Source organism: Nelumbo lutea, chromosome 1 (genome assembly GCF_056320005.1).
Source record: "Nelumbo lutea isolate HS-2025 chromosome 1, American lotus-T2T, whole genome shotgun sequence".
Lineage (NCBI taxonomy): Eukaryota > Viridiplantae > Streptophyta > Magnoliopsida > Proteales > Nelumbonaceae > Nelumbo > Nelumbo lutea.
In genome coordinates, this window is record NC_142684.1 from 91,224,098 (window position 1) to 91,296,186 (window position 72,089).

The following is a 72,089-nucleotide window of genomic DNA, read 5'->3' on the forward strand; positions in this document are numbered from 1 at the left end:
TATAATTACTAATATTTTTAATTGCTCCAATAATTTTTATTAACTTACCATTGATAATTAGCTTTAAAATTAAGAATATCAATGTTTTACAAGTATTTTTAATTTTCATGAATTTCTCTTATGATTTTTATTATTTATTACAGAATATTATTTTGTATTAGTCATGGTTCAATTGTATTTTTTAAATTATTTATATTGCTTAAGCAATACAAATTATTTATATTGCTTAAAACATTGTATTTTTAAATTATATGTGAAATGGGAGGAATCAAAAACACGGTGTGGACTGAACTACACCAGATCTTGTAGAACACCTATGCGGGTGTTGTGTGGTTCAATCCATCCATTTTGTGTGATGTGCAAAACAACTAGGGCTGCAAGTCAGGCGGGGTTAGGTTGGGTTGAGGCCAACCCTAACCCAACCCTAAGTTTTAAACCCTCAACCCTAACCCTAACCCTAACTCTAACTAAATTCCTTCAACCTTAACCTATCCCACCCCAATCCGAAGTCAACTTCGGGTTGGGCTGGACTTGGGTTTGCCCAACCCAACTTTCTTCCCATCCCTTAAAATTTCATAAAACTTCTTAATCTCAAATCTTAATTCAACTTTCACTGCATACATTAATCCTGCATTTTATTAGTATTTGTTTGTTGATGTTTTTATTGGTTTTTAAGTACAAAAAAATTCAGAAAAAAGTGTTTAGAATGACTAATTTTATTATGAGTTATGACTTGTAATAGAAACAAGCTATGGGTGGCAAACAATAGAGAGGAGCTAATGAATGAAATATTCAAAAAACATAAAATATATTATTAATGTTTTAGACTTTTAGTATTTCCAAATAGGATTAAGTGAAGTGCTTATCTTAAAAGAAATAAATGATAATATGTGGTGGAGGCTATACAACTACCATGCATCTAAACAAATCAATGTATGATATTTCATATAAAACATATATTTATATATGATATGTGCTACAGAGTTGGATTCAGGTTGGGTCTGGAGCAATCCGACTTAACCCGAAGTAAAGTCAGGTTTGTAAATTTCAACCCTAACCCGGGCATCAACCTGATCCAACCCAACCTAACTTTTTTGGGTTGGGTTTGAGCCAACCCGGCCTAAGTTGCAGCCTTAAAAACAACTCTTATGCTTAGGCATGGTATGAATGAGAAAACTCCACCCAATTTATCCTCCACTCTATAAAACACCCCTATAATCTCCAGTTAGAACTCCATGTAAGCACAACGATTAAACATTAAAGTATGGAAAACACCAAAAGAACCTCTGCACCTGGCCTCAAAAAGAACCTTTGTCACATGATATCATTTGCTTAATTTTGAATACCATAACAAGATTTTTTATTATTTTTTTGGTAGAGAATAATATAACAAGACCAAACATAATAAAGGGGTAATTCCGGCCTACTTGACGTCAAATACATTTACACCCACTCAACATTGCCTGCTTTGACGGGATGCAGATATCAAACCTTTCCGATTCCCATTTCAACAAAAGCAGGAATGGATAATCTGAAAAATACATTAATGCTGCATTACTAATAATCAGTGGAAGGAAGCAGAACTAGCAACTTGAAATATCAATTGCTGAGCATTCATTTTCATTGGCAACCATGTTGTAGGGTCAAATGAATGGCAAATATGTGTTAACTGGAAGTCCCAATCTTCTTGCTCAGACCCTTACGGAAATCCTTAAAACCTGAGAATTGGCAAAAATGGGTACTTCCAATGAAAAGAAAAATTCCATATTATGTTGATTAAAATTCATCTTATGTGAAACCAGGAAAAATTAGGGGAGGGGAATCTGTAATCTATACTTACAAATCATGAAATCGAACTACAACACAAGTGATATTGTCAGAGCTCCCTCGGGCATAGGCTTCTTCTATGAGTTTTCTTGATGCTACTTCAGCATCTGATATGCCTTGTACTATGGCCACAGCATCCTGTATGCAGAAAATATGGTAATGTAAGAAGCTTAGATTCAAAAAGTCTTTTATGCAGCATATAGTTTTAGAATCCATGAACAAAGAAACCAAAGATTTAACAAAATCCAAATTAAATAAAATTGAAAAACAAGATTCTTCTTCAATTACATTCAACATTCAGAAAGGAAAGCAGATGCAATATCTGAAATGCCAACTCAATCTCAAATAAATGCCTATAAAATGATACATACGCTAAGAGACAAATATTATTGACTCCAATAAGAAAAGTCATAACTGAACTCCTAGACTGTAATATGGCCTCTGGAACATGTTGAGTCCCGAGAAAAGAGTCAACAGTGTCCATTAAATAATTCAAATGTCAAATGTCAACTCAATGTCCATTAAATATATATTTATTTTATTTGTACTCCAATAGGAGGTTACAGTTACAGATCTTAGCCTCTCTAGCCTACATCATTAACAAATTCGCAATCAAACTTCACAATCCAGAAACCCAACATGTGTAACTCAATGAACAAGACACAACATATGGACCTTTCTAAATGTGCAACTTCCTTCAAGTGACTTCTCTATAGACAAAGAACTTCCATACCCCCAGCCAAATTAATTCATCAGCACATCGACTGTTATCCCATCCCCCAAAAAAATAATTGACTGTTATCCCATCCCCCAGCCAAATTAAAGCAAACGCAAGTTAAAAGAATCTGAAAAGAATCCAAAGAAATACTTGCTCCAACACCCTTAAGAAATATGTCATATTGGTCCTTGATGAAATCCCTGTTAGGGAAACTCTTTTCCCTTTCTTGCTGAGCCCTCCAATCTGCCAACTCAATAGAAAAAAGAAGCATGTTCCAGCAAAACAGCTCTTCCATATGAATGTCTCTAGAATTATGTACCATACTTCTGAAGTGATTGGGCAGTGTAGAAAAAGATGGCTTGTAGTCTCCACAACTAAGGCATAGGCCATAATTGACATTCTCCATGGCACCCCTGCTTAACAAAATAGGGGTGTCAATTGGACTGGATTTGGTCCAACCCGATATTCCCATCCTGTCCAATATGAATCCATTACAGATGGACCAGATCCAATCCAATCCGATGAGTACTTTGGACCATTTTGGACCAGTCCAATCCAATGTCTAGACCATCCAATCTGTCCAAATTGGTTATAATTGGATTGGTTCCAACCCAAACCTGGTCCATTGACACATGTATTCTTATCTTCTATCAATGGACCAGATATTGGTTCAAACAACCCAAATCCAAAATAAATCCATTACAGATGGACCAGATCCAATCCAATCTGATGAATACTTGGTACCATTTTGGACCGGTCCAATTCAATATCTAGAACTTCCAATCTGTACAAATTGGTTAATAATAGGATCGGTTCCAACCCAAACCTGGTCCATTGACACACGTATTCTTATATTCCCTCAATGGACCAGATATTGATTCAAACCGATCCAATCCAAAGTAAACCCATTATGGATGGACTAGGTCCAATCCAATCCAATAAATACTTTGGACCATTAAGTCTGGACTGGTCCAATTCAAATATGTCTTATTAGTCTGTCCAATCCATCCAAATTGGTTTTGATTTGGACGGGTCCAATCCAAAACCAGTCCATTGACACCCCTACTAAACTTACTGTCAATAGTTAAGAAGCATCTTTTCGTGGGTTGCAGTCCACAAGGTGGAAATCTTTTAGCACATTACTCATGTTTATTAATTCCCTTTTTTAATTCACTTCAATAAGCATTACCAAAAAAACGAGAGAAAGAAACTACTACCCCCGTTCTCACACCATCTAATACTCCCCTTCAAGCTGGAGTACATAGGTCATGAGCCAACAGTGTCCATTAAATAATTCAAATGTCAAATGTCAACTCAATGTCCATTAAATATATATTTATTTTATTTGTACTCCAATAGGAGGTTACAGTTACAGATCTTAGCCTCTCTAGCCTACATCATTAACAAATTCGCAATCAAACTTCACAATCCAGAAACCCAACATGTGTAACTCAATGAACAAGACACAACATATGGACCTTTCTAAATGTGCAACTTCCTTCAAGTGACTTCTCTATAGACAAAGAACTTCCATACCCCCAGCCAAATTAATTCATCAGCACATCGACTGTTATCCCATCCCCCAAAAAAATAATTGACTGTTATCCCATCCCCCAGCCAAATTAAAGCAAACGCAAGTTAAAAGAATCTGAAAAGAATCCAAAGAAATACTTGCTCCAACACCCTTAAGAAATATGTCATATTGGTCCTTGATGAAATCCCTGTTAGGGAAACTCTTTTCCCTTTCTTGCTGAGCCCTCCAATCTGCCAACTCAATAGAAAAAAGAAGCATGTTCCAGCAAAACAGCTCTTCCATATGAATGTCTCTAGAATTATGTACCATACTTCTGAAGTAATTGGGCAGTGTAGAAAAAGATGGCTTGTAGTCTCCACAACTAAGGCATAGGCCATAATTGACATTCTCCATGGCACCCCTGCTTAACAAAATAGGGGTGTCAATTGGACTGGATTTGGTCCAACCCGATATTCCCATCCTGTCCAATATGAATCCATTACAGATGGACCAGATCCAATCCAATCCGATGAGTACTTTGGACCATTTTGGACCAGTCCAATCCAATGTCTAGACCATCCAATCTGTCCAAATTGGTTATAATTGGATTGGTTCCAACCCAAACCTGGTCCATTGACACATGTATTCTTATCTTCTATCAATGGACCAGATATTGGTTCAAACAACCCAAATCCAAAATAAATCCATTACAGATGGACCAGATCCAATCCAATCTGATGAATACTTGGTACCATTTTGGACCGGTCCAATTCAATATCTAGAACTTCCAATCTGTACAAATTGGTTAATAATAGGATCGGTTCCAACCCAAACCTGGTCCATTGACACACGTATTCTTATATTCCCTCAATGGACCAGATATTGATTCAAACCGATCCAATCCAAAGTAAACCCATTATGGATGGACTAGGTCCAATCCAATCCAATAAATACTTTGGACCATTAAGTCTGGACTGGTCCAATTCAAATATGTCTTATTAGTCTGTCCAATCCATCCAAATTGGTTTTGATTTGGACGGGTCCAATCCAAAACCAGTCCATTGACACCCCTACTAAACTTACTGTCAATAGTTAAGAAGCATCTTTTCGTGGGTTGCAGTCCACAAGGTGGAAATCTTTTAGCACATTACTCATGTTTATTAATTCCCTTTTTTAATTCACTTCAATAAGCATTACCAAAAAAACGAGAGAAAGAAACTACTACCCCCGTTCTCACACCATCTAATACTCCCCTTCAAGCTGGAGTACATAGGTCATGAGCCAACAGTGTCCATTAAATAATTCAAATGTCAAATGTCAACTCAATGTCCATTAAATATATATTTATTTTATTTGTACTCCAATAGGAGGTTACAGTTACAGATCTTAGCCTCTCTAGCCTACATCATTAACAAATTCGCAATCAAACTTCACAATCCAGAAACCCAACATGTGTAACTCAATGAACAAGACACAACATATGGACCTTTCTAAATGTGCAACTTCCTTCAAGTGACTTCTCTATAGACAAAGAACTTCCATACCCCCAGCCAAATTAATTCATCAGCACATCGACTGTTATCCCATCCCCCAAAAAAATAATTGACTGTTATCCCATCCCCCAGCCAAATTAAAGCAAACGCAAGTTAAAAGAATCTGAAAAGAATCCAAAGAAATACTTGCTCCAACACCCTTAAGAAATATGTCATATTGGTCCTTGATGAAATCCCTGTTAGGGAAACTCTTTTCCCTTTCTTGCTGAGCCCTCCAATCTGCCAACTCAATAGAAAAAAGAAGCATGTTCCAGCAAAACAGCTCTTCCATATGAATGTCTCTAGAATTATGTACCATACTTCTGAAGTGATTGGGCAGTGTAGAAAAAGATGGCTTGTAGTCTCCACAACTAAGGCATAGGCCATAATTGACATTCTCCATGGCACCCCTGCTTAACAAAATAGGGGTGTCAATTGGACTGGATTTGGTCCAACCCGATATTCCCATCCTGTCCAATATGAATCCATTACAGATGGACCAGATCCAATCCAATCCGATGAGTACTTTGGACCATTTTGGACCAGTACAATCCAATGTCTAGACCATCCAATCTGTCCAAATTGGTTATAATTGGATTGGTTCCAACCCAAACCTGGTCCATTGACACATGTATTCTTATCTTCTATCAATGGACCAGATATTGGTTCAAACAACCCAAATCCAAAATAAATCCATTACAGATGGACCAGATCCAATCCAATCTGATGAATACTTGGTACCATTTTGGACCGGTCCAATTCAATATCTAGAACTTCCAATCTGTACAAATTGGTTAATAATAGGATCGGTTCCAACCCAAACCTGGTCCATTGACACACGTATTCTTATATTCCCTCAATGGACCAGATATTGATTCAAACCGATCCAATCCAAAGTAAACCCATTATGGATGGACTAGGTCCAATCCAATCCAATAAATACTTTGGACCATTAAGTCTGGACTGGTCCAATTCAAATATGTCTTATTAGTCTGTCCAATCCATCCAAATTGGTTTTGATTTGGACGGGTCCAATCCAAAACCAGTCCATTGACACCCCTACTAAACTTACTGTCAATAGTTAAGAAGCATCTTTTCGTGGGTTGCAGTCCACAAGGTGGAAATCTTTTAGCACATTACTCATGTTTATTAATTCCCTTTTTTAATTCACTTCAATAAGCATTACCAAAAAAACGAGAGAAAGAAACTACTACCCCCGTTCTCACACCATCTAATACTCCCCTTCAAGCTGGAGTACATAGGTCATGAGCCAACAGTGTCCATTAAATAATTCAAATGTCAAATGTCAACTCAATGTCCATTAAATATATATTTATTTTATTTGTACTCCAATAGGAGGTTACAGTTACAGATCTTAGCCTCTCTAGCCTACATCATTAACAAATTCGCAATCAAACTTCACAATCCAGAAACCCAACATGTGTAACTCAATGAACAAGACACAACATATGGACCTTTCTAAATGTGCAACTTCCTTCAAGTGACTTCTCTATAGACAAAGAACTTCCATACCCCCAGCCAAATTAATTCATCAGCACATCGACTGTTATCCCATCCCCCAAAAAAATAATTGACTGTTATCCCATCCCCCAGCCAAATTAAAGCAAACGCAAGTTAAAAGAATCTGAAAAGAATCCAAAGAAATACTTGCTCCAACACCCTTAAGAAATATGTCATATTGGTCCTTGATGAAATCCCTGTTAGGGAAACTCTTTTCCCTTTCTTGCTGAGCCCTCCAATCTGCCAACTCAATAGAAAAAAGAAGCATGTTCCAGCAAAACAGCTCTTCCATATGAATGTCTCTAGAATTATGTACCATACTTCTGAAGTGATTGGGCAGTGTAGAAAAAGATGGCTTGTAGTCTCCACAACTAAGGCATAGGCCATAATTGACATTCTCCATGGCACCCCTGCTTAACAAAATAGGGGTGTCAATTGGACTGGATTTGGTCCAACCCGATATTCCCATCCTGTCCAATATGAATCCATTACAGATGGACCAGATCCAATCCAATCCGATGAGTACTTTGGACCATTTTGGACCAGTCCAATCCAATGTCTAGACCATCCAATCTGTCCAAATTGGTTATAATTGGATTGGTTCCAACCCAAACCTGGTCCATTGACACATGTATTCTTATCTTCTATCAATGGACCAGATATTGGTTCAAACAACCCAAATCCAAAATAAATCCATTACAGATGGACCAGATCCAATCCAATCTGATGAATACTTGGTACCATTTTGGACCGGTCCAATTCAATATCTAGAACTTCCAATCTGTACAAATTGGTTAATAATAGGATCGGTTCCAACCCAAACCTGGTCCATTGACACACGTATTCTTATATTCCCTCAATGGACCAGATATTGATTCAAACCGATCCAATCCAAAGTAAACCCATTATGGATGGACTAGGTCCAATCCAATCCAATAAATACTTTGGACCATTAAGTCTGGACTGGTCCAATTCAAATATGTCTTATTAGTCTGTCCAATCCATCCAAATTGGTTTTGATTTGGACGGGTCCAATCCAAAACCAGTCCATTGACACCCCTACTAAACTTACTGTCAATAGTTAAGAAGCATCTTTTCGTGGGTTGCAGTCCACAAGGTGGAAATCTTTTAGCACATTACTCATGTTTATTAATTCCCTTTTTTAATTCACTTCAATAAGCATTACCAAAAAAACGAGAGAAAGAAACTACTACCCCCGTTCTCACACCATCTAATACTCCCCTTCAAGCTGGAGTACATAGGTCATGAGCCAACAACAGAGCTCTATATACCTTCAACTAGAGGGTCTCATACTACCATGATCACCACTTTGTATTCACTCATGGTGACCAGGCCACAGTCAAGAAAGGATAGGAAGGAACTTTCTCAAATCTGAACTCTTCAATGGGGAAAAAATCACATCTAAAATGAGAAGGTAGTAATCTCAAATCTGAACTCTATGTCCCTAATATCTCTTCTCAAATCCAAGTTCCAAGCAAACCCAGAGGTTGAGTTAAAAGGTACAAGGAAAGTGGATACCGGTTCATTCTTAAGGGTAGAGATAGCAAAGAGAACCGGAAATTGGTCTTTTAAAGGAGAATCCCCAACCCAAACATGTTCCCATAATTTATTAAGATAGCCTAAGTGCAAATCATACTTGATCCAGGGAGAGAACAAAGGCAGAATCATAGTTTTCAAGGCACCAAGGCAAGGCTAGGCGACTGGGGGGCGCCTTGTCACCTAGTCGCCTGGGCGAGCGCCTAGGCATCACCTAGGTGATGGATTTTTTATGTTAAAAACATAGATCCTAGGGTAGTTCCCTAGGTACCATAACCATATTTCCTTAATAATTATTCATGATTTTCATAAGAAAAGTATAAATTTCATATTAAAGTATAGAAAATCAACATATTCGTGAGAAGAAAAGGAAGAAGGAAAATAAAATTCAAAAAAAATATAGGGGCTGAACCCTCATTTTTGTTATAGGAAAAGAAGAAAATAAAAAGTATTGGTAGTAGTAGTAGTAGTATAAAATTTTAAGTTCTTCCTTATTGGTTTAGGTTTTTAAGTCTTTGAGGGTTCAATACAGCATTTAGCAATGTTTGTGTTGATTAAACCCTAAATAAATAAGAAAATAATAAAAAGAAATTAGTATATAAACACACAAAATGATTATTTTAGTTTAATAATGTCTATTTTATAATTTTATATAATCTAAAAAAAGAATGAATAAAATAGTATTTTATAGTAGGAAGTAGAAAACTGCTAGGCAATTAGGCGAGGCGAGCCTCAAAGGGCGCCTTGTCGCCTAGGCGTCGCCTTGAAAACTATGGGCAGAATAGCTTGATTAGACAAAATTTTAAGATCTTCCTTATTGATTCAGGTGTTGAAGTCTTTGAGGGTTCAATACATAAGTTAGCAATGTGTGTTGATTAAACCCTAACAAATAGAAAAATAATAAAAAAAAATTAGTATATAAATACTTAAAATGAATATTTTAGTTTAATAATGTCTATTTTATAACTATAATCTCAAAAATTAAAAATATAAAAGTATTTTATGACACAATAGACAAAACTGCTTGGAGGTTAGGCGCGGCGAGCTTCCAAGAGTGCCTTGTCGCCTAGGTGTCGCCTTGACTACTATGTTTAATAATACATTATACATCTTGAGTGAACCCTAACAAATAAGAAAAATAATAAAAAACTAGTATTTTAACTCAAACTAAATAACTTTTTTGAGAAAAAGATAAATTTTATTGCAGAAAGGAAGGGTAAGGATGTACAACATCATTAGCAAGGTTGTCTACACACCATTATCTCTCAGAATGGTCTTTGGAAATTTGACGTTTTCTTAAATGAAATCAAAGAGATCTCAACAAGGGTTTTTTGTAGTATCACCACAAATCAAACTGAAGAACTTAGTTTAATAATGTATTTTAATATTATGATTTCAATAAGCTAAGAATTTAAAAGTATGCAAGAGCACCCTATAAAAGGGGTGTAGAATCTTGTGGTCCTGACACCCAACTCGTTGTTACTTGTATGTGAGCAAATAAAAGGAATTACAACGATTATAATACCCCTACCACCTATAAGATAAAGAAAAACAATAAGAATAATAGTAAAACAGCAACAAAAATAAATAACATTGGACCACATAATTAATCTATTGTATCTCTACACTCCCCCTCAAATTGGGAATAGATATTGGCCATTCCCAACTTGCGTACATCTTTTTATAACTTGACTTTAGTGATTAATTTAGTGAAGAGATCAGCAAGCTGCATGTTAGAAACAATATATGACAGACACTTGTTGAGAGGCAACTCTCTCTAATAAAATGTCGATCCACCTCAATACGTTTTGTTCTACTATGCTGTATTGGATTATGGGTAATATTAATGGTGGTTTAGTTGACCACATTACAACATCAAAGGCCTTTCAAACTCAATATGCCTAACTCTTCAAGCAAAGATCTTAGCCATAACACCTTAACTACACTATGATCCATAGACCTATACTCCACTTTAGTACTTGGAATGGGCAGCAACATTTTGTTTCTTACTCCATGACTTTAGATTCCTTCCAACTAGCATCAATGTACACATTTATTTTAATGTGTATTATTCTTAAAAAACATACCTCCTTTAGGGCATCTCTTCAAGTAGGAAAGGAACCTCTCAATAGCAAGCATATGGGTGGTCCTAGGGGAATGCATGTATTGACTAACAACGCTGACAACATAGGAAATGCCAGGACATGTCAAATAAAGATAAAGGAGCTTCCCTACCAACCATTAGTATACTTTGTCTTCAAGAGACTCACCTCCGTTTGCACTTATCTTATGATTCAGCTTAATAGGTGTCTTTGCAAGTTTAACTCCCAAATTCCCAGTTTCCTCTAGAAATTGAGAAATGAAAATGCTAATGTTGTTTAAATTGGGCCACTTCAATTTCCAAGAAATACTATAGATGACCCAAGTCTTTCACTTCAAATTCCATATTAAGTAACTGGTTAAAAGAACCAACATCACCAGTACCATTGTCAGTCACCACAATGTCATCAACATATGGTCCAAGTCAAAGTCTAAACCTGTCAAACCATGCTCTTGGAGGTTTCTTTAGATCCCATATAGAGCTTTCTTTAACCAAAATGAAAATGAAAATGAATCATGGAAACTATCACTTGTACTCCATATGGTGCTGGTAGTGTTCACTAAAGAATATGTTGATTCTAGTAAAATTGTGTCATTACCCATGGAAATGGAAATATGTCGTGGAAATATCAGGAAACTTACGAACATTTTAAACAATGGAATCATGTGGAAAAATGGGGGATGTTCATAGAATATGATGATGTGGTAGAATGAATGCTCACAGAATGCGATATGGTGGATGTTGAAACGATGAGAACTCATGGAATGGTAAAAGCACGCCCACCAAATGGGCAAAATGTACACATGGAATGAGCAAAGTACACCTACAAACTATGCAAAGTGAACATGGCAAATAGAATTAGAGGGTCATCATGAAATCACTAGATCCAATGATCAACCTTTTCGAAAGGCGCACGCCTGGTCTAAGGTGTCGAGGTGTACGCCTTTTTTAAAATTCTATGCTTTTTGCTTTTTTTGAATCTAGTGGTTAGGAGGGCTTCGCTTGCTCACTAAAGCTCCAAGAACCCCCTATTTGCTAATGTTGTTCATTCATTCATTCTAATAAAATATCTTCTTAAAAGGAAATTAAAGTTATAAAACCATTATTTTTTGTGAGAATTAAGAATTTATGACCCTAACATGGATTTGTTTGGGCTTGCCTTGAGGGGCGTAGTACTAAGGCAGCTCGTAGAATCAAGGATGCAATATGTTTTACATTACATTAGCTACTAAAAGTAATGCAATTGAGGAAAAAAAGAGAACATGGGTTTTACATACTTGAAAATGCTTTATATGTTTGATTTTATTTTTAAATTTTCATTTGAATATGCTTTACATGTTATGTTTATGTATATTTTAATTTTAGATAATAGGTTTCATAAAACATTTAATTTAAAATTTAAGTTTATGCTTTTTATTAATATTATGTTTAATATTTTTATTTTCTGCATTTTTTTGATATTTTGGCATTTTTTTACCTTCTTTTTATTTTTAGCTTTTTTTTGCACCTTGCCTTGTGCCTCGAGCGCAAATTGCCCCTTCGCTTTTTTGCGCCTTGTGCTTTTAAAACACGACCAATGATCCATAGAATGGTCCAAATTAGTTTTCCAAGAGTCATAAAGGCAATAAGAGAACTTACAATGTCACTAGTATCAAAGAAGGGGTTTGAGCAATACCTTGAAGAAATTTCACAAAAATGAAAGAAAATTAGGGAAGGAGATAAAGGGGAGAGGGAGATTAATTGTGTTGCCACCAAAAGAAAGAAGATTCCTCAATGAAAGTTGCAGAAAAACAAACTTCATTCAAAACGTTATTCTTGACTAACTTCAGTAATAATTTATAGAGAGACAAGAAACACTAAACTACTTGCTGCCTAATAACATAACATAGTACAAAATAGGGGAAATCATTTCTAGCCCAGCCTGCAATGTGTTTTTATTTTATTTATACTATATATTAATATATAGTATTTTATATTATATAAAATATAAAATGAGTTTTATACATATATTATATGTTATAATAATATAAAACATTACATTTATATATATATATAATATGTTTTAATTTAATGTCACAGGCCCAAAGCCCAGCCCAGCCCATGATCACCCCTAGTACAAAACATAATCTATCACATTCTTAGATATCCCCATCTTGCATCTTCATTATTGGGCTTGCTATAGTGAGCATCAAACAAGAGCCCTAGGTCTTGAAAGTTTGACACAGTAGTAGTAAGGAGCCTTGTGGACATGGGCCTATGGATTGCATTAAGATCCACTCATGCTGCATCAAAAGTTGAACTGAATGACCAAGTGTTGCAAAGGAAACAAGCACATTATAAGCATCTTAGCAATGACAGGAAAAAAAGGAAACTATTACAAAAGATAAATATAAAAATTCTTACATGTCCAACAAGACTCCAGATCTATACAACCCACAAGACACTACAACCAGACATTGAGAATATTGCCCATGAATGATAACACAAGTATGGGAGACGTCCCCAATATGAAACTACAGTGTATTGTGGGTAGGTATGGATAGCATATTAGCATTCTCGTGAGTAGCAGAACCAAGATTGTCCAACAGTAGTTTAGGTTTTGGAAACAATTGAATCTTGCCATCAAAACATTCTCATAGCACCAGGAGTTAAACTGCAGAACGCTTTGTAGAGGCTACTACACAAGTTATTTCTTACCTTATTTGATACAACATTCCAAAGTCCATCACTTGCAATAATCAGAAACTCAACACCATCAATTTCCTCCACCTAAGCATTTAAAATAGGAACATAAGTAGCAACACCAAGAAGCTGATAAGTAATCTACCCAAAAAAATAGGATGAAGAAAAGAAGAAACTGCCAAGTGAAGGTGTTAGAATGAAGCTTTTTACCATATTCCTATATTAGTCATTTACATGAGCAAAAAGTTGGAAGCAAATAAACATGTAACAAGTACCAAATTTTATGTGCGGTAAATCATTCACAACAATGTAGATAGATTTAAAAATGAAATAGAAATCATAGTTGTGGCATCATTTATTGGAGATTTCTCCCTGCCAATGTTTATCAATTAGGAAGCCTCACACTAGGTTCATCATTTCTCCTCTCCTTTATTTTGGTCATGGTCGAGGTGTCTAATGGTACATTGGAGACCAGGATTCAAAAGAAATGACTTTTCTTTGTTTTTTATAAGTAAAAAGAAAATCCATTAATGAAACTAAAAGTACATCCTTGATAGGTGCTAAGTCATCACCTAAAAACAGAAACAGAACAATAAGAAATATAAATTCAAGTCTCCATCTCATGGATTTGCAACCCCACCACCTCCAAAATCTCCTAGAACTTCTCCCACAGGATGAGATGCCACATGCAATATGAAGGCCAAAACTATGGCAGATTGCCTATGGCCGACCTAGAATGACCATCTTCCACTCCTTGCCATCATAGATTCCTCAATTCCTTACTAATGCCGTTCTTCCACCATTTCAAAAACCTCCTAGCACTCCAGGAAATCAGCCTCATTTTATCTATTCCTCTTATTTTCCCTTGCAACTTTCTGCCACCAACCCTTTCACTTTTCTTCAACGCAATCATTTTCCATCTCTTCTCCTTCCTCCCATTCCTCTCCTCCCTCCCTAATTGTTTTTTTTTTTCTTATTCTTTTCTTCCCTTCTGCTTCTTTCAAACTGCTTTATGGCTTTTTTTTTATAATTAAACTGCTCTATTGCTTTCCTAACCACCCTATCCCCTCCCAAAAAGAACAAGCCAAGTGACTTACCCACACCCACTTACATCTCTCTCTCCACCAGGTTCTCAATCTCCACCCTCTTCTCCCCTCTTTTTTTTTCCTTTGGGGTTCCCCCTCCTCAATGTTTTGGAATGGTAGAATATTGATGTATTTCATTCTATTGCCAATCAGCCTATTTATACAGTAAGCTTCTGCAATAAATAGAAAGAAGAAAAAAAATAGAAAGAAAAGAAAATAGAAAGTAGAAAAATAGAAAGAAAAGAAAATAGAAAGTACAAGAATAGAAAGAAAGAAATAGAAAGAAAAACTTTCTAAATCAATCCTTCCACAATCCTAGGAATATATACAAATCTATTTTTACACAACTACCAAATATAGATCTGCACCAGTAACCCCACGTTTTCCAACACTCCCCCTCAAGCTGGTGAATAGAGATCCTCCATTCCCAGCTTGGCTATAATTCTTCAAAAGTCTATACTATTGAGCCCTTTAGTAAGTACATCGGCCAGTTGTCCTTTTGTAGACACATAGGGAGTGCAAATCAACTTGTTGTCCAGTTTCCCTTTTATAAAGTGTCGGTTAATTTCCTGTCATGTTGAATAGGATTGTGAGCAATATTGATGGCTGACTTGTTATCACAATATAGTTTCATAGGCTCTTCTCGTGGAATCTTCAGGTCTTCTAAAATTATCTTCAACCAGAGTAATTCACACACTCCTTGTGCCATAGCCCTGAATTCTGCCTCTGCCCTTGACCGAGCCACTACATTTTGCTTCTTACTCCTCCAAGTGACTAAGTTTCCGCCCAAGAAGGTACAGTAATCGAAAGTGGACCGTCTATCTACTGGAGATCCTGCATAATCGGCATCTGTATATGCTTCAAGAGCCAGTCCCCCATTTCTTCTGAATAAAATTCCTTTTCCTGGATTGGCTTTCAAATAGTGCAGAATTCGATGAGTAGCCTGCAGATGAACTTCTTTAGGATTATGCATAAACTGACTTATTACACTTACAACGTATGCAATATCTGGCCGTGTATGTGCAAGATAAATGAGTTTTCCAACCAGTCTTTGGAACATCTCCTTGTCTACACTTGCATTCTCGCTGGCTTCTCCAAGTTTATAATTGGGATCTATAGGCGTGGAAGCTGGTTTACATGCCATATTTCCCGTTTCTCTCAAAAAATCAACAACATACTTTTGTTGAGAGATAAAGATGCCTTGTTTAGAATGTGCAACTTCAATTCTGAGAAAATACTTTAGTCTCCCCAAGTCTTTTATCTCAAATTCTTTGGAAAGGCAGTTTTTCAATGCTTCCTTCTCCTTTTTATCATTCCCAGTAATGATTATATCGTCCACATAGACTAATAGTGTAGTAACTCCCCCTGAGGCTGTGTGTTTGATAAACAATGTATGGTCACCTTGACTTTGCTTGTAACCTGTACTAAGCATCACCTTTGTAAACCTTCCAAACCATGCTCTCGGAGATTGTTTTTTTTTTTTATCAATAACATCAATTTCATTAAATTAAGAGAATAGAGGGAAAGGAATACAAAGGAGGATAAAATAACTTGGCTCCCCAAAAACAGAAAACTCAGGGAAAGCAAAGAAAATTAAAAACTAGCCCAGAAAACAGCCTCCCTATTCACTCCTTGCTTGGCCAACCCATCCGCAAATGAGTTGGCACTCCTCTTCACCTAGCTGTACTGAATCTCTATGTCCCTACCCAACCATAAGAATTGTTTTTTCTCATTGTTAAAGTTCCACAAACCACTGTCCACTGTCTTCAACCAATTAATCACCACCTTCGAGTCACCTTCCAGAATCAAACGGCTAATATTTAGATCTTTTGCTCTTCGAATTCCTTCAAGCGCTACAAGGATCTCAGCCCTAAGAGAGTCACCTTCTCCAATAGGGCCAGAGAATAAAGCAGTAACAATCCCTTCCTCATTCCTGAAGACTCCTCCAATCCTAGAGGGCCTTGGATTCCTTACACTGGTACCATCAAAATTCAGCTTTAAAAAGACCGAGGGGGGAGGGGACCAGAACAGACAGAGAGTCCGCTTGCATCATGCAATGAGAGCAATCTCTTTCCAGTTTCTTAGCAAGTCATCCATAGGACAATCTGAAAACAACTCCAAAGATTTTAGCCAGTGGACCGCTCTTATAAGGATTCGATCTAACAAATCTGTCAAAGTTTTTTCCTTGTCAGAAAATATGCGTGAGTTTCTTTCTTCCCACAAAGACCAGCAAACCGCTGCCTTAAAACACCTCCACATAGTCTTCCCTCGCTTCTTAGGCCAACTGAAAAAAGATGGGGAAAACAAACCTTGGACAGTCTCCGGAGGATACCAAGAACACCCAAAACAGGAGAAAACCCACTCCCAAACAGACTTAGCAACCTTACAAGAGACCATGAGGTGGTAGCCAAATTCCCCATCAGCTTTACAAAGAGCACATCTATTAGGATGTAGACAATAGTTGGGTCTCTTTCTTTGGAGTAAGTCTAAAGTGTTGATTCTTTCCAAGAAAATTCCCCAACAAAAAAACCCCACCCGAGGAGGAATAGGTCTGCTCCAAATTTCCTTAACAGGAAAGGACAATCCCAGGGGGGTAGGAGGCTGAGTTAAAGTTTCAAAGAAAGAAGCACAAGAAAAGGTACCAGAGCTAGAAAGGGTCCAAAATCTGGTGTCTTCCTTAGCAGGGTTTAGGAAGACACCCTCAAGGGAGGCTAGCAGAGCTACCAGGCTATCCAAGTCAGTATCCCTAATTGCCCTACGCAGGCCAAGGTTCCAACCAAAGCCCGAAGTGGAAGCTGAAGGGACTAAGAAAGAAGAAATGGGTTCATTTTTCAAGTCTGAAAGAGCATACAAGGAAGGAAATTTGTCTTTTCAGAGGAGAATCCCTGACCCAAAGATGTTCCCAGAAAATTATTCACTTACCAGAGTTTAGACCATACCTGATCCAAGGGGAGAAAACTAGAAGCAGATCGTGGATGGATTTCCAAGGAGAAGCAGTTGAAGCCCTTGCCAAGATTCCAGGATCCCAACCATTGTCTTCTAGCCCATGAATGCTAGCCACAATCTTAGTCCACAATTTATCCATTTCCAAAGAGAACCTCCACAACCACTTCCCCAGAAGAGCCATGTTCCTTTTCTTGAAAGTACCAATCCCAAGACCTCCTATTTTTTACACCTAGAGACCACCTCCCAACTCACCCTATGATCTCTCTTCTCCTCTCCAGGCTCCCAGAGAAAGTTTCTTATTAATTTTTCCAAAAGATTTGAAACCTTTGAGGGGATCTTAAACACTGACAGAAAGTAAACAAGAAGATTAGCTACGGTAGATCTAATGAGAGAGACTCTTCCACCTAAAGAAAGATAACTCCTCTTCCAGGCCGCTAGCCTCTTCTCAAACCTCTCCACAACCGAAGCCCAAAAGCTGACACTCTTAGGATTATCTCCTAAAGGGAGGCCCAAGTAAGTTAGGGGCCAGTCCGCAATAGCACAACCTAGCTCATCTACAGATTCCCTTAGGTCTCTTTCGTTCACATTCACTCCCGCCACACAACTCTTGTCGAAGTTTACCTTGAGGTTAGATATCTGCTCAAAAAGTTGTATTGTCAACTTTAGATTCCGGATCCAACTGAGGTTCCCTCCTTCACGGAAAAGGATAGTATCATCTGCAAACTGTAGAAGAGTTAAGGGAACCTCCTCCCTTCCTACTTTCCACCCTCTTATCAAATTCCTCGAGTCTGCTCTATGGATCAAACGCCTAAACACATCAACAACAAGGGTGAAAAGAAAAGGGGAAAGAGGATCTCCTTGTCTTAGACCTCTCAACGCTGGAAAGAAGTCAACCACAGTCCCATTCACCAGGATAGAGTAATGGCAAGTCCTAACACAGCCCCAAATCCACTTGCACCACCTGTCACCAAAACCAAAACTCCTCAACACCTCCATCAAAAATGACCAATCAACCAAGTCGAAAGCCTTCTCCAGATCCAATTTGCAGACCACTCCCTTCTTCTTTGACTTTCTAAAGCTCTCCAAGCTCTCATTTGCAATGAGGATCTGATCGGTGATCTGTCTTCCCTCCACAAAAGCACTTTGGTTGGGTGCAATAATAGAGGGGAGCACCTTCTTTATCCTGAGAGACAGCACCTTAGCAATGATTTTGTACAAGCTAGTCACCAGACTAATAGGTCTAAAATCTTTTGGTTGAGAGGCATCTTTCTTCTTTGGGACTAAGGCAATGAAAGTTGAGTTCAACCCTGGGCTTATTACACCCCTCTTGTGGAACTCCTCAAAGACCGAAGCAAGATCATTCTCCAAGATGTCCTAGCAATCCTAGTAAAAGGTCATTGTGAACCCATCTGGACCCGGAGCTTTTGTCCTATCCATAGAAAAAACTGCTTCCTTTACCTCCTCCATATCGAATCTTTTTTCTAGACACTCTCTCTTCTCTGCACTTAGAGTCGGCCAATCCAAACCCTCCAACCACACTCTCTCATTCATAGGCCTTCTGAAAATAGATTTGAAGTGATTTACTAGGGCCTCTGCAATTTCAGCCGAGTGAGACAAAACTGTTCCATCAAATTCCAAGTTAGAGATGTAATTCTTCTTTCTCCTTCCATTTGCCATTGAATGGAAAAACCTTGTGTTTCTGTCTCCCTCCCTTAGCCACTTACACCTAGATTTTTGCCTCCAACTAATTTCCTCCTTGATTAGGATGTCCTCCAACTTCCTCCTTAAAACCCATCTCAACTTCCTTTCTACCTCTCCAAAGGGGCCTCTCTCTTCCTTCAGGTCCAAATCCTCAATTTTCTCCACCAGAACTTGCTTTGTCTCTTCTAAAATTCCAAATTCCAGCCTATTCCACTCCTTTAATTGAGATTTTAGGTATTGGAGTTTCTTGTGGAACCTCATTCCCTCCCAATCAACTACCGGATTCGCTTGCTCCCACCACTCTCTGATTTTCTCAATGAAACCCAGATGAGACAACCACATATTTTCAAACTTGAAAGGGGTAGGCCCTACTCCTCTTAAATCCTCTTTTACCAAAACTATTGGCCAATGGTCTGAGGTGAGTCTAGGGAGAACCCTAGAAGTAAGGTTGCCCCAATGATCCTCCCAATCTGTTGAAAACAAAAACCTGTCCAACTTAGAGCAAATTGGCTGAGATTGAAGGTTGGACCAAGTGAAGTTATTATTTAGGAAAGGAAGTTATTCGAGATTAAAAGAGTCCACAAATTGGTTGAACTTCCTCATACTTGTTGTCACTCTCTGTCTGGGGTTGTTGGATTCCTCCATAAATCTCACTACATTAAAGTCCCCTCCCACACACCAGGGTCCATCCCAAAGGCCTCTAATGTCACTCAATTCTTCCCATAATTTCTCCCTTTGTCTATAGTCATTGGGGCCATACACATTTGATAGTACCCATTCATACCCATCGGCCACCTGTTTGAACTCCAGGGAGACAGAGTGATCTCCAATTAGCTCCTCCACACCTAAGAGAATCTCTTCTTTCCATAGGGTCACAATCCCTCCCGAAGGACCTCACAAAGGAGCAGCCACCCACTTAATACCTCTAGAACTCCACACACTACCTGCCCAGCTGCAATCAAAATCCATTCTTTTGGACTCCTGAAGCATAACCACATCCGGATTGAACTTCTTAACTACCTCTTTGATCGTTGCTCTCTTCCTAAAGCTGCCCAACCCCCTCACATTCCAACTTAGGATTCTCATTGAAAACTAAAGGCTTTAACCCTAAGGCCTCCAAGAACTATTTAGACCCTTTTCTTCTAATCCCTTTCACTTCGAACTTCATGTCCCCCTCAATATCTTTTTTCAATCTCTCCACTTCACTCAGCCTTCTAAACTTCATCTTGCTGTCCTCTTTATTCTGCATGCAGGCTTTTAGGTCATTCGGGTTCTTCAGCTTGCACCCCAACTTTTTCACAAACTCTGCAACTAACTCTTCCCCAAAAGTTTCCTCTTTCCCTAAAGAAGCACTCTCTTCACTCCTAGGAAGCTTCTTGTTCCTTCTCACTTTACCTCCAACCACAACCCTGTCTGTCCCCTCTAGGCTCCCTCTCTGCAAATCCTTCATTTCCACTTCACCCAAGAGGCTTTCTAAGATTTCCCTAATTATTGTCTCTCTGCAAGATTCCTCACCCACTTCCCCCCTTGTAGACTCATTGTGGCTTTCAAACCAAGGGCTTCCGACTCTTGGTTGGGAAGAGAAACCAAGGGTTTCCCAAAAAAGAAAGTGACTACCTTTCCTTCGCCTTTGCTCTCTCCTCACTTCTCTTGGAGATTGTTTGAGGCCGTATAGTGCTTTCTTCAACCTACAAACTTTGTTCCCCTTAATGCCTTCTCCAAAACCCGATGGAATGTCCATGTATATCTCCTCTTCTAGATCACCATGGAGAAATGCATTCTTTACATCAAACTGTTGCAAATCCCAATTATAGTTAGCAGTCAAAGACAACAACACCCTTACTGTATTCATTTTATCTATTGGGGCAAAAGTTTCCTGATAATCTACCCCATCAGTCTATGTATATCCCTTGGCTTCCAGTCGTGCTTTGTACCTTTCTAACGACCCATCAGATTTGTACTTAATTGTGAATACCCATTTACAACCTATAGTCTTCTTGTTTCTTGGTAGATCCACAACTTCCCATGTGTTGTTCTTTTCTAGTGCCTCCATTTCCACTCTCATGGCTTTTCTCCACTCCTTATTAGAAGGTGCCTCGGCTAGAGTATTAGAAATTGGAATGGTGTTAAGGCTGGCTAGAAAACTTTTATGGGATTTAGAGAATCTTTGGAACGATATAGATTTGGCTAAAGAGTACAATGGGTGTTTGGTACATTCTCTGGTTCCTTTTCTCAATGCAATAGGTAGGTCATACTCTAACTATGAAGGTGTAGGTTCAGGTTCTGCATATCCCTAAGTTTCAGGATTAGGAGTTGAATCTTGGACTTGCACAAGTTGAGGATCTGGATTTCTTCTCCTAAGAGTAAACCTGCATATATCTCACATCATCATGCACATCATTGGTGGGGTTAACAGTGTCTGAATTTGGTTCAATGGTCGGGTTGTTTGACTCTTGTTGAGACTCGGGTATGTGGGGCTCAGAGGATTGCGACTCAGAGGGATGTGATTCTTGACGGTTGGATGACTGTGAGGAGGGTAATACATCTAAGGAGAGTAGATCTGAGGCCTTATCTTCCATTAGTGAGGGCTCCCCGTGAAGATAAGGTTGAGTGAAAAATGATTGTCCCTCCTCAAATGTGACATCGATGGAGGTGTAGAATTTTCTAGTGACTGGATGATAACATTTATAACCTTTCTAAGTTGGGGAATATCCTAAGAAGACACACCCGATTGCTCGTGGATCCTATTTTCCCTTATTATGGACATGAACAAAGGCAGTACAGCCAAAAATTCTTAGTGTGAGATTATTTGAGGTTCGAATATCAAGGTAGAATTGAGAAAGGACTTGTATTGGGCTTCAGTTGTCAAGAACTTTAGATGGTAGTCTATTTATGGTGTATGCAACAGTAAGGACAGCTTCCCCCCAATATTGTTTTGGCACCCGGTTTTGAAAGAGAAAGGCTCAGGTGGTTTGCAAAAGATGGCCATTTTTCCTCTCAGCTATTCCATTCTGTTGGGGAGTGTTAACACAGGAGGATTCATGCACGATGCCTTCTTTCTGGAAAAATGGGGACAAATTTTGATTAAAATAATTTGTAACATTATCAGATCGAAACCTTTTAATTTTCACACCAAACTGAGTTTGGACCATGTTATGAAAGTTGGGAAGAATGGTGCCCACATCAGATTTAGACTTAAAAAGAAAGATCCATGTGACCCTAGTGCAATCATCAATAAAGGTGACAAACCATCTAGAACCAGTAAGTTGGGAATTTGAGAAGGGCCCCATATATCCGAATGAATCAAATAAAAAGGAGTTGAAGATCTTTTATTGCCGATTGAGAAAGAAACCCTTTTGTGCTTAGCAAGTTCACAAACATCACAATGAAAGGTTTCAACATCAATTCCTTTAAACAAGGAAGGAAACATTGTTTTTAAAACAGGAAATGAAAGATGACCGAAATGGAAGTGATGACGCCAAATTAAATCTTTATTGGAGGTAGATAAGAATGACTCGTGTGTGACATGCATAACAGTGTGAGATGGTTTGCTGGTTGCTTCAAGGTAGTAGAGTCCATCCCTTTCCTTAGCAAATCCAATCTTCTTCCCCGAAACCTGGTCCTGAAATACACAGTAAGAAGGAAAGAACACAACATTGTAGTTCACATCCTGGGTGAGTTTATGTATAGAGATAAGGCTAGTGGATAACTTAGGAACATGAAGCACATTTTTAAGCAATAGGGATGGAGTAATTTGAATATTCCCAATCCCTGCCACTATGGTGAAAGAACCATCAGCAACAAAAATTTTTCTATTACTAGGACAGGGTGTATAGGTGAGAAAATGTAGTGAAGAGGGTGTCATGTGGTCAATAGCTCCAGAATCAAGAATCCATGGAAAAACACTAGCCGAGGCATGTAACCCTAGAGATAAAGACTCACCTGAGAGAGCAAGAGAGGTAGAACCACTTCCTGGTTTCAAGGATTTCAGGAAGCTCCTTAGCCTTTCAGTTTCTTCATCATTAAATGGTCCCTGACTTGAGTGTTCTTGCTGCGGGGTTGTGGAGTATGGGCCTGTTGAACTCCTTTTGAAACTCCTCGATTTCCCCATTCCTTGCTAGATGTGGGAGGTTTCCCATGAAGTTTCCAGCACCGATCTTTTGTGTGTCTGGGCTTCTTGCAATAGGTGCACCAGAGGTTATCGTTAGAGTCACGGGTAGTTGTGTCACAAGCCAAGTTGTGATTATTCTCACCCTTTGAACCACAGTAACTTCCTCCCCTTGCCACCATGGCTGAGCCTTCGAGATCTTTAGGCTCAAGCATGATTCCACGGCGGCTTTCCTCAGCTCTGACAAGGGCTATGACTTCATTCAATGGAGCCACTTCTTCTTTGCCAAGAATTTGTATTCAGACCAGATCAAATTCAACATTCAGTCCGACCAAAAAATCATACACCCTATCTCTTTCAATAAAATTCTTCAAGATCACAGCATCATCAGGGCAATTTGTCTCAAGAACCCGATAATGATCAAGCTCATGCCATAAATTTTGCAGCAGATTTGCATGCTCTGTAACACTTCTGCTCCTTTGTTTGGCTGCCACTGTCTTTACTTTGACCACATAGACACGAGCAGCATCATGGGCTTTGGAAAAGGTTTGTCGGACAGCATCCCAAATAGCCTTTGCAGAGGGAAGAAACATACAAGTATCACTGATCTCAGGTGTCATTGAACTCCACAACCATGACATAATCATGGAGTCATCTTCGTCCCAAGCATCAAAATTTGGCTCGCCCAACTTTGACCCTATTCCAAGAAGGTGACTAATTTTTCCTTTTCCCTTCAAATAGGTACGCACTAGTTGTGACCACTTCAAGTAGTTCTGGCCATTCAATCTATATGTTGTCTAAATATTCTGCAAATCACCAGTGTGAGGATGAGAATTTGTTGCTCCTTCATCGGTTTGGACGGAAGCATTTGTTGCAATCATGTCGAACATTGTTAATGGAGGAAAAAATAAGGCCAACAGAAAAGGAGAATAAATGAGGGAAGAACTGGCTGGAATAAAGGAGAATAAAGGAACACTTATGGTTACAAATCAACACTGAAGACCAGAAGAGAGAAACACGAAAAACTGGCAATGAAGGCCGAAAAAATCTCAAGGTTGACAAACCTAGAGCTCTGATACCATGTTTTGGAATGGTAGAATACTGATGTATTTCATTCTATTGCCAATCGGCCTATTTATACATTAAGCTGCTGCAATAAATAGAAAGAAAAGAAAATAGAAAGTAGAAAAATAGAAAGAAAAGAAAATAGAAAGTACAAGAATAGAAAGAAAGAAATAGAAAGAAAAACTTTCTAAATCAATCCTTCCACAATCCTAGGAATATATACAAATCTATTTTTACACAACTACCAAATATAGATCTGCACCAGTAACCCCACGTTTTCCAACACTCAATGTCCACCTCCACCACATACCCCTCTTTTAAATCCACTCTCAAGCTTTCCAGGAGGTTTGAGTACAAGAGAATCCACTTTGTACATAAACATGCCAAAGGTTTGGTATGTAACCAGTCCACCCTTCCCAAACAAAATTTCAGTGTGGCAAGTTTCTACTGACAACATCCAAAACAAGAGCATGTTTTGCAGCTTTCATTATATCTAATTCTTGTTGCCTTTATGTTGAATAAATGAATTAGGAATCTTAGTTGCTTTTTTCTGTTGATGGTTTGTTGGCTAAGGCCTTGTGCTCTTTTATTGCTTGGTTCTTTTTAATTTCTTTTCTTTTATATCAGGGCTGCCTTATTTTGTGTACATTTATTATATTGTGGATATTCTTTCTTTTTAGAGAAAAGGTAAGGTAAAGTTCATTAAAAGAAAAAAAAGGGCCCCTGTACAAAGAGGTTCTTACATGTATATCCATTTAGGGTCCTACTAAAAAGCTCACTCTCGAAAAAGCAGCAGAAAAAGTGTCATCTTTAAATACATTTTGTAATCACTCCATTAATCACCCTTTCTTCAGATGCTGATTTCTGTTCAAATAATCTACTGTTCCTCTCATGCCAAATAGCCCACAGCACTGCTAGTGGGATGACTGACCAACAGCAGTTACCTTTCTTGGACATACCCAAAACCTGTTTTTCTTCACAAAGTGCTCTCACTAAACTCAAGAAGCACCAATTTAGATTTAAGGCTTTGTAGAATTGGTGCCAGACGGTTGCACTGAAGCAGCAAATAAACAAGTGGTTAGAAGTTTCAGTCTCCTTGCAGCACAAAGGGCATACCAAATCTGAAATGTTGAAGCCCTACTTCGTCAACATTTCTTTAGTTAGATATTTTTCCCAAAGTGCTACCCAAGCAAATAACTTCATTTTTGACAGAGCAGCGCAGATCACCAAATAGCCTTGGTTAGAAAATTCAGTCTGAAATCACCTGACTATGCCCATTTCCAGTGTCTAGAATATTAGGATTGCAAATTAAGTTGCTGATTCTGGAGTAGAGCTAGAAATTCAATCACCATTTCCATCTCCCAATCATTGAATCTCCTTCTAAAAGAAAGCAGTCCATGTAATTCTGTCTTCTTCCAATGTGTAAGACTCTGCAAATGAGGCCTGCTTGTTTTTTGCCACATTATACAAGATAGGAAACATGTCTTTTAGTGGTCTGTTGTCACAGTAAGGATCCAGCCAGAATTTGGCCTTGTTACCAATCCCAACTTTTAGACTGATCCCTTTCATATATTGTGAAAAAGTTTTGGAGATGCCACTCCAAACACCATATCCATGGGGCAACTCTTAGACTGATCCCTACCAAGCTTCTTCTTTGCCACCTTTAAGTAGAGGTGTAAATTGGGTTGTGCCCCCTGCGGCTCGGCACGGCACAATGGGTTGGGTCATGCCAGGCTTGGGTTTCCAAGCCCATGGGCCGGCACAAAATGGCACAACCGAGCGGGCCATGCCACCCGCGGCCCCACGGCCTGCCAAAAGCACTGGCCACCCACAAGCCGTAGCATGCCGGCCCAGCACAGCCCGATTTACGCCTCTACCTTTAAGGCACGCTTGTCTTTCCCAACTTTGAGAAGTTCAGCAATTCTCTTCTCTTAAGGTGCAAACCAACTACTTCCCCAATCAGGTTCCTCACAAAGTGTACACTCTTACTTGTTTTTCCTTTTCTGTCAGATGGGCACAGAGCCAATTCTTTGTTACAGTATGACCCTTATTCAACCTTACAAAAAGGCCGCTCTTTGGCTGTTGTGGAGCCACCGCCTGCTCCTTTTGACCTGATCAGGTGAAGATCATTCAGCAAATCCCCAATATGAAACTGTGAAAGAAAAGAAGAGGCCGCAGAAGAAACTACATTGAAGACCTTGTTCCCAAGTCACCAAATGATATTGTGAGTCTTTCCAACCCATTAACATAAAATCCCTTATTTTCTCAATTTTTTATGCCAGTTCTGAAGGAATTGGGTACATGGCCATATGATAAGCCGTGAGGCTTGTCAACACACTCTTGATCAGGGTCACCTTGTCTTTCTTCAAAAAAGGAAAAAAGAAAGGTCTTTTGATGGGAGGCTTCCAACCTTAACAACCCAACACATCAGCTAGCTCCTGCATGTTAGTGATTTCTCCAACTGCTATCATTTCACTTTAGGCCAAATTAACTTTTAAACCTGAAATCACCTCAAACCAGAATAGTAAGTACATTAAGCTGAGCACCTGATCCGATGACACATTGCAAAAAAGAGTTTGTCGTTTGCAAACTGTAGAAGTGCAACCTTTATACCGTGTTGCTAACATCAAAACCCTCCAAAATTCCTAGGTCAGTTGCTCTTCTTGTCATTTTACCAAGGCCCTCCACGATGAGAAATAACAATGGTAATAATGGGTCATTTTGTATCAATTTTGAAATTCCCTTTCACCGGATCATTAATCAAAACTGAGAGTCGTGGATTTGTAACACAAACTTTCATCCAGTTACTCTATTTTAGTCCAAAATGCATCCTTATCACCATATAATCTAGAAAAGCCTAGTTCGCACGATCATAGGCTTTCTCTATATCAATTTTACACACCAAACCACTCTTCCCATTTTTCCTCCTTGTGTCAATGAGTTCATTTGCAATAAGAACTCTATCATGTATGTGTTTGTTATGAATGAAAGCTCCTTGGTACAGACAAATGATTGAATCCATTACATTCCTTACATAGTTGTCAAGGTGACGCCTAGGTGAGCACCTAGGCGACAAGGCGCCCTTGGAGGCTTGCCTCGCCCAGTCACCAAGCTGTTTTGTGCACTGGGTTATAAAATACTTTTATATTTTTAATTTTTTGGCATTATAATTATAAAATAGACATTATTAAACTAGAATATTCATTTTATGTGTTTATATACTAATTTCTTTTTATTATTTTCTTATTTTGTTAGGGTTTAATCAACGCAAACATTGCTAACTGCTGTGTTGAACCCATGGTTCAAACTATCAATACACCTCTGTGTATTGGTAGAGGTGTATTGGTACTTATGACGATACTCCCCCTATTTTTTTTTAATTTCTTTGGTTTTCAATTTCATTTTTAAATATATATTATTTAAAAAATGGGTCCCCGAAAACACCTGTAAACAGGTATCGGGACCCCAAAGATATACAATACAATACACCCGATACAGGGTGTATCATATCGAAACTTTGATCATTGATTGAACCCTCAAAATTTTCAAAACCTGAACCAATAAGCAAGGGAAGAACTTAAAATTTTGTCTAATCAACACACTTTCTTCTTCCACATCTTCTTCTTCTTCTTCCACCTTTTCTTTTCTTCTTTCCTATAACAAAAGTAGGGGTTCAGCCCCTATATTTTTTGAAATTTCTTTCTTTGTTCTTTTTCTTCTCATAAAATGTCGATTTTCTAGACTTAAACATTAAAATTATACTTCTCTTATGAAAATTGTGAATAATTATCAAGGAAAGATGGTTATGGAACCTAGGAACTACCCTAAGATATATGGTTATGGAACCTAGGCGCCTGCCTAGGCAACTAGGCGACAAGGCGCCTCCCTGTCGCCTAGCCTCACCTTGGCACCTTGAAAACTATGATCCCTTAGCGTTCAAGCCAAGATTTTCACCAAAATCTTGTACACATTTCCAATCAAGCTGATAGGCCACAAATCCTTCATCTCTACAGAACCATTCTTTTTTAGGATCAGCGAGATAAAAGTCATGCTTGATGATATCACAATGTTTCTTGTAAAACATGATGGTAAAACCATTGGGTCCTAGGGCCTTTTCCTCTTCCATCTCATCTATTGCTTGCTTCACCTCTTCCTTCAAGAAGGGTTCTTCTATCTCTGCTGCCGGTTGCTCAGTTAGCATTTCAAATCGTAACCCATCTAGACTTGGCCTTATTTTGTATGGCTTACTATATAACTGCTCATAAAATTTCACAATGACATCCTCTATTTCTTTCTCTTGTTCCACCAAACACCCTTCACTCTCCAGTTTTTAATGGTATTAGCTCTTCACCTTGCATTGACCACTTTGTCAAAAAAAAGCCGTATTATTGTCTCCAACCTTCTTCCATGTAGCCTTGTGGTGCTGGACCTTTGTCTATTCTGAACATTCTTTCTTCTAATACAAATTTTGCTTTACAAAGCAAGACAGTGGGAGACAAAAAATAAAATAAAAAAATCAACCCAAGGAGCCATTTGACAAAACAAAAAAGCTGAAGTGGCTGAACTGAAAACTTATAGTTTTGTCTATCAGTGAATAAGTTTCTAAGCAGGTCATATGCTCCTTAATGGCAGAAGCTGAAGTTGGGTAGATTATCATACCCTTGGATGCTTTATCATTTTACTATTTTATCCACCAAAGGAAAAGGCAACAAGTCATTCATATCATCAATTTCAGTTGTTATCAAATGGCCCCTAAGGATTATCCTAACTATTTGGGACATCTACAGCATCCTGCTCCTAGAGCATATCAATACCTTAGTGTGATGTCAAAAACAAGTCAAGATTCATGCATGGGCTTGGATAATGTTACTTATTCCCGCCTGATGCAAACCCTTCTTCATAAGGCTTAGAACCAAGGTGTGCAAGAAAATAGTCCAGCATTGGAAGAATAAGGAACAAGTTTGAAACCTACCTGAATTTCTGGCTCAGCAACCACATATGGCTTAAGTAGTTTGTCTCCAAAAGCACGAGACACTGCAAGAATACCACCAACCCGCCATGTACCTGGTAAAACTCAGAGTTACTTGAGAAGATTGTAGTGTAGAAGATGCTAACTAAAAGCTAAAGTATGTAGGAAGGTATTGATCCAAAAAAAAAAAAAGTATATAGGAAGGCACCAGCTGGCTCAGCCAGTAAAATCAGTGGATGTAGCTCCAACTGACCAAGGATCAAATCCCTGTCTTACCCAAGTTTTCCTTTTAATAGAAAAAAAGAAACAATATATGGATATAAGTATGTTATCATGTGAAGGTTGATCAAAACTGTGGTCAATTGATCTTGTGAATCTGAAACCATTTGAAAATCAATCAGAAGCTAATGGATTCCCAGACGCAGTTCAGCTATACTTGTGAGAAACAATCCAGATTGTATCACTTCCTCTCCTCTCTTGGTTTATGTGGAGTTAGGGACCATAAAACACACTAATTGTATATCCATACCCTTTATTCAAAGCATTATTGGATAGTCAAATACTCATTTGTGCACTGATTCATCATCAGCATGCAGAAACTTGATCAAGAGGGATTCAGAAAATTTGATCAAGCAGAAATATTCAAGTCACATGGTTAGAGTAGGATTCTTTGCATCACATAATATTTGATCTGCAACAAACTCAAAGCACACTAACATAATTCAGAAACCTGGAAGACAATCGCCAACTATATCAATATACCAAATGGCAACATGTGCCCACGCATCACACACTCAGGAGGGGGTGGGAGAGAGGGAGAGAAAGAGAGAGAGAGAGAGAGAGAGAGATTACCAGACCATATAATGAACCCTCCAGCTTTTTCAATCCTTTGACGTTCATCAGATCTATCAGGTTTATGATCAATTGACAATGGAACAGCTGCAGTTGAACGCTGCCATTAATACCCAAAAAGTGAAAAGAGAAGTTTTTTGTTGTAGAATTTTTTGATAGGCTTTGTTGTAGATTCATATATTGATAATAAATCCATAACCTATCAGGTTTATGGATTCATCAGATCTATCAGGTTTATGATCAATTGACCATGGAACAGCTGCAGTTGAACACTATCATTAATACCCAAAAAGTGAAGAGAAGTTTTTCGTTGTAGAATTTTTTGATAGGCTTTGTTGTAGATTCATATATTGATAATAAATCCATAACCTACAAATTTCTGCTTATCCAATAAAATACTGCCCCGTTTGGCGCGTCTTTCCGCACGGTCTTTCGGCTGCTTATAAGCCGGGAAGACCGAAGATCAGTTTAATCCTGTTTGGCACGCGGAAGATCTCGCCGCCAAAAGATGGGGCGCCGAAAAGACGCGGGAAGCCCATTTTGGGCTGATTTTGGGAAGCTCCAAATGAAGCTTCCCGCGTCTTCCGCATTTTAATCTCGCGCGGAAAGACCCAAAACAACGCACGGAAAGATGCGCGTCTGCCAAACACTCTTCAGGCTGCCCAGATCTAATATCAAAAGCTCAATGTGTCTATTGACTGTCAGAGCTACGAGAAGATCTTCTCAAAAAGACTTGTCAAACAGGCCCTACATAAGCAACAATATTATAGTATTATAGTCTTAAACCCATTAAAGAAGACAGAAGAATAAAAATATCCAAAAAAAACTTCACATTACTTTATAAACATGATGCTCTCGTCTTAGACATCTAGAAGATTGAATCATATTTCAAAGATACTTTAGTTAGCAATGGTTTTGCAATCCTTTCTTTTTATCTATATAATAGCAGATTTTCTGCATATTACCCTAATACTTCCCAATCTCACGTCATAGTCATCTTCATGGAGAAGGCAGACAACCTGAACCAGCCATACAAGCAACCACTCTGGAATCTCCCACATTTGCAACAAGCAACCGATCCCCCAGTAGTAGAGCAGTTGTTGCAGTTGAACCAGAGTCTTTCTGATGGCCTTTTTCTTCATTGAGATAATCAATATCTGTTTGCCTAAATGATTCAACTGCAAGGAAGAATTTACCCAATGTCAAAAAATCCGCAAGGCACAACAAGGATAAAAAATCAGGTAGTCAATAAACATAGTAGCACTAAATAAAGAATCCACAGACCAATAGCAGATTTTGTATCTTTGATAAAATCAGGATGGCTGCTCAGATTCTTGAAGAGATTGTTCTTGAGATATTCTGCAGTTCTGGAACCTCCATGACCTAACTTGTTAGCAGACCAAGAAAAATCAGCAAACAAGAATTACAGTAATCAAGGATAAAGATTGAAGATTCTGAATCCCTAGTAAATCCATTGCAACAACTAAAATGACAGACCATACTAGCAAAGTAAGGCACTGTATAGGAATAGTGGTAGCAATTCCCCTAGCAGAAAAACAACCAGAATGATATCTACATTTTGTTATTATTACACAGCTTGTTCTTGATAGAAATTTCCAAAAGCAAGTATCATTATGTAGGGTGCGTCAAATTAAAAGAAAAGGAATACCATCAAAAACACCGAAAAATGCAACCATCTGACCATCGACCTCTGATATACTTGTCTCATAGAAATCCTCCATTGATGCCCTTTTACCCTTAAAACTGGAATACCCATAGCTGAACCTTCCATTTCGGCTACCAGTAAGAAAGCTACAAACAAAAATGAAATAATTTAGTTGCCCATGTAACTAGTACCATTTGCAAGAACTTGTTTTTTTTTTCAGGTAAAGGAAAAATATTAGTAAAATGAATAAGAATATTACAAGAAGAATGACCGGTAGTCACCCAAAAGAAGAAAAGTAAAAAGAGGAAAACAACAAACCAACACCACTCACTTACACCTCCAACTTCTATTGAAAAAAAAAACACTACCAACCAAATTTACCAACTATTTTAAATAAAAAAGACCCCCTCCAGACACCAGCACCAACAGACTTACAGCCTCGAACCACTCCCCAAAACTCCAATCACTCATCTCCACCAAGAATTTGAACAATCGCCTTCTTTATTTTTCTTCTGAGATATCTTTGTTTTCTTCACCTTCCTGATAGGACCTAACCCAAACAAACCCCCTCTTAACCTTTCAAAGTCTTTTGAAACATATACCTCTTTGTGACGGTCTGACACAGGCTTAGCCTTGCCTATGCTTGGCAGGCTTACGTTAGGGACATGCCCGTCATTTTCGCCTGTAAGATTTTTGGGAGAATTGATGTCATCTTCAGGCAGACCTCCAAAAGCTTAACGTACTCTTTGAGGAGGGGTGGTCGACCTCCTTGGGTGCCTAACCTTGGCACTCCTAGACCTTCATCCCCTTGCGGGGCAGCCTTGGTTAACGGCTAGCATGGCTACCAGGGTTCCTCATGGGCGCACACTTGCTCATGGGGATAGTGTTGGACCGGCACTGCGCTGCCGATAGGGAGGCTTGGCTCAAGCACGTCCCTTCACCATGCCAGTCCCTTGCCCAAGCTGAGTAAGCTACCCCGTTGCCCTTGGCGCACGGGTGTGTTCCAGCCCAAGCGGTTGCCTATCATCATGGCACACAGGTGCCTGTCATCATCGGCATACAGGAGACCCATCACATCGTGCCAAGTCACCTCATCGGCGCATGGTCGCCTTGCATTATGGTTGTCCCCCTTTAGCACGTAAGCGGCGCCTCCCATGGACCGGCCTGAGCCAGGAGAGTGCCCCAGCCATTGGACGTGAGGTCATGATCCAGTGCTACTGACTTTGGTGGAGCCATCCCATCGGGCAACTCCTAGCCTCTATGCGTTATAAAGGCTTGTTCTGGCCTGCCTTGGCCAGGACGCCGCACGGGTTCTTCCGCTGTAGAACTACCCACGTGATAGTTGGTATCAAAGCGAGTTGGCCAATTGCAGCCGCAATTGGTTTTCAGCAGATTAGCCCAGAGCCAGTTGAAGCGGTCATTTCGACAAGCAGCATTTTGTGGGGTGCGGTCCCTAGGCACTTCCACCCAGAATCGAGCAGAATTCAGATCAGGCATGGAAAGAGGCCATTTCAGTGTTTGTGTCCCCATTCCAATGACATTAAAACAGCTTCCCTTGCGGTTGCAGACGCATTGGTTGCTGTCCTCATGCGGGGGCAGACGCGTGAGCCTTGATAGGAATATGGGTACACTGCCCGAGCAGAGTGTTTATCAGGCCTAGCAAGAGGCCATTCATTGTTCGCGTTCCCATTCCAATGACCCTAAAACAGCTTCCCTTGCGGGTGCAGACGCATTGGTTGTTGTCCTCATGCGGGGGTAGACGCGTGGGCCTTGTTAGGAATGTGGTTACGCAAGTCGTTGGAGCATGGCGGCCCTACACCAGCAAAGTTTCAGGTGGACATGCTCAGTTTTCAAGTGGATCACTTGCAGCAGCGAAAGCGCATCACAAGGCGAGTGCATGTTTGGCAAGTCATGGGTAAAAGTTGCCACACTCGCACAGATTGCGGTTAGGTCTCCTTGAGGCAGCAGCAGTGGGGCCCCCTCGGAGTGAAGATGTAGCCCGAGTCGGCGAGGCGAAGTGTAGTTTCGAGGGCCAGGAGAGCATAAGCCATGGCTAGGTTTGAGTAACCCGCACAGAGCGAGGTGAAGTCTGTAGGCCAGCATGGTGAAAGGGTACCCAGGTCATCGCCAACATGAGGAGTAGACCTATCAGCGTGTTCGGTAGCATCACTGAAAAGCTACCAAGAAGACGGTTGAGCCTTGAGGTAAGATGATACATGGGGAGGACCTCCGCGAAGCACCACACAAATTTCTTCAAGGGCCCTTCTTTCACAATTCAACGGCATAGCCATTGCGCGGTTTGAGTAACCTCAACAATGGAGGGGTGAAGTCCAGGCCGGCTGGCATGGTGAAATGGTTCCGTCCCCATAAATGGACACCAACATAGGCAAGACCCGGGTTGACCAGGTGAGCCCAGGAACTGGTGGAGAAGTGGATGGCGCGGGACACAGACGCGCATTCACGTGAAGACCATTGTCGAGGTCGACAATGGATTGAGTGGGGGAGCCTGTGACAGTCTGACATAGGCTTAGCCTTGCCTACGCTTGGCAGGCTTACGTTAGGGACATGCCCGTCATTTTCGCCTGTAAGATTTTTGGGAGAATTGATGTCATCTTCAAGCAGACCTCCAGAAGCTTAACGTACTCTTTGAGGAGGGGTGGTCGACCTCCTTGGGTGCCTAACCTTGGCACTCCTAGACCTTCATCCCCTTGCGGGGCGGCCCTAGTTAACGGCTAGCATGGCTACCAGGGTTCCTCGTGGGCGCACACTTGCTCATGGGGACAGTGTTGGACCGGCACTACGCTACCGATACTCAAGGGAGGCTTGGCATGCGGGCTTTGCTCAAGCACGTCCCTTCACCACGCCAGTCCCTTGCCCAAGCTGAGTGAGCTACCCAGTTGCCCTTGGCGCATGGGTGTGTTCCGACCCAAGCAACTGCCTATCATCATGGCACACAGGTGCCTGTCATCATCGGCATACAGGAGACCCATCACATCGGTGCCAAGTCACCTCATCGGCGCATGGTCGCCTTGCATTATGGTTGTCCCCCTTTAGCACGTATGCGGCGCCTCCCATGGACCGGTCTGAGCCAGAAGAGTGCCCCGGCCATTGGACTTGAGGTCATGATCCAGTTCTACTGACTTTGGTGGAGCCATCCCATCAGGCAACTCCTAGCCTATATGCGTTATAAAGGCTTGTTCTGGCCTGCCTTGGCCAGGATGCCGCACGGGTTCTTCCGCTGTAGAACTACCCCCGTGACATCTTGGTGCTTCTTCTGGATCCTGTTGCATCTCTCAAGCTTGACATTCTGTTTAAAACATTTCTGGCCCTTACAGCTCTCATTTATCCTTTCTAATTCTTGAACAGCATTCTTTTCAAAAGTCTGAGATCATTTATATTTAAGTACGATCTCATTGTACATGCTGTACATTTTGCATCAATGTCAAAAATAAGGAGACTGCATCTCTTCTTAGAGGAATGTTCTACTACAGCCACTATAGAACAAACTGAACCAACAAGCATAGCAGTCCACAAGATAATTTAGAGCAACACTAGGGGAAAATATGCCAAGAGGGTGACGTTGTTTCCATCGCCGGAAGCACGAATTGTTCTTGAGTTCATAGACTAGAATAAGTGGGAGCAGTGGAAGAGGATGTAGAGTTGGGATCCATTCCCATCAAGCTACCACAGCCAAAAAGTTAAGGGATAACATCAGACAAAAATGGAGAACAGAGACACAGGTAGGCTCGTGAACATGGCGAAATGGAGAAGAGAGATACAGGTAGAAACAAAAAGATTCATACTTGAAGAAGCCAGAAGTCAAGGAAGACAGTCGCTAAAGCCTAGAGAGGAGAGGAAAGCCACCATCTTTTTGCTTGAAAATGCTGTGTCGTGGATGAAGGGTTTTGTTGATGGCGCTTCTTTTTCGGTAAAACAGCAAGGATGGAAAAGCTTTTTGAGTGTTTCAGGGAAAAGGTATCAGAGTACTCTTCGATGGAACAAGAAGGGGTGGTACATAACAAGTGCAGAGTTTTTCAACGGAAACAAAAAGCAAATGGTCTGTCTGCCGGAGGGCAAGGAGGGAGAAGGATGGAGAGCAGTTTCGGAAATACTTCAACACTACCTGACTAATATGGAAATGACAGGTCTGGAGAAGGAATATAGCAAGGTGTGTATGAAAGACCAGTGTAATAAGGAGAAAAAGCAGAAGTTAGAAGTGCCTGAAAGTGCCTCGGGCCTTGTCAACAACCAGCACAAGGGACTAGAGAATGAAAGGATTGCAACCCAGGATAAATCTCTGAGGTTGTTAATGGAGATTGAAAAGAGGGATTGGGAGAAAAGGTATACAATTACAGCAAAGAAAAAATAAAACACTGGAGGTCAGTACTGGATGCAGTGGTGGGAAAGCTCCAGATCAAAAGTAAAGCCGCCTTATTACCATTCAGTGGCAATAGGGTGGTTGTTAACATAAATGGAGAAACAGTGGAGGAGGCAACAGTGGAAACAGAGGAGGGACTGGTGCTGTTTGAAAGGTGGGCGATGAACTGTAACGAGAAGGAGGAGAGTATTGCCAAGATAGCTACAGCAGTAGGGAGAAGACTGGAAAGTTTCAGCTTTGAAAATCTTGCAGTGGTGACTGCCAAAATCTCCGGTGTTAAGCCAGAATCCATTCCAAGGTCTTGCGACTTGCTTGTAGAAGGGCGATGGCAGAAAATTTGGCTAGCTACAGAAGCTGAAGTGTCGTTGTGGTTGGAATGCTCCAAGGTTGAAGATGAAGCGAGCTGGCTTGGTGGTTCTCACATGGCAATAAAGGAGAGGTGGCAAAGGCAAGTGAAATCCTTGATAAAATTGCTAAGGTGAACATTCTAAAGGGAGTCAAGCTGCAGGAGTTCTAGAAAAATAAATATTTTCAAAAATTTTCAAATTATAAGGGTTTAAAGAGCAGCCTAGGACCTTCTTGGAGGCAGTTAAGTTGGGTGCTCGATCAGACCCAGGGTGGGGACCACAAAAAGCAACTGAAGAAAGTATTTTTAATAAAACCAAACCAAATTTGGGCCAGGTTGAAAGGAAGCTTGGGCCGTCTGATGTTCTCACTAGTGGCTCATGTGACTCTTTAAGTAGTCATGTGAGTTGTGGAGGAAAAATTAAGGTTGGGGATGATAACTATAGTCTATCATTCCCAACTGAAGGCAGTGTTTTAAAAGCACAAGGTGCAAAAACGGCACAGGGGTCAATTTGTGCCCGAGGCGCAAGGCACGCCTTTTTGAAGCAAGGTGCAAAAATAAAAAGAAAATGCTAAAATGTCAAAAAAAGGAAAAAATCAAAATAATGCACAAAAATAAAAAATATACAAAAATATAAACATTAAATTTTAAAATAAATTTTTTAAAAAACCTATTAACTAAAATTAAAATACATAAACATAACATGTAAAGCATATTCAAATGTGAATTAAAAATAAAATCAAACATATAAAACATTGTCAAGCATGTAAAACCCGCGATCTCTTTTTTTCCTCAATTGCATTACTTAAAATAGCTAATGTAATGTCAAACATATTACATTCCTGATTCTACGAGCCGCCTTTGTGCCACGCCCCCTCGAGGCAAGCCCAAACAAGTCCGTGTTAGGGTCCTAAATTCTTAGTTCTCACACAAAAAAAATAATGATTTTATAATTTTAATTGCTTTTCGAGAAGATGTTTTAGTAGGATAAATGAATGAACAACATTACCAAATAGGGGCTCGGAGCTTCGGTGAGCGAGCGAAGCGAGCGAATCCAAAGTTTATCAGAGAATGTTCAGAAGAGAGACATAGTGGATGAAGGGTGGCTAGATGTTGAAGATTCCAAAGACGATGACTATGAGTCGGATGCAAAATCTCTGATTGGCAGCGTGAAAAGTCTAGCCGAAACAGAACAGATAGGGGAGACGTTCCACATATCCGAGTTGTTTGGAGTAGAAGAAGCTTGCAAAAGTCACACATCTATCGAACTATACAACAGCTGTAGGGACCTCAATGGGGGCTGAGAATATTTTGGGTGTTGGGGAAGAAATTCTAATACCTAATCAAAGAAAATCACTTCCCAACGAAAGCCAAAGACAAGAAGCGAATAAGGCTCTAGTCGAAACTCATTAGACGCTAAACAAGGATGTGCCAGTGAGGGATCAGCAACAGAGTACCGGAAGCAGGCCGCTAATGGTACCAACCATTGGCTCTCCCTCATAGAGTTACCATTTCAATGGAAATCGGTACTCCTCCGATGTCTTCCTCCAAAGGAAAGGAAACTGTTGTCCCTTCTGTGTCTCTCCAAGGTATGCTTGTGATTTCGGTTTTTTATACTAATCTCTGTTCCGTGTCTACAGCCATTGCTCTTGATTGCCAAGCCTTCCCACAACCATCAACTCTATGTGACAGAGGATTTGACAAATAGGGAGTCTGGAGGGATTTCTGAAGAGGAAAAGGGTAAAAGAATTTGGGGACTGATTGAGAACTTTCTGGAGGAGTTGAAAAGAGAGGAGCTAGGTAAAGGGAAGTTGCAAAACAATGGAATTTCTACTAGGACCTTAGAACCTAACCCAAGGGAGGACAAAATGGTGGGAGTGTTAGGGGAGTTTAGAGACATAAATAAAGAGGACTCTGTGGCTGAATTTGTAGGCAAGCTTGGTTGTAAAATTAAAGACCCTAATGATTTGAAAACTTATTTAGGAAGGAAAAAGGAAGAAGGCAAGATAAGAAAGCGGAGGCTGAGTGAGGCAGAAAGATTAAGACTGGATGTGGAAGGAGACAAGGAATTCCGCAAGAGGAAGGGAAGGAAGAGAGGGAACAGGTAGGGGAAAGGGAAGTGTCTAAGGAGTAGAAGAGATAAAGATTGGAGATAAGTTGGTTAGTTGGAATGTTAGAGGTTTGGGAAGTGCTAGAAAGAGAGACTTAATTAAGGAATCTTTGAGGAAAGTAAACCCTGATATAGATCTCATCCAGGAAACAAAATTGTCAGTGTTTGATGATAGTTTCTTTTCTTATGAATATGTTTGATGATAGTTGGGCAAGAAGTATTTGGAAAGCAAGAGGTATAAGCTAGGCTATGACTCCATCATGGGGATCATAAGGTGGAATAGTGACTCTTTGGAAAAATGATTTGTTGCAAGGTGTGGAAGAATTGATAGGAAAGTTTACAGTGTCGGTCAAATTTAGGCAATTGAATGATGGGTTTGAGTGCGTCCTGGCAAACATATATGGTCCAAACTGATATAGGGAGAGGAATGAAATGTGGGATGAATTGGGGATATCAGGGGACTATGGGAAGGACCATGGTGTATTGGGGGGGGGGGGGGGATTTCAATGTGATTAGGTTTGTTGAGGAAACCAATAAAGAAAGGTCAAGAGTCACCAGTAGCATGAAGAAATTCAATGACTTCATAAATTCTATGGGTCTCAAAGAGTTGCCTATACTCCACAGTAAATTCACGTGGTCCAACCTACAGGTTAACCCAATTTGCTCAAAACTTGATAGATTCCTATTCACAGTAGACTAGTAGGACCATTAGGGTGATTTGGTGTCAAAGGCTTTGCCTAGAATTACTTCCGATCATTAGCCTATTTCCATATCAAAGGAGGAAAGTAAATAAGTGATAAATCAGATTGAAACCTTGGACGCCAAAGAAGGGGAGGGCACTTTTGGGGAAGATGATAAGAGCAAAGATGGTCTCTGAGGAAAAAACTAGAGGATATCCTGTTTAAAGAAGAGATAAGTTGGAGGCAAAAGTCTAGGCATAAATGGGTAAAGGAAGGGGATAGAAACACAAAATTCTTCCAAGCCTTAGCAAGTGGTAGAAGAAGGAAAAGTTTTATTTCGAAGCTTGAAGTGGATGGAGTCTCAATCACTCAACAAAGTGAAATTGCTAGAGCTTTTGTGGATCACTTTAAATCTATCTTTAGAAGACCTTTAATGGGAAGGGTGAGATTGGAGGGGCTAGAGTGGCCGAGGTTAACAGAAGAACATAAGGCATGGTTGGAGAAGGAATTTGATTTGGAAGAAATAAAGGAGGCAGTTTTCTCAATGGATAGAGCCAAAGCACCTGGGCCAAATGGTTTCACCATGGCATTCTATCAAGATTGTTGGGACATTTTGAAAGATGATTTATTGAGGATCTTCAATAAATTCTTTAGAAGAGGGATAATAAATCCTGGACTGAACTCTACATTTACTGCTTTGATCCCAAAGAAGTTAGAGGCGAAACATCCAAAAGATTTCAGACCCGTTAGCTTGGTTAATAGTTTGTATAAAATCATTGCTAAGGTGTTGTCTCAAAGAATAAGATTTGTGCTTCCTTCTATTGCCTCTCCAAATCAAGGAGCTTTTGTTAACAATAGACAAATTATCGATCAGATTTTGATAGCGAATGAGAGTGTTGAGGATTACAAAAGGAACAGAAAAACGGGTATAGTCTATAAACTTGACTTGGAGAAGGCCTATAATTTGGTGGACTGGTCTTTCTTGGAGGAAGTGATGGAAAACTTTGGTTTTGGGGAGAAATGGCAAAAATGAATTAGGGGATGTTTGAAGACTTGTCACTATTCAATCCTGTTGAATGGAACTGTAGTTGATCACTTCCCAGCATTGAGAGGGATTAGGTAGGGTGACCCTCTTTCCCCCTTTCTTTTTACCTTGGTAGCCGATGTCCTGGGGAGACCACTCCAAAAAGAAGATTCTAGAGGGTTGGTAAAAGGAAGGAGAGTGGGAAGGGATAGTGTGCTTGTCACACACTTGCAATTTGCTGATGACACAATTCTATTCTTTAAAGGATATGATCTTAGCTGGTGAAAAATATGAAAGGGAAAGAGTTGTGTGGTCAGAGTGAATATGGATGAAAAGGAAATGTCAAACTGTGCAGCTATCTTGGGTTGTGAAATATCAAATTGGCCCATGAGTTACTTGGGTCTCCCCTTGGGAGACAATCAAAGAAATGTAAACTTCTGGAACCCAGTGGTGGACAAAGCAACAAAGAGATTAGCATCATGGAAGAGGAATTACCTATCCTTGGGTTGGAGGATAACCTTAATCAAATCAACCTTGGCCAATTTACCTGTTTACTTCTTATCAATGTTCAAAAGTCTAGTTAGGGTTTCCAAGAGCCTAGAAAAGACAATTAGAAACTTATTGTGGGAGCCCAGGGAGGAAAGAAAAGATCACAAGGTTAATTAGGATATTGTAACCAAAAGTATGAACTCTAGAGGTCTAGGAATTGGTAATATTCATAAAAGAAGATAAGCATGTTTGTCTTCCTATTGTAAATCTTCTTTTGATGAGTTAATGAAAGTGTTATTGATCAAAAAAAAAAAGAAAAAAGAAATGCGGCTTTGTTAGGTAAGTGGTTGTGGAGGTTACCAATAGAAAAGGAGAGGTTGTGGGCCAAGGTGATTGTAAGTATACATGGGTTGACGGTTGAAGGCTGGGATGCAGGAGTATTGGCTCGAGCTACTAGTGACTCTCCATGGAAATCTATAATGCCATCCTTCCTTCACTCCTTCCTCTTATCCGATATAATCTTTGTTCTGGGAATTTGGTAAAAATTTTGGGAACACCTATGGGTGGGGGATTTTTCTTTGAAAGACCGTTTCTCCTCTCTCTTTGCTTTATCTGATTACAAAAATGAACCAGTTTCCACCTTCCTCTCATCCCCCATTGAGGGTCTTGAGCTTACGTGGCATTTGGGCTTTATAAGGGAACCAGGGACTCAGATCTAAACAGTCTTTTGTCTCTTCTTCATTTACTACAAGGCATTTGCTTAGAGCTTTCAAAGTTGGATTCATGTATTTGGACTCCCTCCCCTTCTAGGCTTTTTTCTTGTGCCTCCTTTTTCAAAGTTTTAACTCTAGATTCTAATAATGTCGAGCAAACATTTCCAGTTAAGGAAGTTTGGGGTAAACTGATTTTCCTCCTAGAATTGGGGCTTTTTGTTGGGAAGCCTATTTGAGAAGGATTAACACTGGCAATCTCCTTCAAAGATAGAAGCCTTTTCGGTGCTTATCTCCCAATTGGTGTGTTCTTTGTAAAGCTGATGGTGAGTCCTGCTATCATTTATTAGTTTCTTGTTCTTTTGTGTCTTCTATTTGGGAATGGTTTTTCTCTTTGTATGGTTGCAGATGGACTCCCCCACCAAATGTTCAAGGTCTCTTTGGCTCTGTTGTTGGCAGTTGGACAAAGAAGAGGGGAAAGGTGTTATGGAGAAGTACAAGGGCAGCAGTCTGTTGGACAGTTTGGGAGGAAAGGAGTAACAGAATTTTTAACGACAAGGAAAGGTCTAAAGAGGCACTAATTGAACTAATCACCACAAGGGTGCTGCAATGGGTAAAATCTTTGAAGCTATTTGAAGATGTATCCACAACAGCTTTGCTGAATAATTGGAAGGAAGTGGCTTGGTCAGCTCCCAAGAAAAATGTTCTTCATCCATTATGGACTGTTCCAACTCCTGGGTTCTTAAAGCTAAACTTTGAGCAGCAACAAAGGAAACCCTAGCCCTTCAGGCATTGGAGGGGTCTTTAGGAATGAGGAGGGTGAGATTATTGCTATGTTCTCAGGTCCAATTGGGAAAGGAGAGTCTCTCCGAGCTGAAGTTCTAGCTGTTCTAGAAGGTGTCAAAAAGGTGAAGGAGCTCAACTTAAGGAGGTTAATTATAGAGGGAGACTCAAAACTGGTAATAGATTGGTTGCAGAAAGAGGAAAGCAGAATGTAGAATTACCTAAATGAGAAGAGAATCTTCGAATGGTGGACCCGAGACATGACAGTGATGCTTCAATGGGAAAAGTGGTGTGCTAATTCATTTGCAGATGCACTAGCTAAACAAGGGGTGGGAAGAAATCAATTGTTCTAGGCTTACATGTAATCTTTATATTTTAATTTTAGGGGAGTAAGAGAGTTTATCTCCCCTGCCTTTGTACCTATCCTTTTACCATAATTGATTCTGTTACTGATAAAAAAAACTAGGGTAAAATACTAGTAACCAATCAGACCTATTCGTAATGATACTGATTCCCTCCAAAATGGAAATCATTTTGAAACAATTTCACTTTGTCACCATGTGCCTTATTCTCATGGCAATGAATTTGGTCTTCAAATAGCCCATCAAATTTACCTTCTTCATATAGAAAATGGTGCTTGGCAAGATATTAACGGTTGATCACCTAACACATAAAGAGAAAAGGGCATACCAGACAGATGTTTGCCAATATAAAACTCAAGGTGAATTGGCTTCTCATCTCTCATTTCATTTCTATTTCTCAATGAACGTGCAGCATATCAGACATGCAGCATGGTGATCGTGGGGGATATGAACGACTGGTCTGTTGGCAGTAAAGGATTTCAGGAAGGGAGGTCACAAAGAATAATCCAAAACTGCAATAGAGTATCATCTAATCCAGGTTACCATAAATCGACATATTTGGGATGATAACAACAGAAATATTTGCGAACTTGAACAAAGAAACTGAAGTACCAATAAAGAAAACGACCGATGGAACCATCTCAACAGCAATAGAGGACGACCCACCAAGGCAGATCATTCCACAAAAATAAAAACAAAACAAAAAAACAACTTTGGTATTGTATTAATAAAAAAAGAAGAAAGACACAAAGACGGACCTGAACAAAAATCAACTTTTGAAATTGAATAAATAAGAAACCAAATGAGGGGAGAAAGCAAATATACAAAGACGGACGGACCTGATTCCACCGCCGCTGTAGACGGGGTTAGGATTCTTGGAGCTGAACATCATGTGAGATAAGGGTGACGCCGGTGGTGCTGCTCTTGCGGGCCCTTCTCGTGGTTGCAGCACGTCATCCCCGGAAGGGGGAGCGGCAGAAACGAGAGGGAATCAGGGAAAATAGAGGATTTTGACGGGAAGAAAATTCCGCCCTTCCCCTCGATCGCGTCTCGCGTCAGTCAGGCGGCGAACAGCCGAACAGGATCCTTGCATTAAAAAACCCCTGGGCCCTAGTTTCTCGTTCCACTAAATCTTGGGCCTTGGGCCTGGGACAGAGGACGGCCTTCAACGAATCCGAGGCTGCTCTGCTCGCCACATGCCCTCGTCTTTAAAGAATAGAGCCTCCAATCCCTCGGGCTTAGTTTGGAAAGAGTACAAATGCATACAAATTAATGCAAAATGCTAGATTTTTCATGGTATATATTTGTATTTGTACTCCTTCCAAACTAATGGGGTGTTTTGGTGTGGATGACTGCATCTTGTGGTAAGAAATAATCCATACTATACTACAGTCCATAGTTATTCTTAATTATGGATAAACTGGACTAATGCACATCCACAGTAGTGTTTTGTAAACATGGTGTGAATCGGTCCACACCATACTTTTTGATTTCATATATTCATATACATTTATAAATGATCTATATCAATGTTTTAAAAAATGACTCAGAAACGAACTATTCTGGCCACCGGTTTCCAGGTCGATGGTCCGACCGTCTAGTTCGAACAGACGGCCCGCTCTGACAAACAAATTAAAAAATAAATAATTAAAAATAAAAAAAATGGTCAAAAACTTTGAACGAATCGATGGTTCGACCACCCATGTCAATGGTTTATTGACCTTTTCAACGGCTTTTGGCCAAAAACTAGATTTGGGGTAAAATGAAACCACTTGCCTAAACCGTCCAGATTAATGACGGTTCGAAGACCTTGATCTACACAATTAATCATAAATAACTAATTTTTACATTTTATATGATAAATATATTGAAAAATGCATCAATGAATTAATATTAACCAATGAATATTATTTTTTTTATAAAAAACAATAGTAAAATAATTAAAATTAAAAAATATATATTTTAAGTATTCAAAATTATTATTTTATTGATAAAAAATAATAAAAAATAAAAAATAAGTAAAATAATTAATATTTTATTGACAAAAATATTAAAATGTGAAACAGACAATAGGCCTTTTAGGGAGAGTGTGAAGCAGAGAATCAAAAATAGAGTGTGGACGGGCCCTAACCACGAGTTTCGATCCCATCCACGAGATGAACACAATGTCGAACACCGCCTAAGCTTCACAGGAAAACTTTGGGCCAACAACCTGGGCTGTTGGAGAATGCTCTCCACATGACACGTAACCCTACACTTCTATAAGAGTAACGGGATTAACAACCATGGTAACTCTTCCCGCTAACCCAATTTACATTCTTCCCCTCCTCTCTCTCTCTCTCTCTCTCTCTCACCTCCTCTCCACCGCACCTACAAACTTGTGTAGCTAGACCTTTTTTTATATTCTTTAACTCAATAAATTGTTCAATGGTGTGGAACGCCATTAATAAGTTTTTTGAGACATAAATCGTCCATTGCTAACTTCACAGGAGAGATACAAATTACTTCAACAACTCTAAGTCTTACTTTTTGTCTTCTCAAATAGTCCTCGATATTAAAAAAAGGTTCATAATAATTTTTATGGGTTCAAATTATTTTTTGGGTTGTTCAATCAGTCTCCAAAAATTTATAGTTTATTGAAAATCTTGGAGGACAGACATGATACACCTGTTGATTCCTCAATGCATTTGGTGTTTTTATTGAGGTCTTTGGGTCACACAAACTTCGTAAGAAGCAAGAAAAACCTAATATCAATTTTAGTTTAGATTAAGCCTTGAAACTTTAAACGATTGTTTTGTTTCTCTAAACTATTTTCTTTTTGGGTTAAGGATCTAATAGTGTTATTACTTTTTGGATTGATCATCTATTGTTTTTGCTTCTAGGTTTTAATTCATTTGTGATTTTTTTAGCTCGTTTCAAATGTTAATGGCTGATGTTCAAGACTTTGCTGATAATTGGGTTGCTTTATTGTTTGCCATCATGAGATTTTGCTTATAAATAGGTTCTAACCCTCTTTATACCATTTGATTTAATGTGATCAAGTGATGTATAGTTTAAGGCAGTTCATTGTTGTTTAGGTGTTAAAGGCTGAAGAATTCTCTCAACTAAGATTATTTAGTTCTTGACACTGCACACATTTTATATCACTCAAGCTTATAGAATGTTCAAGTTCAAACATAGATAATTGCTAACCCTACCAAGCATTAAACAACGCATGCATTGTTTGTCAGAAGCATTAACCATACACATTGATCAAATTTAGGGTCCATTTAGTTCACAATTAGAATTGGAATCAGAATCAGAATGTCGGAATCATAATAGTCTATTCCCATAGCCTATTTGGTTCAGATAGGAGTTGGAATGGGATTTCATTCCTAAGGGAGGGGGAGGGAAGGAATATTCATTTATAGATTGTTATTTGTATCATAATTATGCATTGATGAGAAGGAATATTCATCTATAGATTGCTATTTGTATGATTGTATCTATTGATGTTTGCATAGATGAGAAAGAATATTTAGCTTCGTGTCAAGCTACAGAGGGAGAGGGATCGCAATCATAGACTCGTAGATAACCATGTAAATCCAATTATGATGCCATTCCATACTAAGTTCAATTTTTAGACATTAAAAGGAACAAACTACCAATTAGCTTTTGCATCTTGGTATCTTTAATTTACATAACAATTGTAAAGTTACAGATATGATGTAAACTTTTCTAACTCCAAAGGCTCTAAAACAATCCATTATCCCCAAGAGAGAGAAAAAGAGAGAGAGAGAGAGAGAGAGAGAGAGAGAGAGAGAGAGGGAGAGAACAATAATCAAAAGAAAGTACACAATTGAATCATGGATTTTTTTTTTATCTCTTTGGAAAAGAGATGATGGAAGTTCAAATACATCTCCTACAACTTGCTCATATGTCTTTAATTTTTCTTCTTCCTCTTGGCACAATTCCTCTTGTAGTGGTGAGATCCTGAAAGACAGAATAGTAAATATATTAATAATCTATATAGGCCTTGGGGATTTTGAAAATTTGATGCTTCTTCAATGGTCTTGACAAATTCTTTCTACATCTACTTGAAAAGGTTTGGGCAACAAATTTAATAGTAATTGGCATTCACATAAAAAATAGTAAAATTTTTAATCTGTTTCATGAATTTTGCGATGAAAGTGATTTCTCATGTTGGTCAACATTAGTTGTAGTTAAATTCTTTATGTAGATATTAGCATTTGAGAATTCATGTACAAAATATATTTGTTAGTGCTATTTTCAAGTGCACATGTATAATGAATTTTAAATACTAACCTAACCCAACTGTGTATTTGCACTTACAAACTCTCTTTGTAAAACTCTTGGAGCTAGTGAAGCGTAAAAGAATGTAAGTGGAGTTAGAAATAAATATTAAAAACATAGAAAAATAATCAGTCAATTAATTAATTATTTGTAACCAACTTCTATGCAAGTTCATTTGGTGAAAATTGACATTCAATAACTGTGGTTGGTACATATAAGTCAAGTGATTCAGATTAAGCATGTGTGGTATACTAGGATTAATAGCCATGGTAGTAGTGACATCATATGAACCCTATTTAGTAACATCAACAAAATAAAAATAAATTATCATCAAATTACTAAAAGCTGAGAAAGATTATCCTTAAAGATTCATTTTTTTTTATTATTTTATTATTTTATCTATTTCTAACAACCTTTTTTTCCTTGGCTCATTCATGTGATTTCTAACAAGCAATAAAATAAACCAAGTAAATAAAATGTATGAGCTTAAAATTCAGTTAAAAATATCAAAATAATAAAAGAATATACAACATTATGTTGCTTCTCATATCTTTTCCAACAACCTTTTTTTCCTTGGCACCTTGATATGATTCCTAACAAGTAATAAAACAAACCAAGTAAATAATATGAATTAGTTTAAGATTCAAAAAATATATAAAAAATAAATATCATACATCATGTTGAGATTGTCCTTTTCTTTTCTTTCATTTTTCCAAACAATTTTTTTTTTTGCACATTATCACTATTTGTCCCAAGAACACTTGATGCTTTATTTGCTAATCCTTTTACTTCAATGTTACCATACTTTAATGGCTCCCCATCCTTTTCCTTCATTGTCTTCCTATATATTTCCATTTCATTCACATTAGAAGATCCAAAATCCAAAAACCTTTTCTTCAATATATCTTTCATTCCTATGCGTGCATTATGAAATGCATCTAATAAATATGAGAATGCCCTTCTATCTTCTGTAGCATATGTTGATCTTTCTCTACATACTCTCATTAGCTCGATAAGTATCTTGGAAAATCCAGCACTATGATCAAACCAAAAGATGTTTGTAATTTGATTATCTTCGTCAGCCCAAAATATGTTTGTAATTTGATTATCTTCGTCAAGTTGCAAGTGAAAGGATGATATATTCTCATCATACATTAGCCCAAAAGATGTTTGTAATTTGATTATCTTCGTCAAGTTGCAAGTGAAAGGATGATATATTCTCATCATACAATTTATCGAAATACCTTACCATAGCTCTTGCACCTCCATTAGTCAAACTAAGATTCTAAATTCCACTAGCTTGTCTACCCATAAACTCTAATGTTGCCTTAGGACGTATACTAGAACCACTAGCAAGATCAGCTTGAGTTGTTGTTGTTTTCCTTTGTGACTTAAGCATGTATGATTTGCTTGGGGTAACAAGTTGATGATTATGACCTCTTTCAAATTCAGTTAAATAACATTTTCCATTTTCTTGCATTACAAGCTTAACCATTACTCCACAACTCGTTCTTGTTATGTCACAACAAAATTTTGCATCAATTTGCCTTTTATCATTACCATGAAAGCCTTAATGAGAACAACAAAATGTTTTAGTCTTTCAAATACCAGATTTTAGCTTTTACCCCTTCAATATCCGCACACTAAAACCTTCATTTCTAGCAAACACATTATATAAATGGTAAGCATCTTCCAAAGTTTTGGTTTACATCTGTTTCATTGCTTGGTTGTGAGAAATTTGCATTTAAAGGGCTAGTACAAATTCCTTTCATATCAAAATCAAGCTTATGTGTAGCACTACATACAACTTCTAAACCCTCATCAAGTAGAGTGTTATTCTCATTACACTCTTCATTATTTATTCCACTAGGAAGTTGTTCCATTTTTTTAAGAAAAATAAACAACAAAAATCAACTAATTAATATGCCAATTTGTTCCAATCAATTTTTTTAAAAGGTAACATGTGGCCATGTTAGCCCTTTTCTATTCTTACTTTCTATTAATACCAAGCATACTTAATGGAAAAAAAGTACTAAGAAGCAAGCAAGAACCTTTTACACAAGAAAAGGATTTTCTAAGGAGGTTAGGCTTCATTTATATAATATCAATTCCCATAATTCAAGCATGTGGAGGCAACATTTGGCAAATAAAGGCCATTAAATAATTTTTGGGTAAAAATTAAAGACAAAAAATGATCATTTACAAAGATGAAAGAAAATTATATATTAGAGAATGGTTATAGCAATGAGTGAAGTAATTCACCATCTGACATAAAAAAGGTAATTCGACATCATCATTTAGCTTCATAGTAGAGGTTGAAAATAAATTGGACCTCTAATTTAAAAGGCAATGAATTATGAAATGGTGGGCATAATATAGCTTTTTATTTTATAGTAAACCGGCTACCTTATTTCTAGTAAAACATATGGTAAAACTAAACATATTAAAGAAACTTGAAAGAAGTTAACTTTACTTTTAGAATTTCCATCACATTGAGGAGTTGTAGAGAATTGTGTAACAAATTATCTAAATAGAGATTGATTGATCAATCTATTAGAACAACACTGATGTAGGGATACTTAGCGGGCCTTAGATCACACCATGTGGCATTGGCCAGATCAAATTTTGGTCACACATCACCAACGACTTCCAAACACTCGTAAGGCAAGGTTAGTTATAAAAGGAGGCACTCACCTCAAGGTAAGCATCCAAAAAAGAACCATTATGAGCTCTCGTCTCTTGTCTGGTCTGACCCCTCTTTAAGCACTTGGCTAACTTGACCGTTGGAGTCTTCGTCCTTGGGATAACAATTGGGGCCTCTAACGTGTTCTCTTCTCCTACTTACAAATTGGACCTATCGGCCTTGGACACTAGTGAAATCACCTTGTTGACCTTGGCCTCATATTTGACAGCAAAAATTGGCACCATCTATGGGAATGTGTTCAAGAATTCTCTCTAAAAACAATATAACTTAATCCATCAAGTTTCCAATATAGCTAGTGAGAGGACAACACTCCTAATGCTCAGAACCTAGTCACAATGGACCAATTCAAGCTAGTCCTAGACAAGGTGGACAACCTAGCCCGTTGGTTGGATGAGGTAGAGCGTCTGACAGGAGGTTGCCCACAGGGTGGCTGCCCCGTCGGAAGCTAGGGGCAATATGGTGAACAATCCACCCATGCGCCACTGGGCCAACGTTTGATTGGCTAGGGTACGGTTGATCCCTTAACATCCAATAGAAGCAACTAACAGGCTAGAAAGCCCCCATCAAAGACCCCTTGGCTCCCCAGCCGGAGAGGAGAACCTGTGGGGTTCCACAACAACCATAGGGACCACGATCGCCACCATCGCCACACGAAGAGCAACCAAGATGATGGTGGGCACTCAGACCACTACAGTCCTCATCCAAGGGTTGGAGGCCGACTTTACACTTCTCACACACTAGTACCTGACCTTCATGATCTCCTTAACAATCGTTGAGCTCGTAAGGCTCAAGATGTATCAACATCCCAGCACCTCGGGAACAAGGCCAACCCATCCCATCCCATATGAAAGAGAACCTGGACTAGGTCGAGGCCTCGATTGCTTGACATCTCGGTGACCTTCAGGTGCAGATAGGCACCATCCAAGATCAAATCCAATAGGTGAAGGAGGGTCGATGTGATGCCTCCACTAGTCAGAACCTCTCATCTACTTAGATGAAGGCCTTCACCGACTCCATCACCTCGGAGCCACTCCCACCTAACTTCAAGGCTCCCATCCTACAGACCTATGATGGGAGCACAGATCCAGATGACTACTTGGAAAGCTTCAAAGCCCTCATTCTCCTCTATGGGTACTCGATGCCCTGATGTGCCTATCCTTCCAAGCCACCTCCAAGGGAGCAACGCGCAGATGGCTTTCCACACTCCCCCTTGGTCCGTCAACTCTTGGGACCAGTTTGCAGATCTCTTTTTCTCCCACTTCATCAGCAGTCGATGGTTCCAAAAGACCGTCATTTCCCTAATGTCTATCAAGTAGAAGCGCGAGGAAAGCCTTCACATGTACATTGACTGATTCAACCAAGAAGAGCTTGAAGTAAGGGATCTTGACTCGTCGGTTTCTATGCACGCGGCCATCAGTAGCCTTCGGCCCGAACCCCTCAGCCGGTCCATCTCCAAGACTCCAAGAATAAAGCTAAGTTTTTAAAGAATGTTCAAAAGTACATTGCTACCGTGGAGGCCGAAGGCAACAAGTGCCTCCAAGAACCATAAACCGAGACCAACTGAGGGGCCACTAACAAGAAGAGGAAGGAAAGGGATGGCCGTAACAATGGCCGCACCAGCAAAGATAGTGAGAGAAAGTTGTCGACCCCTTCCTTCAACAAATACACATAACTAAACTTCACTCGAACACATATACTAATGCAACTAGGGAAGGAGGAATATGTGAAATGGCTAGCCAAGCTGAAAAGGAACCCTAAAAGAGGTAACCCCAAGAAGTACTACAAGTACCACCGCGACACTAGCCGTGATACCGAGGACTGCTATGAACTCAAGAATGAGATCGAATCCCTCATCTGCCACGAACACCTGAAGGAATATGTCGAGGGCAACATAGGTGCCTTGTCCTTGTAAAAACAGTAATAGGTCGGGCCCCATGCTCATCACCCGCTAGCTAGAATTATTGAAGTCATCATTGGGGGCTTGGCCTTGGGTAGAGCATCCGCCTCGACCCGGAAGGCATATGCTAGGCAATACAACATCTAGAGCCTAACGCCTGAAATGTCGAGGCCAGAAGACTCCATTTCTTTCTCTGATGATGACTTACAAGGGGTCTCATTGCCCCATGACGATGCATTGGTGGTGTTTATGACTATCGCCAACTACATCATGAAGAAAATCCTCGTAGACAGCGGCTCCTCGACTGACATCTTATTCTATAACACATGAAAAGATGTAGCTGACTCTTGATTGGCTAAACCTGTGGACATGCCACTAGTCAGGTTCTCTAGAGCAGCCATCAAGCCTGAAGGGAAGATAACCTTACCATTCACAGTAGCGACTGAGCCTCGGCAAGTCACCCAGATGACCGAGTTTTTTGTTGTGAAGATAGGCTCCCCATATAATGCCATCATAGGGAGGCTGACCCTTCATGCACTCAAGGCGGCCATCTCGTCCTATCGCCTCACCATGAAGTTCCCCACCGAGCATGGCATAAGAGTAGTTAAGGGGAGCTAGCAAACTACTAGATAGTGCTATGTTGTAGCACTAAAAGGCAAGAAAAAAGAAGCCTTACCATTGGAAGGGCTCAACCTCAGGGATGAACCAGTGAGCTGAGGCTAGTTGGCTGAGGACCACATCTTTGTTCCCCTAGATCAGGCCGAGCCCAAGAAGATGTTATGAGTAGAGTCACGCCTCCATCAAGGCATACTTTCCGAATGGGTAAGCTCCTTAAAACTAATGTTGACATCTTTGATTGGTCTGCCATTGATATACTAGGAATTGACCCCTTGGTCATTACTCGTAGGCTAAGCATGGACCCGAGTTGTAGGCTATTTCAACAAAAGAACTTTGAATTGGAGCATTGGAAAGCCATCAGAGAGGAGATGGATAAACTACTCCATGCTGACTTCATCCGAGAGATCTCAACAAGGCCTGCCTCAAAGACAACTTTTCTTTGCCAAGGATTGATCACTTTGTTGATGCCACCACAGGGTATGAGTTGCTAAGCTTCATGGACACTTTCTCTAGGTACAACTAGATCAAGATACACCCTGGTAACAAAGAGAATACTTCATTCATCACCAAGCACAACACTTACTGCAACAAAGTAATGCCTTTTGGATTGAAGAACACTGGGGCCACCTTCCAACGGCTGGTGAACATGATATTCAAGGACCAGATGGGGAGGAACATCGAGGCCTTTGTTGATGATATGGTGATGAAAAGCCTGAAGGCAAGCTAACACACCTCGGACCTCAGCGAGACCTTTGAGGTGCTAAGGAAGTACAACATGAAGTTGAACCCCAGCAAATGTGCCTTCGGCGTCACCTCGGGAAAGTTTCTAGGCTCCGTGGTCACTCAATGAGGCATAGAGGCCAACCCCAAAAAAATATAAGCCATACTTAACATGGAGCCTCCTCGATACATCAAAGAAACTTAGAGACTCACTGGATGAATTGCAGCCCTCAGTTGACCACTGCATACCTTTCTTCCAAGCTATCAAGAAGTTGAAGGATTTCTAATGGACCAAAGAGTGTGAGAAAGCCTTTGAAGAATTGAAGTCCTACCTCACATTGCCTCCTCTACTCACGCGGCCCATCCCAGGAGAGACCTCGTTCTTATACCTCTCGGTTAGGGACGAGCCTGTTAGCTCAGTTATGGTACGGGAAGACGAAGGAATTCAAAGGCCGGTATATTTTGTGAGTAAGGTCCACTATGATGTTGAGACCAGGTACCCAAAAAATGGAGAAGATAGCCTTCGCACTGGTAGTCTCAGCCAGGAAACTAAGGTCCTACTTCCAGGCTTATAGCATCTCAATATTGACCAACCAGCCTCTCAAGTTAGTACTCTCCAAACTAGGGACCTCGAGTCGGCTAACCAAGTGAGCCATCGAGCTATTGGAGTTTGACTTACACTACTAGTTGAGGCCCGTAATAAAAGCACAAGCATTGGCATACTTTTTGGTTGAATGCACTTTCAACTACACCCTTGGCCAGGCCCCAGAAGAGGATGAGAGGCCTCGACCCATTTGGACTTTGTTCGTGGATAGATCCTGTAGCATCAAAGGAAGTGGAGCTGGCCTTATAATTCTCACCCCAAATGACAACAAGTTGGAGTATGCATTGTGGTTTTGCTTCCCTACCTCCAACAATGAAGCCACGTACGAAACCCTACTCGCCGGCTTACAGCTCTCTAAAGACCTTAGAGTCAGGCACATTGACGTCTTCAATGACACAACTGGTCGTGAACCAAGTGAATGGGTAATACGAAGACAAGGAACCAAATATGGTTAAGTACTTGGCTAAAGTCTAAGAACTGATCAACCACTTCCAGCACTTCACCCTACACTAGGTCCTACAGGTCGAGAACACAAGAGTCGACCGACACCTTATCCAAACTACCAAGCTATTCGGGATCGGCCCTCGATCGTATAGTACACATTGAGAACTTAGAACGACCCAGCATTGAAGAGAAGTAAGCGTGTCCTGACCAAGCCGAGCTCGGTTGGATGGACCCCATCCCCGCCCAGTCGCCCACCTACAACATAAGTAGTTGCTATCTGACAAGAATGAAGCAAGGAAGGTCCAATGGCGGTTAGCCCACTACACCCTATTTGAAGACAAGCTATACAGAACATCCTTCACTTTGCCTTACCTCATATGTCTCCATCGAGTGGAGGGCAAGTACATACTCCAAGAATACTTTTGGTCAACCATTCAAAAGGATGCTATCGAGTTGGTGCAGAAGTGTGACCAATTCCAGAGGTACTTTAACCTCCTTCATTAGCCTACAATGACCCTATTGTCTCTCAGTAGCCCTTGGCCATTTGCAAAATGGGGAATGAACCTCCTTAGACCATTCCCCCCAACCACCCAGAATAGGAAACACCACGTCATTGCAATAGATTACTTCACCAAGTGGGTCGAAGTCGAGCCCTTGGCAACCATCACGGCTAAGACGATCTAGAATTTCTTCTAGAAGAATATCATTTTCCATTTTGGCATCACCCACATAGGCCTATAAACGGATCAAATTCGAATCGAATCAGGCTAGATTCAAATTTGAAATCGATTATAAAAAACATTATTCGAATTCGATTCGATATTCGGCAAATATCGGATGTTTCAATTCGAATTTGAATTCTATTATTAAATTGAATATTCGGATTGATTTGAATTCGACCAGCATGAGGCTTGTAATCTTAAATGACTGATTTTGGAAAGAAAAGCAAGTAATTAGCTTGAGAAAAGAGGCAGGGGATTGACGGCGGTAGTCATGGGTTTCCAGCGATGGGCCAAGTGTGAGTGTGTGATGGCGGTAGTCACGGATTTTTGACGGTGCAAATGCAATGGTAGTGAGCAGTGTTGGCTGGTTGCTAAACTATTGCAAAACAATGACCCGTGATGCTGGAAAGTTGAGGGCCTTGAGGCGTTGAGTTTGAGTTTGAGCAGCAGCTAAGGAGATGGTAGTGGCTGGTGACCGGTGCTCGACTGCTATCACTGATGCTGCCATCAGTGATGATAGCTTGTAGAGATTGGAAATAAAAAAAAAGGGAGAGAGGGAAAAAGAAGAGAATAGCGAATAGAAAAGATGGAGGGAGAGGGAGGAAGAGAAGAGGAAGAAGAAGAATGAAATTAGTACTTAAAAGAGGGAGAGGAAACGACAAGAGAGTGAGAGAGAGAGAGGAGAGGCTCGAGAGGGGAGGGGAAGGGTCATTGAAATGACCACTCGAGAGGGTAGGTGTAGGTGACATCATTTGTCAGCTTTTTTTATGGGGCACATGACCCCTCTTTATGACTTTAAATGTATATAATTATTACTAATATATATTAAATGTATATAATTAATCGAATTCAAATTTTAACCGAATCGGATCAACAATAATTCGATTTTGAATTCGATAAGCTAATCGATAAAGTGTATAAATTCGAATTCGACCGTTAAATTTATCGAACCATTCGAATTCGATTCAATTACGTAGGATATCAAATTCGGAATCGGAAAGTCAGATACCGTTTATGCCCCTACCCCACATGCTCGTTATGGACAACGACCAATAGTTTATGATGCTAGGTTCAGAGAATGGTGTTAAAGTCTAGGGATAAGACAACAATACACCTCGGTTGGCTACCCCGAACCAATAAGCTAGCCGAGGTCACTAATAAAACCACCCTGGATGAGCTAAAGGCGAGAGTAGACAGAGACAAGTCACTTTGGGTAGATGAGCTATACGACATTCTATGGGCCTACCAGCAATGCCTTAGATTGCCACATGTGAAACTCCCTTCAACTTGACATATGGAATAGAGGTAGTCATCTCAGTAGAAATCGACCAGCCAATGCTTCGAACCGAGGTGTACCAAGAAGCTGAGAACGATGAAGAGTTAAGGAACAACCTTGATCTATTGGAAGGCATCCATGAGCAAGCTTAAATCAGGGTCATGGCCTATCAACAAAGAGTTGCTAGATATTATAACTCCCGAGTTAGTTATCATCACTTCAAGGAAGGTGACCTTGTCCTTAGGAAAGTTATGGTTTCCGAGCCTGAAGTTGGAAAGTTTGGCCCTAACTGGGAAGGGCCCTACAGGATCAAGTAGGTGGTAGGCCCCAACACCTTTCAATTGGAGTACATGAGTGGAAGACTAGTACCTCATACGTAGAACTCTAAGAACCTCTGGATATATTATCAATGATGTAAACATGGCTAGTGAAAATTTTGTAAATAAAATGTGTAAGTTCCTCTCACTTCGGCTTGATTTGCCTTAGTGTAAACGTTCTCGTTTTATTCAATCACTAGGACCCCTCGGCCAAATGACTGGTTGTAGCATACAACCTTTATTAAGGTTATATGCTCAGACTAGACGTCAGCCCAAGGCATACAAATCTTTAAGAGTCATACGCCTAGTCGCATTTTTGAATAAGGCAACAACTTTCGGGACCTCAGTCATTGTTATTAAGCAGCCTATGATATTGGCCTCAGCATCAAAGACCCTCAAAAGAAATGAGTCTTTGTGAAGGCCAAAGAGCCGACATTGGCCCATTACTTAACACAAAATACGATCAATGACACATTAAGCAAATAAAACTACTCCATCAAGGCAAAAGCATTCTGCGACCTTGGCCACGTATCATTCACTGGGCTTCAACCACGTGTGAGTTCAATCTCTAATCCCTAAGGAAGAACACACCGTGTAGGCTAAGGCAATCACCTCCCTTCCTTTTTGCTAAGGTAGAGGGTCTCGAGACCTCGGCAACGAGAATTGGCCTCGACCTAAAAGCCTTAAGGTGAAGTGCCTTTGTGAGAACTAAGTTAGGAGTCATGTGTTTCTTTGCAAAAGCTATCCCTTCGGGGGATGCATCTGCCCCTTGTGTGAGAGAAAAGAAAAATGAGAAAAGGAAATAAACGGAACATTTTTGACAAGCAACTCAATATGGCAAAAAAAAGCTCAATGTATATTCATTCAATTTCCTTTACAAAAAAAGGCCTCTAATGGGGGTGGCCGAGCCCCTTACAAAAAGTATATCAAAAGAAAGGAAAAAAATAAAACTATCCAAAAGACTCTGAAGAAGGGAGCCTCAGCCATGGGCAAGCATCCTAGCTTGGCCTCAATATCAACATGCTCGTTGACCGCCACCTCTTGTTGTGTGGGTTGTTGAGTGCCATCTTGGTCCTCGACGGCGCTCGCCACCTCGACTGTCTGCTAGCTTGGAAGGTGAGGACCTAGTTAGTTGATGTCAAAGTCTGAGAACAATTCCAACACTTGAGCCCGAGTATCCTCGATCCCCTCCAGATAGGAAGTGGCACTGAAATCGGCCAATTACTCCTTGTGTGCCTCTGAGGCCTTATACTCCTCCACAACTTGGGTGGACATAGGAATGGCAATGGGTCGGGGCGGGGCGAGTACAAGGAGCCTCTCCCCATCCCCATCTGCGCGAAAATCCCCGTCCCTACTAACGGGGATAAGGTTATCCCTATCCCCGTCCCCACGAGGATCCCCATCACCACGGGGATCCCCATTCCCCATGAATTTTTATAATGTTAACCATTTTGTTTTTTTTTTATTTAAAAAAATAAAAATAAAATAATTAAAATTTACAATCCTATTAGAAAATATTAAAAAATATTCAACCATATTTTTAAAAATATTAATATACAGATGTATGTGTACATATATACATATATGACGTATGCATACATATATACATATATATTAGTGGGGATCTCACGGAGTGGGGATTAGGGTCCCCACGAAGTGGGGAGTGCTCTCCCTGTCCCCGCCCCGTCCCCGCTAATGGGTATGAAAATTTCCCCATCCTTGTCCCCGCAGAGGGAAAATCATCCCCATCCCTGCCCCATTTGGGGTAGATCCTCACGAGAATTGGGGAAATTGGGAAAATTTCCATCCCTAGGTGGACGCCTCCTGAAGCTTCTGCTCTGCCTCGTCCAGTGAGGCCTTGGTGGCCCTCAGTTGCTCACTCTTGGATGCCACGTCGGCTTCAAGCTTCTTGTTGTGCTCGTGTTCCCCACGAGCCATCTCAGTAGCGGCCTCTCATTTGGCCCATTCCTCAGCCACTTGGTGCTTTAGCTGCTCAATCTCCTCTTGTGACGTCCGCAGTTGCTGTATCATCACTTTCATATTATCGCAGAGGTCGACATCGCAAGAAGACGTCTGTGAAGATATAAAGAGCTCACTTCAGTTAGAAAAGTCTAAGGCAAAAAGTAGTGTCATTAAGCAAGTAAAGGTCTGGTCTTACCTCGACTAGCTTGTCGAGCAACGTGTCTTGAACAACTTGGAGGGAGACCTAGATTCATGACTGACGATCTCTAGTAGGAAGCATGCCGGTGATTAATGCGGGACCGATGCCTGAGTTGCTCGAAGAGTTCCCCTCCCTGATGCTCCAGTTTGGGTGGAACACCCGGCGTGCTACCAGTAGAATGTCATCCCATGGGTCCAAGAAGAAAGGCCTCGACTGCCGAGATCCCCCCAACAGCACCTTCGGCTGGCGGTCCCTCACCACAACCTTCTTCATCCTTGGATCTTAAGGGACCTTGGCCGGCCATTTTGGAGTGGTTGCCTTTCACTTTTCGGCCTCAGTTTCCCCTTTGGCCAAGGTGGATCCCTCTCACTTGGCTTCCATGAAGTCCCCTCGGTCGGGCCCTTCCTAGACTTCGCCACTACAGCTTGTAGCAATCTCTCCTTCAAGCCTCCGTCCATCTCTGCAACCAAGAAAGATGACTGATGTAGAAGAATGACATTGAACACTGAACAAGTGACACAACTAGTCGACGACAAAACTACCCAAATCAATGGGGGTAGAACTGAGGCCAGCTAACACCAAGGCCTCCTCCTTCACCAAGGGTTCGGCATGTCTCGTCTCAATTTGCCGAATCCAATTCATCACAGCCGACTCCTCATTGTTGTATGACTTGATCCTCTCAACCAGCAAGTCCGACATTCCCTAATCAGACTAAAAGGATCATCCTTGTGGACAGATAATGAAGAACTTATTATTCCAGTTATGGATGGAGAACGGGTTGTCCACTACCCTAATCTATTTTGGGAAGTGCGATCTTCCCCATTAAGATGCTTCCTCAATGCAAACAGACCTCAGAAGATTTTTAGGGTCACAGACACATCTCGAAGGCAGACCATCACCAACATGACCACTATGGTCCTAATGGCATTTGAAGCAAGCTAGTTGAGGGAAATATTATAGTAACTAAGGGTATCTGAGACTAGGGGAGTTAAGGGAAAACAAAGGCCGAAGTGGAGGTAGTGCTCGTGCACACACACCTCCCCCTTGGCGGGCTGCCACGGCCGGTAACTAATGTAGGGGATTCCAACCCTATAACCCATGTGATATGGTACATCTTAGATAGAGCCCTCACTTGCTCTTTGTTGAGCTCACTATTGAAATTGGAATGGGGGTAACACATCAATGTCACACATTGGCGATTGGCCTCGGCCCGCTCCTCGGGTGTAGGTTCCTCAGCCTCTTCCGGCTCCACCACTTCAGGAAGATCAGGGGCATTCTTCGTGGTCTCAGCCCTCGGCCTCGTAGAGCCAATACTTTCATTGGGGGAGCCTATACCCTGTTGGTCATGCTTGGCTCCCCATGGGGCGGTCCTCTCCCTTAGCACCTGGACACCAAACGCTTGAAGGAAGCTCTCAAAGTCACTGCTGTCACTCCCACTACCGGCTGAGGTGGAAGGAGAACTGCTAGGGTCATTCCAATCAAGAAGGGTGTAGCACTCAGGTCTAGAGCTTGAGGCCAACATATTGAAAACGGGAGTTCTTTACCTAGTGTTTGTTTGAAGAAAGAAGACTTAGGAAATCGGTTGTTGGTAGTCGAGGTCTCTACGATCATAGGTGAAGACTCAAGGCTTGAGCAAATGGTGAAGACTCGCTGAACCAACGTCCATATTTAAAGGAAAGCATATGACTTAGATACGTTTAACCCAACGGCCTTAGACTAGTCGATTTGATAGCTCGAATCGACAAGCTACACATGGCATTGACCTTAGGAAGATGAAACAATGCCGAAGGAATGAGCTGGTTTGCCTGTTAGCTCTGGGTCAAGAACAACCCAAACCAGATGCCCCTCTGCATTGTTTCATGCACAACCTTGATCACTCAACACCAATGCCCATCTTGTGTACGGACATGCATCGGATGACGTTGACACCCATATGGGGCACAACTGACAAACATGGACGTCCCACACCCGTGCAGGCCACTGTCACGTGTTCTCAACCCATAACGATCCTCCACTGAGATGGAGATGAAACAAAGAAGTAGTCACCATACATCATCCAAGAAGAGTCCTTTGTAGTCGAGCCTAATGCCTCCATGCAACACCATTGTACTCTCTTCGACCAAATCAGCACGCCATTTGACCTCGACCACTACGACCTCGAGAGTGGGGGGGGGGGGGGCAAGTGATGTAGGGTTACTTGGCGGGCCTCAGATCGCACTACATGGCGTCAGCCAGATCAAATCCTAACCGCACATCGCCAATTGCTTCCAACCACTCCTAAGGCAAGGTTAGCTATAAAAGGGGGCACTCAATCAAGGTAGGTATCCAAAAAAGAACCATACTTGGCTATTAAGGATTAAGCTCTGAGCTCTCATCTCTTGTTAGGTCCGACCCTTCTTTAAGCACTTGGCTAACTTGACCGTCGTAGTCTTCGCCCTTGGGATAACATTTGAGGCCTCTAACATGTGCTCTTCTCCTATCTACAAATTGGATCTATTGGCCTTGGACACTATTGAAATCATCTTATTGCCCTTGACCTCATATTTGGTAGTAACGAGTACCATGGACATTGTATCATTGCAAATTTTAAAATCTTCTTACATGATACATCATAATATAAAAGGCAGATAACAAAATATTAAGTAGTGCTATGGTCTTGCCTAAAATAAAATTGATATTAGGATTTTACAACTTATGAAGTTTGGGTGATCCAAAATTGTCCATGAAGAATTTCAGTAAACTATAAATTGTTGGAAACTAATTAAAAAACCGAAAAAGCAATCTGAATTCATAAAAATTATTATGAACATTTTAAATATCGTTGGCAATTTGAAAAGACAAAAGAGTTAGAATTTTAAAATAGCAATAGATGATTTATCTCCGAAAAATCATATTGGCCTTGCACACCGTTGAAGGTTGAATAATTAATTGAGTTAAAAAAAAAGTTGCACTTGCAAGTAGGGGTGTTAATTGGACTGGATTTGGTCCAATCCGATCCAGTCCATCATTGGTCCATTTAAAAATGGACCGGATTAAACCCAGTCCAAACCTCATACAAAACGGATCCAATCTGGTCCAAATGAAATGGAAATGGATCGGATTGAACACAATCCGGTCCAAATTAAATAAAACTTTAAAATTTATATAAAGCCCGAAAAATATAAAAAAAAATGCAGAAATATATTAAAAATTTCACAAATTTATAAAATTGACGCTACCTGCCTTAAAGATACATCAAAGAAAAATGGGGTTTTCTGAGAAGTTATGATTTTCTCATACATAATTTTGTTTTATGTGGTATAACTTGTGGTTTCAAATTAATGCAATGGAAAACAACATTGCTAGTAACTAGTGGAAACGTTTCCTAATTTTCTTTTAAATCCTTTCTCCATTATTGATAGATAGTTGCTCTATCCACTTCCCTCAGTTCACATATCATCCCTCAAGACATGATATGCCTATAGAAAATCATGGGAGAAACAAGATAAATAGAGGGAAGTGGAAAAGAGAGGGTGGGGCTGAGGAGAAGACAAATGAGGAAAGGAGAAATTGGTTCCTTGTAAATGAAATGGAAATTTGCATGCCATCTAAGACAAGTTTGGTATGGTTAAAAATATAGTAATTTCATCTCTTACCGGATCTAATTCATTATAAAACCAAACATAAAATTTTCTTTATCAGCGGCTAATGATAAAAATAATATACAATCTATCTCATTCTCTCATGCCCATAAAAAGAAAAAGAAATGAAGAAATAGCTCAAGTCTAAGATAAATTAGGGCTTTTAACAAAAAGAAAAAAGGAATTATAACATCCTTACTTTGTTCAACATTCAACTGGCTTTCCGGCTGAAGATTCAGGAACTCAAAAAGTTCTTCTACCCCTATCAACGATAGAGAACTCTTGGGGAGAAAATGAACATAACGAAGAAATCCCACTTCCGAGTATTATACAAGAAATATGATTATTGAGAACTTTCTCCCTATGAACACATTTGGAGCTCGTTGAAGAAAATGGAGTTGCAAAGGAGGCTCGAAGGAGAACCTTCGTGAAAGGCTATGGATGAAGCTCAGAAAAAAATGATGGCTAGAACTCAAGGAAACCAACTGAAGGGTGGTATATATCTATTTCAACGATTGATAGACGCCAGAGACTCAGAGAGAGATGGACGCCAGTGAGAAATAGATGCTGGTGAGAAATGTTATACACGCAACTCAAGCAAACCGACAGAAATCGATCCTCAGTAGGTTGGAGAGAGAACCATTGGAAAAACCCTAGGTCAGTACACGTCGATGATTGAGAGAACCATCAGAAAAAACCGTTGGAAATTTGGAGAGACAGAGTTCGCTTGGAGAATCCATAAGTCAATAGGTTGGTTGGAGAATTGGAGAGCTGGAGTCTGAAATAAACTCGATCATCAAATGGCTTGTGAACAAATCGGCCTCATCCATTTCGGTCTACCAATTACTTAGGACCAAAATTATGCGGACCAGTCCAAACAGATGCAAAAGTATGGACCATCCAACCCGTCCAATTTAAATGCGATTTGGACGGGGTCCAACCCGAATCTGGTCCATGGTTCACCCAAACAAACAAAGTGGTTTGTGATGGCCAATGGTTCACCCAGTTTAACAAGTACCTAACCAGGGTCCTTGTGTCTTTAGGGTCAAACCATTATTCAATTCTTTTGGATACTGATTTTAGAGTAATGAGGAGAAGAAAATTATTTAGATTTGAAGAAATGTGGACAGATCATGAGGGATTTCACCAATTTCTGGAAATTTCGTGGACTAGTGTGAGTTTTGAGTCTAGTCAGATCAATTTGGGGTACAGGTGCAGGGATCTAAAGGAAATACTAAAAGTGTGGAACAAGGAAAAGTTCCAAACAAAAATTCTAGAGTTGAGAAATTAACTAGATGATGAAGTTAAGAAGAAGGGTCAAGCTTTCAATGAAACTAGAGTTAAAACCTTGGAATCTTAACTAACTACCAGGACCAAGAGAGAGGAAATTATGTGGCATCCAAAATCAAGAGTGGACTGACTTAATTATGGTGACAAAAATACAAGATTTTCCCACTCAATTGCAAAAGGAAGGGGCAACAAGAATAGAATCCTGGCTATCAGAAAAGATAATGGGGAGATTGAAAGCTAAGAAGAAGGGATTGCTAAGGAATTGGAGAACCACTTCCAACAAATTTCTAGGCCTCTCACCCGAGAATTCAAGATAAATGAAGTGAACAAAAATCTTATGGATTCAGATATAACTGATGATGAGATTAAGAGTGCACTATTCCAAATGGCACCAAGGAAGGCTCCTGGGCTTGATGGATTTCCAAATCTGTTCTTCCAAAAGTATTGGGGAGGATATTACAAGGGCAATTAAGAATTTCTTTGCCACAAGTAAAATCTTAAGAGAGTTCAATGAAACTCATATTGCTCTAATTCCAAAAGTAAAGAACCCTAAAACTCTTGCCCACTTCAGACCTATTAGCTTGTGCAATATAGTTTAAAAGATTATAGCTAAGGTCTTAGTGAATCGAGTCAAGCCTCTTTTGGGGAATTTAATTCGTGAAAGCCAAAGTGCATTCACTCCTGGTAGATGCATTCAAGACAACATTCTTGTAGCCCATGAAATAATTGATTTCATGAGGAAAACAAGGGGAAAAACACTTGGGATTGCCCTCAAGTTGGACATGAGTAAGGCTTACGATAGAATTGAGTGGCCTTTCTTAGAGAAAGTGTTTCTTAAATTTGGCTTTGGAACCAAATGGGTGAACTGTGTAATGCAATGTGTGACAACAGTCTCCTATAAAGTGATTGTCAATGGAAGGCCGGGATCCAAATTTTCTCCTAAAAGAGGGCTGAGGCAGGGTGACCCCCTATAACCTTACTTGTTTTTGTTATGTTCAGAAGTTTTGTCTACAAAGGTAAGAGGTTGTACACCAAAAGAAAATTTCAGGTATTTCCATCACCAAGAATTGCCCAGCTGTCTCTCATTTATTTTTCAGAGATGACAATTACATTTTCACTAAGGCAGACCTAGGAGAAGGGGAGGCTTTGTTGGACACTATCAAGGTGTATGAGGAAAACTCTAGCTAGCAGGTAAATTTCTCAAAGTCTGAATTTGTTTTTAGTAGAAATTTGCACCCCAAAATTCAAAAAAACTTGGCCAAGTTTCTAAAAATGAAGAGAGTGCAAACTCCCTCTATTTACTTGGGACTGCCTACCCAAGTGGGGAAGTCCAAAAAGGCTTTGTTTAACTTCTTAATTGAAAGAGTAAGGAAATTATTCTCAAATTGGCATGAAGCCATGCTCTCACAAGCAGGGAAAGAAGTGCTAATCAAAGCTATAGCCAATGCCATCCCAAATTATACCATGTCATGTTTCTTGCTCCCTAAAAGTGTCTACAATGAGTTGAAAAGCATCCAAACTAAATTCTGGTGGGGAGGTTCCCAAGGAATTAGCAAAACTCATTGGGTGTGCTGGGAAAGACCAAGCAAGAATAAACTAGATGGTGGTTGGGATTCAGGGATCCCTATCTCTTAAACTTGGCTCTATTAGCCAAGCAAGTGTGGAGAGTGTGCAAGGAAGAAGATAACTTATGGGTTAAAATGATTAGAGCCAGATACATAAAGAAGAAAAAATTTATAACTGATCACTTTTCCAATCAGGGGTCTTGGGGCTGGCAAAGTCTGTTAAAAGCTAGAGAGGTCATTCTATGGCTCCAAAATATTGAATCCTTCAGAATTATAGGACCCAGACCAAACAATCCTAAAATAATTTAGGTGAAGGATTTGATGGAAAGTAGTGAAAGAAAATGGAAGGAAGGTCTAATATGGGCCACATTTAGTGACCCAATTGCAAGAAGTATCCTCAGTATAAACTTGTTAGAAGGATAGTGGGATGATAAACTTAGATGGACTCTCAACCCCAGTGGGCACTACATAGTCAAATCTGGCTATTTTCTCTTAAAAACATTGAAAAGTGGAAATCTTCTCACTGGGGGGAGAATGGGTAATGATGGGGATTTAAGAAAAATCCAATGGTCAGAGTTATGGAAGTCAAAAATTGATCCAAAAATTAAAAACTTTGTCTGGAAATGCTGTGCAAATGCAATTGAAGTTAAAGAGAATCTAGTTAAAAGGAATCTGACTACTGATGCTACATGTCCTATTTGTTCCAATGGCTTTGAATCAATTATGCACTATCTATTTAAATGTCATCATGCAAAAGCCTTGTGATTTTCCTGTCACTTGGGGTATAGTTTGCCAAGGGGGAGCCGTCTAGACTCTTTCAAAAAATGGCTTTCTGCTTGGTTTAAAAAAAACACTCTTTGGATAAGAATGATAAAAATGATTTAATTGCTTTCTCTTTTTTGACTCTATGGATAATATGGAAAAGTAGGAACTTGAAGGTTTTTGAAGACACTGATCCAGAACCAATTTCTAATTTATCTATTCTCTATAGGATGTTGAGAGAGAGGTTGAAGATTTCCAGAGCCGGATTGCCAGATTCTTTTGGGCAATATAGATATTTCCAATTAAATTTCCTCTTGTTGTTAATAATTAATGGGTTAAATTTGAGCCTAAAATCACTTGTCATGCAGTCAGAAAGTTCAATATTAAAATGTTGAAACACTCAATAATTAACAAGAAAAGATAAGATACATAGCTGATATAGAATGTAAGGTTGTGAAGGTGACCAATTTAGAGGGTCTGTTGGGGCCAACAGCCTAAGCTGTTGAGAGCGTTCTTGGTAGAGGTGTCAATTGGACTGGTTTTGGTCCAACCCGATCCAGTCCCATGTGAGTCCACTTACAAATGGACTGGAAACAATCCAATCCAAATCCAATGCAAACCAAATCCAATCCAATCCATTAAAATGTAAATGGACTGGACCCAATAATCTAGTCCAAATCTAATACAAACCAAACCCAATCCAGTCTATTAAAATGTAAATGGTCTAGATTGGATCCAATCCAAATCGAATGAAATATAAAAAAAACAGAACATATAAAAATTACAAAAATATATTAAAATGAAGAAAATCTGAAAATTACAAAAATATACCCTTTTGGCATTGAAAAAGCACTTTTATAAAAGTGCTTTCATAAAAGTATTTTTATAATACTTCTGTACAAGTGATTTTATAAAAAAGTACTTTTGTAAAAATACTTTTGTAGAAATGCTTTTATAAAAGTACTTTCACAGAAGTGCTTTCTTAAAAGTGCTTTTGTAAAAATGCTTTTATAAAAGTACTTTTATAAAAGTACCTTCATAGAAATGCTTTTATAAAAGTGCTTTCGTAAAAGTGATTTTGTAAAAATGCTTTCATAAAAGTACTTTTATAAAAATACTTTCGTAGAAGTGCTTTTACAAAAGTACTTTCTTAAAAGTGCTTTTTGTAAAATTGCTTTCATAAAAGTTCTTTCATAAAAGTGCTTTTATAGAATTGCTTTTATAAAAGTACTTCCATAAAAGTGCTTTCATAAAAGTATTTCCATAAAAGTGCTTTTATAAAAGTATTTCGATAAAAGTTCTTTTGTAAAAGTGATTCCATAAAAGTGCTTTCTGGTAAAAGCACTTAAAGCACTTTTATAAAAGTACTATTGCAAAAGTGCTTTTATTAAAGTGCTTTCGTAAAAGTGCTTTCATAAAACTACTTCTGTAAAAGTGCTTAAAAAGCACTTCTGTAAAAGTGCTTTTGTAAAAGTAATTTTCATAAAATTGCTTTTATAAAAGTGCTTTTGTAAAAGTGTTTTCATAAAAGTGCTTTTGTAAAAGTACTTCCATAAAAGTGATTTTATGTCGGCTTCAATTTTGATTGGTTTCAAATTGGACAAGGGTTTGGCCTCATGAACGGATTATTGGAAATTTGGTTTAGGTCCAATTTAGACCAATAAGAATATGGACCAATTTATTTTTTATTGGCCCGGTCCAATAATTATAATGGATTGTCCAATTGACACCCCTAATTCTTGGGTTGGACATGTTAACCCATTTATGCCCATGTTAACATTTTGGTCAATTTTACCCACTCACATGGTAACATGTCTTGTCCATGAATGTTCTCAACAACCTAAGTTGTTGGCCTCTAATAGTCTCATGGCAACATAAAAACCAACGTCCATGGTTTGCTTCGGTTTTCTTCACCTACAGTGTCATCTCTCCCTTTCCACGAGCAATTTGGTAAAAATATCCCTTCATCCATGTATTATCTGCAAAGTAATTTGGCATGATATATAATTGAACATAAAATCACAATAAGTTGTAAGTAATCTAAATGTAAAGAACATACCAAGCACAACAATCATTCAATGCAAACAGATCAAACATGCATTTAATGGAAATGGAAAAAAAGGGATAAATACTTAAAGTACCCTTTCGGTTTAGCAAATGGACAAAAAAATTACCTTATTATTTGAAAAATAACTTAAAGGCCCTCAAGTTTTCTAACAATGGGCAACCGTTAGGAATCGGTAATGGAAAGATAGAAAATACTACATTACCCTTGATTTTTCTTCAAATTTTCAAAATGTAACATTTCTTCATGTTTTTCTACTATAAATAGAATATTCGAACTTGAGATTTTCACTCAAAATCCCCATCACCATCGAGAGACGCGTCTCCATTTCTTCTGGAGACTACAAAGACAGGAAAAATACATTCCCACAAGATATGTTTACCTGGTTCAAGAAGATTGAGAGACCAAAATCAATGGCAAACATTAGCCTATGAAGATGTGCCTCTATTTCTTTTGAAGACTAAGAAGAAAAGAAAAGTTATGCTTACCTAGTTTAAAGAAAGGCAATGACCCTTCAACACCACTCCTTAGTATGATGGAAACTTGCTATGAAACAACTGGTAAACAATGGCCTAATTTCACCACTGTTGATTTCTACAAGGGATTGGTTTTATACAACGATTAAAGTATCGGTATCAGACAACTTGGATATGGATAAAGATACAAATGCAGATACAGATATGCTTGGGAAATGCATGAATACGAATGAAAAGATATGGAAACGCTGGATATGCTAAGAAAATGCATACAAATTCCATAAATATATTAATAACATTAAGTTTAATGTCAAAAAACTATAAATAATATATAAATACGTAGAATTGTATATTTAAATGATATATATATATATCATAGCAGGACATGTAGATATTATACAATTTTATTAATAATGCATCAATCAAGAGTCCAAGGTAAATATTATATAGATTTTTACAAATTAATATATGCGAAAAGCCAATATTATTTTATTATCTATTAAAGTGTAAGGCATAAAGCATATGCAAATACTATATTTGAATTATTATATAATTTTTTCTATTTTTATTTTTTAATATTAACAAAAAAATCAACTAAAAAATGAATTCTTAAAATTTTAATAAATAATATTTATATTTTTGTAAATAATAAATATGTTATTATAAAATGTACATTAAAATATCAATTAATAATTTATAAAAATATATAATCTTAACTTAAAATATATCAAATCTATTAAAATTTTGAAAATGCATATCATATGAAAATTCATAAATTTTAATTACTAAAATAATTATTCCAATATTAATATTTTTTTTATAAAAATTTTAAGTTAAAACTTTTTTTATATAAAATGTAGATTAATGGATTTGATAGATTCAATTTATATTATATTTTCAAACACTTTGTAAACAATACTTTTATATTTTTAAATAATAAATGCATTGTTATTTGATGCAAATTAAAATATTAATTAATAATTTATAAAAATTTAAGATATATGCCATTTGAAAATTTATAAAATTTAAGTATTAAAATAATTATTCTATTATGAATATTTTATTTGTATACATTTTTTTAAAATTAAAATTCATTTTTGATATATATATATATATGTGGATTTTATAAATTATTTATTTGATTTATTTATAAAATACTAATTTTGGATATTATTCTTTTTAGTTTATAGTTGAAGTTTTTGAAAATAAATGTATGTTGTTTTTTGTTTGCATGTAAACATTAAGTTTAATAAAAGTTATTTTATTACATTAACTAACGTGAATTAACAAATGGCCTTGTGGTTAGGTGCACATTGACCATCCTGGGTTTGAGTCATGCTACTCCCATTTTTTTATTGTGAGATGATGTGTTAGTAGTCAAAACTATGGTTGATACGCTTCTGTATTGGTGCGTATCGGCCGATGCTATGCGATACGCACCGTTACGATAGCATATCAGACTAATACACACAACTGGTAGGATACACCTACAATCGTAGCATATCCTGTATCGGTGCAGTCCTATACCAATACGATATGCTTCGTATCAGACGTATTGTGTCGATATTTTAATCCTTGGTTTTATATCATTCCACACAGTGTGCCTTTTGAAAAAGTTTGTTATTGCTAAAAAGTAGGGAATTAATGTATTTTTTATCTTTTGACCATTTCTTATTTACAAAGTAGTGATGGACAGGGAGCCTTAAAAGCTATAGATGTAGCAAACATTCATATAACTTGTGCCTTTTGGGTGCACCAACATAGCCTATTGCAAGGTATTCTAAAGTTCCATATTGTGGTTCATCTTTTAAACACACATTGAAGTAACAACCCTCACTTTGGCTTGAGATTTCATTTTTCCTCTACTAAAAAGATTATTTTATAATAAAGCATTCACGACTTAAACACAATAAGCATCCCTTCTAAAAATGACACCACTAAGGAAGCCCTTATAGGCCAATAACATGAACCACATGGGTAGCATAGCAATAGTAGTGTAGTCACAAAACCCTAAGCTATACAAAAAAAAAAAAAATAGAAATAGAATCCAAAATTCTTCTCAAACTTAATAAGCTAATCCTTGAAAGTCTTCTGCTGTGACAAAATGGGACCTAGATTACTTAGTGAGGTAATTGCTAAATCACATTAAAGTGTACCGCTTATATGGTGGGAATAGGCCGACCTACTTTGTAGACAAAATGGGACCCATATTACTTAGGAAGAAACTTCTGTATACTGTTAAGTTTTATTTTAAAAATTTAAAGAACAATGAAGGACAAAATCGACCACAAAAGGGTAATTTTGGAATTGAGAAAAACTCTATACATGTGACATCACAAGTAAACAGATTGTAATGGTGCACTAATGGTAGGGGAGGATTTTGTCCATTGTTAGAAAACGTAAAGATATTGCTGGTGATTACATTATTCCACTAATCACTTATATAGGTGGCTCATAGCAATATAGTATTGAACCAATATGTACTATGAGTGAGTTGAGACAAATATAATGTATTCGATTAACACAAAATAATGGAGACATATTATAAAATTAATTTTTAATAAAGAAAAATACAACAGTATGAAACTCTCTTTGCTTCCACTTAATGACATAAATCTGTGATTAATAGTCAAAAATGATGAAGGCGAGGGCTGTTAACATGCTTCTTGCACTTCTCAAGGTGCTTTATTTTTTTTTTGTGCTTTCTGGAGAATTGGTGTAAATTTCTTCACTTAGGTTTCATGTTAAATTGATTATGAAGAACGCTTTTCTAAGAAGGACCTTTCGGTTGTGGCTTGAACTTCTTGAGAGAGCTTGAATCTTAGTGTGAAGTAAAGAACTAAGGAGTTTATTTTTTTCCTTCTTTATTCTCTCTTAAACTTGAAGCATCCTGTGGCTGCTTGCAATTCTTAACTATTGGTGTGGGTTTAAGATAAATCTCAAGTGTGTAAATATAATTGTCAAAAAGAGAGAGATTTTTTGCCTAAGCAAGGTTGTTTATAGCCCAAATTTAGGGTCATCACTTCAACCCACTTTTCTGACCAATCCCATAAAAGTGTGAGTTTATGACAAATCTCAAATGTGTAAATGTGAAATTTCAAAACGAGAGAGACTTTCTCCCTAAGCAATGCTACTTATAGCCTAGAGTTAATAGGGTCATCACCTCTCTTATTTGCTTTTTGAGAAGTTACTTATTGGGGTAAATTCACTTGTATAGGTGTTTCATAGAATATATTTACTTAGGTAAATGCATTTACCCTTGTTTTTTTATTTCCCACGTAAATAAGACAACATCCATTTTAGCTATAAGAAGCCATTATTAAAAGGGACAATTTTATCCCATCCAAGTGTTGACAACTTTCCCCCTAAGTGGGAAAGTTACCCACTTGGGAGATGAGTATCACTTACCAAAGGAAAATAAAATTTCCATGGATTCAACTTTCCCCCCACATGAATATGGAAAAAGAACATGGGTATCTTGGTCAATGGGAACCAAAATCATAATGACCAACTTCCCTCATCTCAAAATCAAAAAATGAATGGGCCCTCTTTCCTTTGCAATGTTTTCATCAAACATCACCCAAAGTTGTGATGTTTTACATGATTGTATACATCATAGGTCCACTAGTACACCATATTCTAATTAGGTGTCATGATTGTATGCATCTTGGTTCTTAGCTTTATTTTCTCCTCTTAGTGGATGTTTGCCGATAAGTATTAAAATTGATTATTAAAATTTATATATTTATGAATATTAATAGAAATTATATTGATTTTTGATAATTAAAGTATTTTTTGATAATTTATATATTTATGAATATTAACATCTT

General features: G+C 39.1%; 1 protein-coding gene across 2 annotated transcripts; it reads right to left on the minus strand.

Moving 5' to 3' along the window:
- Nucleotides 1–1,292: 1,292 nt before the first annotated feature.
- LOC148876098 (Protein phosphatase 2C family protein) lies at nucleotides 1,293–43,989 on the minus strand. 2 transcript variants are annotated; one of them, XM_088966108.1, is made up of 9 exons: nucleotides 43,565–43,989; nucleotides 31,847–31,989; nucleotides 31,462–31,560; nucleotides 31,197–31,355; nucleotides 30,178–30,264; nucleotides 29,329–29,420; nucleotides 13,467–13,538; nucleotides 1,841–1,965; nucleotides 1,293–1,531 (listed from the first exon to the last, which is right to left on the minus strand). In XM_088966108.1, exons 1-9 carry the CDS (start codon nucleotides 43,615–43,617, stop codon nucleotides 1,486–1,488), a joined length of 876 nt encoding a protein of 291 aa, XP_088822234.1. In that variant the 5' UTR covers nucleotides 43,618–43,989; the 3' UTR covers nucleotides 1,293–1,485. The 2 variants fall into 2 exon arrangements, with proteins under 2 accessions (XP_088822234.1, XP_088822235.1); XM_088966109.1 differs by having other exon boundaries at nucleotides 1,293–1,718; nucleotides 43,565–43,907.
- Between the last annotated feature and the right edge of the window lie 28,100 nt (nucleotides 43,990–72,089).

Bases quoted from the DNA above. Each gene is read 5' to 3' on its own strand.
- LOC148876098 (XM_088966108.1), bottom strand. From the start codon at position 43,617: ATGATGTTCAGCTCCAAGAATCCTAACCCCGTCTACAGCGGCGGTGGA. The intron at 31,356-31,461 runs GTCTGTGGATTC...TCTTCCTTGCAG, and splicing joins AGATACAAAATCTGCTATTG to TTGAATCATTTAGGCAAACA. The intron at 1,532-1,840 runs GTAAGTATAGAT...TGTATTTTTCAG, and splicing joins GTAGTTCGATTTCATGATTT to ATTATCCATTCCTGCTTTTG.